The following is a 72,089-nucleotide window of genomic DNA, read 5'->3' as shown; positions in this document are numbered from 1 at the left end:
GGTTGTCAGGCTCGCTGACTTGGTTGATGCATGTCATCGATCCAAATTGCAACGGTATGTCACTAATCGAGTCTGGACCAGAAAATCCAGTGTTTGATATTATGAACAGCGATCCACTTCGTCGGGTACGATGATACGCTATCAACAGAGTCAGACAGTCCACCGATCCATTTAGCCGTTTCGTACAAATAACGTACACTTAAGATTGCTGGGGATCACGTTTAATCGGAATACACACGGATAAAGCGTAGTATTTCATTTGAAGCACAGTGGAAGTATTTATTTCCTCTGATCTGCTAGATCATTTAGGGGATTTCTATTGCTAAGGGTCTCTCGCTGCAGCAATATCCAGTGACACGTTGCTCATTAAGTCATTACAGAATCTCAAATCGTCTTTTTATTTCTTGTTTTCCTATTTACAGAATATTGGGTAAATGGAAAAATTATAAGAATGCTTGAAACATGGATGTATGGCCTAAGAGAAGGCCGAATGCGCTCGCCTGTGAAAGAATATATTTACTCCAAGTTATATTATATAAAGGGAGCAGTGTAACGATTCTCGTACACTGTCTTTTAATGGCTGCATTCAGATATAATCAGTGTTTAGTAATGAACATACAGGCGTTTCATCAATACGGTTTAATAACACATCTTAATACTTGGTCATATTTCGATTTTTAACAAGTTATTTAATATCATATTTGGAACCAACGTGATAGTCGCATCTGACTTGAAAGGTTTAAAAACGGCAAGTGGTTCACATTTGCCTGCTTACCACCACGTCAGACGCATTTTCCCCAAATCAGTTAAGCAATTTATACCAAGAAAGTAAAAGGTTTGTTTTGTTTCTTGTTTAAATGATGCAGTTTTATGACGGTGGTCTGTAAATAATCAAGTCTGGAAGTGACATTCCAGTGATTGACATCATGAGCATCGAAACACAAAATTGGGACATGCAAGTCTAACTACCACAGCCATTTAGTCGCCTCTTACGACAAGCAAAGGTTGCTGAGGATCTGTTCTAACCACGTGCACGTGTGAGTTTGATATCCGACGATGAAGCATCCATAGCCTTCAGTGTGGTTTCATCGAGTTCGTAGCACGTGGGGGATATGCATGTTGTTATGAGATGCCACTCTGGGAGATTTGCACGGCGAGCCAGTTTGTGATATTGGTTTGTGAGACAGACACCACGTTATAAATAGTAATGAGCAGACAATCCAGTGCTTGCATCATGACCATCTATCCCCGCAATTGGGATAAGATGACATGCATCAATCAAGTCAAGGAGTTTGACCACCCGATCTTGTTTGTCGGCTCTTGCGAGTCAGCACGGGTTGCTGAAGACAAATTCTGATCCGTATCTTCATGTGATGTATGGTTACATATACCGACGAGTCGTATGCATCATGACTTTTCACGAAACGTGTATAATATTTTAAGTTGGCACTTTTCACATTTCAATTTTCATCCTAATTATAGTGTTTTCTATCCTGTTTTGACTTTATTGTGAAATGTTGGTTGGTTGGTTGGTTGGTTGGTTGGTTGGTTGTTTAACGCCGCACTCAGCAATATTCCAGCTATATGACGACGGTCTGTAAATAATCGAGTCTGGACCAGACAACCCAGTGATTGACATGAGCATCGATCCACATGCATCAACCAAGTCAGCGAGCCTGACCGCCCCATCCCGTTAGTCGCCTTTTACGACAAGCATAGTCGCCTTTTACGGCAAGCATGGGTTGCTGAAGACCTATTCTACCCCGGAATCTTCACGGGTCTTATTGTGAAAGGATCTGAATCCTTTTGGACACAGTTGTCCTGGTCCTTGTTGTAAAAAATGACAAAAATGTGCAACATTCTGTTACGGACTCATTTCATGTAGAATAGCAAAGTTTGTCCCATTTCAGAGACTGTCGAGTCATAAAGAATATCTTCAGGGCACAAAAAGGTTGCACCAGGTGAAGACGAACCACTTGATAGCATATACATGTTCAGAAACATGGAACGAATGTGTCCTCCTTGGGGTATTTTGACATTCGAAACTGCAATGAAACGAAATAGTAATCATGCCACATGCACTAACATCAGGTCATTTCCAGAGTGTTTCTTGCTCTTAAATTTCACTTCCTGCAACAAGATCAATTAAGTATGATTAATATGTTTAACGCTTGGTCAAGTCCTAACGTGTCGTGTGAGTGATTGCTGTCACACAGAGATACTGTGAATTTGGCTACAACACCATGGGGAGCTTTTATTTTAGAGGAATGTTAAAGACCCGGGTTAGAATTGATCTTCAGTAACCCATGCTTGTTGTAAGAGGCGACTAATGAGAGAGAGAGAGAGAGAGAGAGAGAGAGAGAGAGAGAGAGAGAGAGAGAGAGAGAGAGAGAGCTCTGACTTGGTTGATGCATCGTATCCCACTTGCGTAGATACATGCTAATAATTTTAATCGCAGATTCGGCGGGATACGCTCACCTTTTTGCTTGATGTCATCACAATGATTCATGAACAAATGCTTGTAATATAATTGGCATCGTACAATGGACTCTAATGATTGGGATAATGAGATTGTGTATGATTATGGAAAGGGTGTTGTCGCTTTTATTTACCTTGCATGACAATGAACGTTTGCTTCAATCCACACATGCACATATCTTTGACGTAGAACATTCATCACTAATGAGGGCTCATGGAAACGTCCCAGCTAATGAACGTCTGTCTGTTTTTGTATAACCAGGGTTAGTCCTGCACACTAACAATAGCTCAGTCTACCATCTCAAAGTGGCTACACCACTACTTGTGTGGCCAATGGGGCAATATTAGTCAGGGTGACTTGGTTGACAGCGTATCATCGTACCCGACGACGTGGATCGTTGTTCATAATATCAATCACTAGATTTTCTGGTCCAGACTTGATTATTTAAATACCGGCGACAAATATCGATTATTGCTGGTGCCGCGTTAAACACTTAAAGCTACCCAAAGGACCACAACTGTCATATCCATTTCTGTGTTATAAATACTTACTTTTATATGCAAATTGCATAAATTGCGGGTGCTACCGGTGGGACAGGACATGCTTACCCTTTTCACGAACACCTGGTGCCATCGACGATTTTGAGTGGTCTATTCATATACTTTACACAGCTATTTTACCGTTCACGCCAGTTGAAATCTGTTTCGGCAAAAAATCTAGAGTGAGTGAGTGAGTGAGTGAGTGAGTGAGTATGGTTTTACGCCGCTTTTAGCAATATTCCAGCAACATCACGGCGGGGGACACCAGAAATCGGCTTCACACATTGTACCCATGTCGGGATTCGAACCCGGGTCTTCGGCGTGACGAGCGAACGCTTTAACCACTAGGCTACCCGACCGCCCCAAAAAATCTAGACTGGTTATTCTCTTTCAGTTACAATGTTTATTTACAAATAGTCAAACTAAAATTAAAAAGAACATGCGCCTACAAATCTCAGTGACACAAGGCGTTCTGGAAACATCTACTTGTGTAACTCAAGGTAACCATCCCTCTGCTCCTGGACAAAAAGCTCTACAGACACTTCATTCCAGGAAACAGTATGAATCCAAATTCCTCTCACAAATCATGATACGTTTGGAAGGCGTAATTGAGAGGGACCTCATTTCATTTACATATACATCGTGCAAACAAATACGAAGTCTAATTCCATTCTCAGTTACTGCCAGTAATACAGCGGTGATTTCGTCATATGCAAAACCATATTATTTCCAATATAATTTCCATATAATTTCAGTTTCGTGTCATGGCATACAGTTTGAAGGTTGACAGAGTTCTGTCCCATTGAATCGTTATTTGTTTGTCTGGTTACGAAAACTCTTAGGATATGAATCAATTTAAAAGTTAAACAGTTACTGTAATTACACGGGGGTAAAGTCATACAAGACACTGATTAACACATCTAAAACGACCACAGGGCTCTAGAACAGGGTCTCGCTTTAATTATAAGATCCAATTAAGACATGATAAAATCATCTTGCACGTGTATTAAATAATAGGTCTTCAGCAACCCATGCTTGCTGTAAATGGCGACTATGCCTATCGTAAGAGGCGACTAAGGGGATCGGGTGGTCAGTGTCGCTGTCTTGGTTGGTGCATGTCATCGTATCCCAATTGTGTGGATCGATGCTTGTGATGCCAATCACTGTATTGCCTTGTCCAGACTCGATTATTTACAGACCGCCTTCATATATCTGGAATATTGCTGAGTGCGGCGTTAAACAACAAACAAACAAACATCTTTCCAAATCAGTACACACGCTGTTTTGTCACGGGATTGTCTGGTTCCGACTCGCTATCACTTGCTTGTCTGGTCCCGGTTAGATTGTTCACAGGCCGCCTTCACATGGCAGGAACATTGCTGGGTGCGGCACTAGGCAACAATTTTATTTAAATTGTGTGAGTGGTGGGTGCTACCGGAAGAGCAGAACATGCCTACCCTTTTCGCGAACACCTTCAGTGATTCATTCATGTTGTTTCTACCACTATTTTGCCTTTTACGCCCAATGGAATCTATTTCGGTAGATAATGGAGAAAGATTATTCTCTAGCGTTGACGTTTGATAATTATTATACTTCATTTGACAATGAAACTTTTGAGAAAGAGGCTGATGATTAATTTACAAGTCGACCAGACAGTAAGCAGAGAAAGGCATGGTCGTGTTTAAGGTCTTATAGAATGAAAAAGATCAACTGTTTATTTCAATAAAGAGAAGTAAAGACATTTGTAAGTTCTGTTCGACCAGGGAAAAGACCAGGGAACCTATCTGCCTTGGGACTTATTGCTTTGATTATTATTTTTTGTTAATTATCCGACTGCCTCCCGTTTACCCATTGTCAATTGTCTATTACAAATCTGTGATAATTAACTGTTGGCTTCCCTTGTTTAGTTTCCCCCTTTGTTATCTTTTTACTTTTGTTGTTCTTACAAGTACATGTGTATATTCTATGCTTAATAGCATATGTATGTACCTGATGAAGGAGTAAGTATATGCTCTGAAAGGTAGTGTCCCCAATATTAAAGAGGTTGACATCCAGAAATACCTAAGACCAGTTGTAAGACCCGAAGCCAATATATTACTGCATAAACACTGAGAATGTCCACACAGAAAGCAGCACAATCTCTTGTATCAAAACACTGTCTTGGCAGCTCTGTGCACGATATCGTTAAATCTTTCTGATCAATATTTGATCATGTGTAAATCAACAGAGGGATCTTACAATGCCCCCATTAAGTCTATCATTCAACCGTTGACGGTTCCATTTAACCGCACTTCATATAGATTAGAGTAGGCCCATAAAACAATTTGAAGACACTTTTGTACAATTAAGTTACAAAGAGTACTAACAGTATTAGGAACAAGTCTTAAACATGGCTGCTGGAGTTTGATACAAATCTCCCTATAGATCAATATAGAATTGGGTGACAGGAATGTGTAGGTAACTAGCGTCATAGCCGTTCGTGATGTCCTGCAAAATTATAAGCCCATTAATTGGACGTTAACGGCGTAACTATATATAGATAAGCACATCTGCTGGTTCTCCAAATGACGATTTACTTTTATCGACAGCAAATGGAATACCTTGTAATTAGCGTTGGATACGATGAGATCTCTCGACTGCTGGCATTCCCCATGGACGTGAAGGTAATTTAATCTAAACATACATTTTACGCCGTAACGTGAACGCTGGGGATTGAGCGAAAAGAGAGTCTTCCTTGTGTGGAATTACGTAACGGAGCAATAACAGATGATGAACTGTTCTTTACCTTATGCCTTTTAGATTTATATGACACTTGAAGTAGAACCTTAAACGATCGATATGTACAAGTATTGGGATTGGTATCTGTTTCTACAGTGTCTCAGCGCAAAAGGCAATGGCTTTCATGACCATTTGCTTTAAAAATTAAGTTGATATACAAACTAGCTTCTAGTGGCATCAAAGCACTTCAGAGAACTGGAGAGGTTGCATTTCAAGAAAAAGTGCAACATAAAGTACAATACAAAACATAAAATAGAATACGGCAGTCAGCTTAAGTAAACGCAAGTAATTAAATGTAGTCTTTGATAAGCATTAAGACATTTGAATACCTGGCACTTTTTATGAATGCGACTTCTTATATTCTTTGTAACGACGTTCCAGAGCTACGTCTTGCTCCTTCGCGAGGTGAATACTGGTGTACACCTGTGTCCTGTATTCATATACTTTAAATTTAATTTTCCCCAACATGTATGGGCATACCTCGGTTCTGAAACATACATTAAAAGACGACAAAACTCAAAACCATGGGCATCTTCAGGTTGTACATATACTCATACGCAAGAGAAACGCAAGTGGTTTTAAGCAAATAGGTTACAAACACGGAACCATAAATTGATACGAGTTTTAGCATGTAATGAAGCCTGATGGTGTTATCAATATTTTTGGTTGCATAAAAAAAGAATCGCCAAAACGCACCATTTCAATGAATATGTGGGTATCATGCACCCATGTCTTGCGAAATCGAAAATGCACGAACTGTAGTGGGTATAAAACTGTTGCCGATTCTTTGACCTACCACTCTAGGTCAAAAATGCAACGCCTAACTCTAATTAAGAGAAACCAGGATATCGGACGTTTGGAAGCTGGAGAGTCTGTCCAAGATGTCATTTCAAGATTAACCTAACCACAATTTACCGTCCCCTGCATCGATACAATGCTACACAGACCACAGATGACCTTCCTCGGAGCGGTCGTCATAGGGTCACCACACCTCGACAAGATCGGCTGATTACCCGTCAACACCAGCGACATCCGTTCCTAACTGCAAGTGAAAGTGCTCGACAGACCATAGCAACACATAATCGACACATTAGCCGGGACATTGTGATCCGACGTCTCCGTTCCAACAACCTCAGATGTCGCCGACCAGCACGTCGTCCTGTTCTCTAACCACGGCATCGACAAGCACGACTTCAGTGGGCACAGGGTCATCGCAATTGGCGTCATCGTGAGTGGAGGCGTGTCATCTTCTCTGATGAAAGTCGCTTTTGTGTCTCCCATGCAGACGGAAGATCGGTATTTGGCGGCGTCGAGGTGATCGTTTCGCTGACAGAAACGTTAGGGAAAGAAATCCATGGGGTGGACCTAGCGTCATGATATGGGCAGGGATTGGACTTAATGCGAGACTTGGACCCATGTGCTTTCTGAATGTTGGTCAAGGTCGGGGACACGGCGTCACTGCTCAGCGGTATATCAACCAAGTGATCAGACCCCACGTTGTTCCATTTTTGGCACAACATCAACAACACATTTTCCAGCAGGACAACGCCCGTCCCAATGTTGCCAGAGCTACCATGGCCTTTCTGCAACAACACAACATCAGTGTTCTACCGTAGCCAGCCCTCAGCCCTGATCTGAACCCCATCGAACACTTGTGGGATGAGGTTCAAAGGCGTCTGCACAATGTGCGCCCAGTCCCTACAACTGCCGATGAACTACGCACAGCTGCTCTGGATGTGTGCAGGAGGATCCCTAGGGCCTTCACAAATCGTCTGATCCACTCAATGTACAGGAGATGTGTGGCAGTGATCAATGCTAATGGTGGTCACACCAGGTATTGACTGACATTTTGGGTATTGACCCGAAACTGTACATGTGTAAGCCCTTAACATTTGAAAAAAAAACAATTATGTCATCCGCCTTTTAATCCATTAAACTGTCTTCAGTCAAATTTTTGTCAATCTTGTCCTATTAGTATTTCTTGTCTTTACTATTGAAAATAAATAACATGTATACTGCATACTCGACTTGCGTTTCTTTTGCGTGTGAGTATATTAATCATTATACTTGAGACGTTACATAAAAGGAACATTGTTACATGTGTGGTTCAACTTATAATTTAAACTAAAAAACTGAAGATTAACGATGTACCTAAACAACAGTGACAAACCCAAAGAAATTGCTGATCGCTATAAAGATAAATTGAAATATTATATCGGACTATCTAAGGGCTGATAAAGTAAATGGATTGTATTTTTGCTTTGAAAAAATATCAACTGAAACTCAACACATTCTGTTGTGTTGGTTGTTACAGCCGTAAATATCACCGTGTATAAAATAACAGAGGGTTTGCATAAAAGGCAACATTGTCATGTGTATTTCCTCTTACTCTGCTTTCGGTAGCCATGCTCAAGTTTTCCATCCACGGTAGTGCTGTGTTGGAAACATTCATCAAAGTTACTGCTAAGTTTAATCTAAAGGGAGATCTCCTTAACAGGCGCCCGAGGCGTCGTAATTCACTGCGACGAGTGCGAGGATCCGAAAGTATTATCGTGAGTTCGACTTCCAGATTCGCGCTGATTCTAATTTCTGATCTCCCAGCACTATATCCATACTCGTGATGAACAGCTTTGGACCTACATCACGTTGGACTTTTCTCCAACATGAGTTGAGTTGAGTTGAGTTGAGTTCTAATTTCTGATCTCCCAGCACTATATCCATACTCGTGATGAACAGCTTTGGATCACATCACGTTGGACTTTTCTCCAACATGAGTTGAGTTGAGTTGAGTTGAGTTGAACCTACATCACGTTGGACTTTTCTCCAACATGAGTTGAGTTGAGTTGAGTTGAGTTCAAGATTACTGCACTTACATACACCTAAGTGGGTGGGTGCTTGTACTAGTCTCGACCTAATGCGGTTTTAGAGTGCTAGCCCAGGAGATACCATGCCACAGTTTAACACGAATACCTCACTCAGACACAGTACTGTGACTCTGAGACGTTCAGCCTTTGTTTTTATACCCTTAACGCTAAGCGTCAGACAGGATCTTTTACCTCTTCCGGTATGACGCGGCCGGAGGTCGAACCACCGACCATCCACACTCCGGGCAGACGCTGTATCGACTATACCACGGAGGAGGTCCTCACGAACATGCAGCTGGCACACCATGGTATAAATCAAATACTGTTCACTCATTATGTCAATGACGCGTCGAACATACACACAGGCGAGAAGTCAAACAGCATGGTGTATCTACATGCCCGTTTCTGTGTAGGACTCATCGCAAATAGTGGTATACACGTGAATCGTGGATGCAGGGTCAAGGATAGGTTACTCAATCTCTGTCGCAAGGTAATTTGCTGATAACCTCAGACGCAGCAATGTGATCCTTCCGTCTGGTGTCATTTCAAATCTAAGCTTAACATCCGATGACACGGGACCTTCACGTCAGATACTTCAGGTTGTTACCTGACAGAATTAGATGACTACTTAAATAAGCTTATTACGACCAACATCTCCCCCGGCTCTTGCAACGCTACACCATTGTTGTAGACTTTTCCTGATTCTATGTGGGTGGTACTTGGATGAAAACTGCCATTGAACATGCTAATTGGAGAACATTCTCCGTCAGAGCCAAATGACCATCACAAAGACAGACACGAGTGGGTGGGATGGTCTGTTTGTGTGGAGTTAATGCCAGTGGTTAAAATAAATAGGGTCAGTGCTAATCATGAAGCGAGCACACTCATTTGTGTGTTCTTTGTTAATACTTGTTGGTTCAAATAACAGAATATCACCTTTGATTTTTGGCTGCTTCAAATTATTTTGACTTGAGAAAATTCAACTTTGTTTCAAATGTGGTTAAATTTCATTTTTATTCCGAAGAGAATTTTTACCAAGCCTTTATTAATCAGTTATTGAAAAGAAAAATGTATGTAGAATGATTTCACATTAGCATTAATTGCAACTGGGGTTCCCGGGTATCCAAATTATTGGTCCCCAGTATCCGATTTTGAATATAACACAAATATGTAATCATAATACCCGAGTTTCGATCATATATTCCGAGTTTTTAATATCATGAACATATATAAGAATAGGCAAACGAAATAGTGATCATAGTTGTGTTTTATTATAATTTAATTCTTTATGACTTTAAGCCTACTATGTCCTAGAACACGGTCACCCATCCAGTTCAGAAGACCACGATGCGATGGCCAACACATTAAATCATTTAAATTTTGAGAAAGAGTACCCGTCTTAAAGCACGTTCAACGCAGACCATTAGACTGTCTTTATGTCGCTCTAAAGCCATGCTTGTTGTCTTCAAGCTCTGTGACACTTAGATTGAGCAGCAATGCCGTGTAGCATAGAGCGAAGTCCTACTTTAACTTCATTCAGACGACTCTAGAGGCAATGTTACCATGACTTGCAGTTATATCGGAATTGAAGAAACTTCATTTGGTTCCCGTTTTCTTACAGGGGACGTTTGTCGATAATCCAAGAACGACTTCTACCGGAACCAGTTTAAACTGTTGATAGAACTCTGAATGGTACCTGTCAGACAGCAACGAACGTTAATCAGATTTGAGAGAGACTTGTTTCAATTAGATCTGATGCCTTTGGTTTCTTGGGACGCTCAGGGGTATGAGTCTGCGAAGCGGGCTTCCCAATACAACAATGGGACGTACTCCAGAGAATCAGCTGATTTACCGACCAACCTATATATATATATATATATATATTCTATTAGTTCTATTCATCCAACTATTAGCGTTAACCTGATCCAAATCGTACATTGTGTGTGTTCTGCTATCATTGTTTTGAGTATCCACGCATGCTACTTAACCACATTAGGATGCTGGATAAAACCCCTATCGATACTGTAACTGACTCCAACATTGCTGTGTTTTCGAACGTGATTCTCGTTATCGGTTCGATTCATTCACGGGGGCACGGGAGGCCTAATCGTCTGAGGCGCCACAATTCGCTGTGCAAAGTTGTTTCCATTTCACCAGAGATCGTGGATTTGTATCCCGGTTCGCCCGATTTCTAGGTTTGTTACCCTCACACTGCATCGATTCGGGATTTCCTCCCAAGATGACATTTGTTTTTAAAATCGACGTTATACCCGACTCAATCACTCATTTGATTCATTTACTTTCATTCTCAACTAGTAAGGAAATCGTAATACATGCAGATATATATGTATACCAGGACAAAGGTGAAAGTCATTAAAAAAATCGCACAGCTTTTTAATGTTATGACGAAACACATATATTTATGTTTACAAAGTGACACACGCAAAATGAAATACACCTGAAATAGATTTTCTGATATGTTTTGTAACTGCTCCATGACAAAAGTAATTTCATTACCATTTCAACCATGTATGGTGTTATATTTCCCAGTACTTGCGAATAACTGGAGTGAATTGGGTTTAACGCCACTTTGAACTGTATTCCAGTTGCATCATGGTGTGTCAGTTGAAAGGTGGTTCTCATTAAGATTCATGCCTGCCACAGCTTTGAGGGCAAACGGCAAGAGCACACTGATAAATCATAAAAGCTTTATGTTCCGATGTAACGTAACTTAAAGAGTTTATGTCAATGACAAGAGAAACTTGTATCATTATTTATCATTAAGGGCCATGTATAGAGCTGCACAAAGTTTCAATGATTAAACTATGATCAAACATGCATGTAGTGCGATTATGCTTCCAATAACAAGTTTTATTGACACCATGTGGACAGAAAAAAATATATCATCTCTTCAATATTGATTGACATTGAAAACAGATGTACTGACAAGACATTAAGATAAGATAACGTACAACAAATTAAAACCACACTCAAAATATGGTAACATACAGTATCATAAGATAACATACGATAAGATATGTATGTCGCTATATAAGTGCCATAATCTTGGACGCTACGTTAAACCCCTAGTTTACCTAACCTCACCAATAACATAAGATAACAATGCAATCGATAATATAATATACAATACGATAAGATAACATACAGCAAGTTAAGAAAACACAAGAAGATATGATAACATACCATGCGAAAAATACCTTACAATAAGATGTGATAAAAACTATTAGATAATATAACTTTGAAAAAAGATAAGATAACACATAATAAGATAAGATTACATACAATGAAGATAAGATACAATAGGATAAGATACTATGAAATAAGATAAGATAGTATAACATACAGTAAAACGATGTAACGTACAATAAGATAAAATAAAAATACAATCCACAGTATAGCATATACGATAAGATAAAATACAATACGATAAGATAACATACAATACGAAAAGATAACATACAATAAGATATAAGAAACTACAGTAAACTACGTTTATAACGAACACGCTTATAACGAACTGACGGATATAACGAACCTATGTTTGGTTCCGGCCATTTGCTGTATATATGCTGTATATATGCTTATAACGAACGACGGTTATATCGAACTAAAATCAGTTGCCCCTTTTGACCGTAGTTTACTGTATAAGATAATATGATGTAAACTAAGATAAGATAACACACAATAAGATAAGATACAATGAAATAACATAACTTACCGTAAGATAAGATAAGATACAATAGGATAAGATACTATGAAATAGATAAGATAAGATAACATAATAACAATACGAATATAAAGATAAGATAATAAGATAATACTACATACAATATGATAATATAACATACACTAAGAAAAGATAATATACCATAAGATTTGATAACTTACAATGAGATAATATAACATTAAATGAGATAAGCCAACATACAAGAAGATAAGATTGCATACCATACAAAAATATAACATACAATAAGAAAAAATACAAAAATCAATATATACTCATATGTTCATATAAAGGATGATATCTATGTGTCATAATTTAGGATTTACATTGCTATAGTTTATTTGGAAGTGTGTCACCCCTGATATGAAAGTCGCGAGCAACGCTCTCGATTCACGCCGCTGGGTTCCGATGACGCACACTCATCCAGGTCAAACATTTTAACCATCCAATCCTTATTAACCTGTTCTATTAGGCATGGGGACTTTTTGCAGCCAGTGAATCCCCATATAGTGATATTTTGGGTGAAAAGTTCGGACCAAAACGATATGTTTTGGGTAGTTCGTTTATTTTTGTACTTCCAACACAAATTATTTGAAGCGGAATGCCCTGAGCTTTCAACTTAACCTTTGAGATTCCGGGTAAGAAAATAGGTCCCGGCAATATACGCTTGTCATGAGAGTCGACTGGTGGATCGGGTGGTCTGGCTCGTTGACACATGTCATCGGATTCCAAAAACATAGACTATCCTCATGATGTCAATCACTGGAGTGTTTATTTCAGACACGAATATTTACTTACCGCCGTCAAAAAGCTTGAATTTTCTATGCGGTGTTTAACTAATAACAAAACAAACAAACCTACAGTTATGCATGTAAACAAGGTAGAGCAAGGTAGAGAGAAATCACAAAAGTATTCTGAAAAATGAGAAAGGAAAGTATTTGTTGTGGATGATATACCGTATTTGACGTAATAAGCGCCCAGGGTGCTCTCAAAATTAGAAATAGAGGGCTCTTATTAGAATATTATTGTAGTGAAAAAAGAGTTAAAAGATAAATTTCGTGGTTTATACTGACAGCCTGAACTGTTTATGTACGACATATATTTGTCCAGAATTAAATTGCCCATAATTTAGTGTGCATATCACACATGAGTGTCAATATATGTCTGTGTACATTGATCAATCGGAAGGGGTGCTAATTAGGATTGTTCACTGGCCAATATTTTAGCAAATATCGCCGTGGGCGCTTATTAGAGCGGGGCACTTATTACGTCGAATACGGTACTAGTATACCTACAGGAGGAAACCGTCCTTCAGTCGGTACATTCGTGTGCGTAGGACTGTCCAGGACGCATCGAGACATCAATTACAACAGTCGCCGAAATGGCAATGAGGTCTGACTGTCTCTTGACCACACAATGACCATATCTGTCGGTACCGTGGTTCCGATAATTAATACGGTTCTTAACCGCTGGACAATGTGTGATATTTCACTGAAGCGCCTGTCAGGACAGCGTCTAGACGGACGAGACTGCGCCATCTGTAATTGCTCCGTGGAGTACATCCTTCCTTCTTCAATGCTGTGTGTGATGTTGCTGATGGATGATCAGCAACAAAATTAATACAGAACTGTTTTCATTATTTTCTGTCATGTGTTCTGTTTGATGAACGGAGGCAGGTTATGCTCGCGGCCCTGTCTCATGTTGTTGGTGACAGGTTTCAGATCGTTCACTGTTATACGGCAATGTGAATATGATAAATAAATAAATAATAAATAAACACATTTTCCTCACTGTCCAAGAATTTGTCAGTAAAATTCAAAGATTTGTTTAACCAAATATTGCTCCTTTTATCGTTTTCTATTCTCGGTCTCCTGTCCATGCTTTCTTGTATACGAATTATTGAAGATATGTTTAGGAGCGAGCATTCTACGTTGTTATACCTTTTTAGTATCCTTTTCACTTTATGTGAGTAACACAAAAAACATAACGCCAGAAGGGTGTGAATAAAAACATATATAAGAAAGCCAGCAAGATAGTTTAAATTTATTTAAATTTATTATAATTCCAAACATTCGGACTTGTGTTTCTAGTTTGTGGTCCATCAACCGATACGATAACCGATAACCGACGACAAGCATAGTTGTGGGGGGATAACTTAACTGCAACCCCTTTTAAGGGGGTGTTCATCTCTGTCCCCAATTTAGGTTACGGGTCTCTCAATATGGTAAAATGCGGCATGTTATAGTGAACTAGCACCATAAATCGGCATCAGTCCGGAATCAGTCCGGACTAGTACAAGTAGACACACACACACACACACACACACACACACACACACACGTGCATGCACGTCGCGATATAAGTGCAATAATCTTGGACGCGACGTTAAACCCCATTTCCGAGCAGATCCGTCCTTATTTTTACTCTTAATAAACATCGATTCCTGCTTTAAAATGAAGTGTTAGTTAAAGACAGATCTGCATCCGTGGAAGAATATTTGATTTGCGACGAAACTTTCACAACCAACAATTCCAATCATGTTTCTTTGGCGTCGTCTCCAAACATGAATTCCCTTGCTATCACAATGTGGAAGGTATCCATGAAATTAGAAAATGGCTATATTTATCTTAAAGAGGCTTAATACAGTGCATTCGTTGGAAGACTGGCATTTGAAACATACGTTAGGATTGCAAAAATGAGAAAGTAACAACTGGGGTTTTCTCACCATTAATATTTCTTCACCCAGCTGTGAATGGATACCCGGTAGGATGAGATAGTAACCCCTTGGGCTTTTAAACTTGCGGCGTAAACACCCTCAGGGAACTGAGAATGATATTCGAGTGCACACTGACCCAATGAACGGGATAAATTATTATTATTATTATTATTGTTATTGTTATTATTGACAGATTAAAAAAATGCACCAAAGAGGGTTTTGTGGATCCTGGCACAGTCAGGCTGGTTGGTCGACATTACTAAAACCTAGTTTAATATAGTACAATGTCACTGACACGACAGTGGAAGAAATGCCTTTAATCAGCAAACAATCAACTACTATTTACATAATACAAAGTAGTTTATATCATATCTGCGTACGAAACTATTTGTTTGTCATTTAGCGCCGCACTCACCATTATTCCAGACATAAAATGCCGGCGGCCAAACAATCTAGTGATAAAACCCATTCCATAATCATAAGAATTAACTGCTAATAGCAGCGTCCTTTGCACAATTCCATCAAAATCTTATCACGTGTCTATAAGATGTATGTATCACTATTAAATAGTGATGACGCCATGCGATGGCGAAGAAGAGAGCTAATTTATGACCATCGAACCACTCTGTCGGGGTGCGATGACACGCAGTCAACCAAGCCACCGAGCCTGATCCATTAAGTCTCTTACGACCAACATAGGTTGCTGGGGACCAATTCTAACCCGGAGCCCCCATGGGGATGTACGGAACTAAATTACTGAGTAGAGGTCGTTGGAGTGAAGGATATTTATGGGGATGTAAACGCTTCCTGTTTTTGTAAGTGGTGTCTACCCCATACTGGTAAAAGTAATCCCAAACAAGGATTTATGTAGAATACAGATAGCATGACCTGTAGTTAACCCCAGCTTAATGATTGTTTGCCAAATTTAGTGCATGTCTGACCAGTTGCTCTCTGTGAGCTGATAACTACACTTTGCTATAAAATATTCATGACGCCATGTTATACGCGATAAAAGGTTGATTTGTATGTGATATTGTGTGACTGCAAAAGTGTTAAATATAGGTGAGAAATGCTTGTCTAAATACATTGTAACTCAAATATGCATCTTTATATACATGTTAATAGCCGCCGGGGCAAGATACGCTCACCTTTTCACAAACCCCTGGGCCCAATTGCACAAAGCGATCTTAGCGCTAAGATGATCGTAACTCCCATGCTTTAACATAGACTTACAATATTTGTAGCGCTAAGATCGCTTTGTGCAAGTGGGCCCTGGTGTCATCACCAGTTGATAGTGTTTTACATTGCTCATGAATATGGAAATGGTTTTATCGCTTACTATTGTTGCATCTAATCAAATTGGAAACACAAACCATTAATAAAGGAGACACCGTTTGATGAATACATCAAGGACATTTAGATATTAATGACTGGGATGATTGATGTTTTGACAAGAACGACTACATTAATATTATTTATTATTTCATGACAAGTATGTATACACTATAATTAACACACAGAGAGGTAACAAATGTGAACAATGTATACACTTACATTCCCACGTAGTGGGATGACGGCCAAATGTGAAATGTGTGCTGAAATTGTCACATAACATGTTCATCAATACCTATGTGTAGCGGCCATAAAATTTCCGAGTCCCGTGATGAGATTCGAACCACGGACCTTCTGATCAGAGGTCGGACGCCTTGTCCACATGACCAAAGAGGTCAACCCTGTCAGCAGGCTGACAAGGTAAGGATGTCATCTGTGGGATGACTCCACGCCCTGCTACATACTCCCTCGTCAACAGAAGGCACGTCCCGGGCCGCATAGTAGGGTACTGAGGCTTATTTTGCTCAAATTTGATATGAACGTGCTCAGCCCCACGTTGGGCACAAATGTAGCGGACATAACATTTCCGAGTCCCGTGATGGGATTCGAACCACGGACCTTCTGATCAGAGGTCGGACGCCTTGTCCACATGACCAAAGAGGTTAACCCCGTCAGCAAGCTGACAAGGTAATGATGTCATCTGTGGGATGACGCCACGCCCTGCTACATATGCAAAAATCGTAAACGTGTCAGGTCATAGCTGATACATGGAAGCTAACTTAAATAAGAGTGTGGTAGACTGCAGTAACATGACGCTCATGCTTGTAACACGGACAGTTTACTTCCTTATTTTGACTTGTACCATTGGTTCCCGTGTTTGTTTAAGATGACTAGCCGTTGCATGTGTTTGTGACGTGTGTCTCTGGGGGACAGGATACATTCACCTTCCGGGAACAACTGGTATCATCACTTTTTGATAGTGATTCAAAAACACTTGCTCGTGAGTCGTAAAATCGACTCTGCTTATGGAAGGATTTTGTTGTTTTTATGTAGCAAAATGGAACCAGTAATTTATATAATATCTATGGAGGCATATGTCGTCAGGTGTTCCATAACAATATTTAAGGGAACAGATATGTTATGACGAATGTGCCAAGAGATGAAAATTAGCAAATTAGTGAGCAGTCTTTTGTTTCTGTAGAATCTTTACATCAAACAGAGTTGTAAACATTATTGTGCTATATTCTTGGGCGTTTTCTTTTTTCATCAGTATATGACAGTATACGTTTTGCTACAATGAAATCACTCTTCAGATAACCAAAAAAAAAATCAGTAAGTAGTTCATGTTCATTTACAAATAGAAAATCAACTGTGCTCTGTGGCTGATCTTTAACCCCATATTTGAAAAAAAGTAGTTCCGCTACCAAAAGTATAAATTTTCCGACAGAACATCATTAATAGGTTCATGATCCTGCTTTATAAACAGTACATCCCCGCCCCTGCATCATCAACAGCAGTTCCCATACCCTGCATTATTTTGGGTAGTCCCTGAATTATAGGAAATAGTTCCCAGACCTTGCATTATAGAAAGTAGTTCCCAATACCTGCATTATAGAAAGTAGTTCCCATATCGCTCATTATAAAAATCATTTCCATAGCCTGCATTATAAAATATAGTTCCCAGACTCTGCATTATAAAAAGTAGTTTCCAGACCCTGCATTATCAAAGAAAGGTTTCCCAGACCGTGCATTATAAAAAGTAGTCCCCAAATCGTACATTATAAAAAATAGTCCCCGATAGTACATCATAAAACGTAGTTCCCCGTCCATACATTATAAAAACTAGTACCCAACTTGAAAACTATGTCAACACTCGACATTTGAATGGAAAATCCGTGAGGTGATATTACATCCATTTTACTTTGACCTGTGCAACTATCGCCCACTCACGAGAACAATAAGTGGTTGACAGCATGAACAGCAACCCGGGCCGTCATGGTTCAGGCCTTCAGGTAAACCCACTATAAGATGCCCCTTAAAATATAATGTTGGCCTTTCATGCTGTTAATCACAAAATACCTTTTATTTATTCAGCTATTACGACAGACACTTGTAAAAGGGAGAATATTCTGACACATATTCTCTGTGAGATTTCCTGTACTAAAATGTATTGTAAAATATATATTAACTGAAGCCTCGTTAATCCGATGTCCGGAGTCTAGTATTCCGGGGTTTATGTATAAACATGTAAATTAAATGATTAACTTCAAAACTCCATCCACACCGATTTGTAAAAATAAATATTTTTCAACACAAAGGTGACTTTTCCAAATAAGTATAACTGTACATGAAACAAGATGCAATATACATGTACTTGTATAAGGTAGAGGGTAAAGAAGAATAAAGTCTACAAACTGAATTACTGGTATCGTTTATCCTATCTCAAGTAAACATTGATTCAATATTAAGTATTTATGAACATGAAGTCTATATTTGTGTTTCTATATAGTTGGGCACTGCCATAATCATCCTTAAAAGCCTTTGACATACTTTAACCACAACCCCTAACGCCGATCTCCATGGCCTGCGTCATTTTGTGGCTGTCCTCCGATAGAGAACCCCATTTAGTTTATCTGACGAGCAATCACTGAAGTAACTGCCCCAGAGAATACACCGGCGTCAGAATATATGCTCGTTACTACACAAACTATGCGACGGGGGATTCCATACGCCGAGCTGTGTGTACCAGCTTTATCACCACAGCACATGGCTTCCCACAGCCGCTGTTGCAATCAGAGACAAGCATCCCCTGTGTGAGCAGCGCTAGCTGCTGATGCTGGTCAGCGTGACTTAGCTAGATTGGATTAAAAGTTGGTTGGTGAGAGTGACACTTTTCGCAGCCATTGAGTGAACTCTCTATAAACATCTCAACTTGTTTGTTCGGCCAGTTCAGGCTCTGCTATTGGCCCTGTGTATGTTGTTTGAAACTCACCCTGGAGCTCCAGTGATTGGACGCTACTTGTAAATCTGAGAAGACACACCCTCCGCGCAGGGAGGTGTAGAAGTGTGTGATCAAATTACATTCTGTAACAGTTTGTTTTGTTTCATTCGAAGCGTGATACGAAGATGAGGATACCTACCGAAACGTCATATGAGAATTACTCAACGAATTGTTCGGACCAGGAAACAAATTCTGTGGTAACCGCGTGAAAATGTTTTCAGTGGTGGATAACATGTGCATTGTGGAGAAATGCTTGAGAGAAAAATGCCAACTTGGAACAATTCTGAATCTATGGGAGTTTTGAGAAAACAAGCATTTCTAACATTCAAGGTAAATTTAATTTTTAATTTTAGAATATGAATTTAAGAAGATATACTAAATCGACCAACTGTTAACGAGGCAAATGGATGGATAAAGGTGTTTCAGTTATTTTGGTGATGATCAATAATATCAGCAAACGAAAAATTAATATTTTGATTAAATATTTTGCCCCTGTAGTTTACGATACATCAGTCTGGATTACTGGGTTGTAATAATTTATGGGATGGATATGTGACTGTCGATCAACTGTGGATTTACGAGTTGGGATAATTTATGTGATATGTGATATCTGTTACATGGCCAGAACATTGCCGATTGTTAAGATTCACCTGTGTATAGCGTCATGTGTTGATATATAAGTATTAATCTTATGAGAATGTTTACATTGGATTCTATCACAACAATTACAGGCCACTGTCAATACATTCCTCTTGTCGTATTATGTTTATTCATGAACCAGTTCAGACAGCATACAATTAGTTCTAAAAGCCCTCACAGATTGCAGAACATTGCATATAAGGCATTTGTAATTTAATTGTCTCTTTTATTTACGATATTATTGACATAAGAGGCACGAGACATAGGGTAGATGAAGTACTAGCAATTTGACTAAAAACCTATTCATAAGCCACACAAATATAATGATATGTATTGATATAATAGTGAATGACTAGGGATTGATCATGTCATATTGCGGGGGTCTCCACAAGCCCACCAATGCTCCCTCAAGATCAAATTGTGGGTCCTTCACACTAATAAACAGTAACAATATCTCAATTTCACACACAGGGTACAACTTCTTGACCTATGCAGGAAAGCGGCACCCGACAATGGGTCATAGTACCCTTTACATGTTGTCTGAATATGAATCACTAGTAAGTGTGAATGCAAGTGGGAAATTTGACACCCGAATGAAAAAGATCGTGAATTTTGTTTGAACTAAAAAGACCTTATTAAGTTTTTTGGTTGTCAATGAAGTTCCGGTCTTTCACAAGTTAATAGAAAAAGACAAAGAGAGGCACGGATACATGGATTTCGTGAACACGTGGATGCCAGACACACCACAATAAAGTTCATATTGTGTGTAAACGTGGATATCACACACACTACAAGAAAGTTCATATTGTGTGTAAACGAGGATGCCAGACACACCATAGTAAAGACCCTTTGTGTGTAAACGTGGATATCACACACACTACAAGAAAGTTCATATTGTGTGTAAACGAGGATGCCAGACACACCATAGTAAAGACCCTTTGTGTGTTAACGTGGATATCACACACACACTACAAGAAAGTTCATATTGTGTGTAAACGTGGATGCCAGACACCACAGTAAAGACCTTTTGTGTGTAAACGTGGATATCACACACACACACTATAAGAAAGTTCATATTGTGTGTAAACGTGGATATCACACACACTACAAGAAAGTACATATTGTGTGTAAACGTTGATATCACACACACTACAAGAAAGTTCATATTGTGTGTAAACGTGGATGCCAGACACCACAGTAAAGACCTTTTGTGTGTAAACCAGAAGATCAGACACGGTACAAGAAAGTTCCTATTGTGTGTAAACGTGGATATCACACACACTACAAGAAAGTTCATATTGTGTGTAAACGTGGATGCCAGACACCACAGTAAAGTCCTTATTGTGTGTAAACCAGGAGATCAGGCACACTACAATATAGTTCATATTGTGTGTAAACGTGGATGCCAGACACCACAGTAAAGTCCTTATTGTGCGTAAACGTGGATATCACACACACTACAAGAAAGTTCATATTGTTTGTAAACGTGGATATAAGACACATTGCAGTAAAGTCCATATTTTGTGTAATCGTGGATGTCGGACACACCACAGTAAAGTCAGTATTGTGTGTGACCGTGGATATCAGACACTCTACAATGAATTCGAAGTCCATATTGTGTGGATGACATAGCCAGATATAGCTGACTATAATCAATACTGCACATATACATAGATGCCAGATCATTCACGATAATACATAGGGTGTGTAAACGTGGAAGTCGACAAACTACATTGTAGTGTGTGAAAACGTGAACGCCTCCCACAACGGATGATGCCCCACGCTGTCTGTGACCTGAGAGTTTTTGAAGCAACAAGTATTCAGTGTCGACAGTTATCAGTGATCTTTGTGACATTTAAACGGATGAGCTAGTTATGTTTTATCGGAGATAAGGGGTGGATGTTCAAGCTCAATCTCTATCAAAGTTTGCCACGATAAAGACATTGCCCAAGGAATTGATCGTATCATCAAGGTTATAGGACCTCTTTACACAATGCCATAGGGATTATACCTCAGTGAACGCAAACATGTCCTATGGGTCTGTGGTACGTAAGCAAACTGAACAAGGGATTTGTGTTAACTGAACAATGTCTGGAGTCGGTAGCGTGTCAGTTATGCTCAACATGAGCAACGCCAGTGACATCGTTCACAGCAACTTCTCCCTCGACGACTACATCCTCACCAACCTTGGCTCGAAAAACATGGGCAGCACAGCCGGCGTCCTACTCACCATCATTTACAGCCTCATCTTCATCTCTGGCACCATCGGCAACGTCTGCACGTGCATCGTCATCGCCCGTAACTCCTACATGCAGACGACGACGAACTACTACCTCTTCAGCCTGGCTGTGTCAGACCTCCTGCTGCTGCTGTTTGGTGAGTTAAGTGAATGTGACGCTTCTTATATTCTACTCCACTTTTGATAGGGAGATTTTTTTATCTTTCCATGATACGCAAAAATGATTTTCATAATATGTCAAGTGTATATTTTCATATATTCAAAAGTGGTGTTGTGGATGTGACAATTTGATAAACTTTTAAACCTAACCTTATCGCATCGACGGACGGACGGACAGACAGGCAGACACTGATGAATTTACACTTGGCTGGATACATGCTAAGTATGTCTTTGCCGCAAACTCTCATGAAGTAGAATGTCAAGTGTATATTTGAATAATATTTGACTCAACTGATTATTCCCAAAAGTGTAGTAGTACATGTAACAGTCTGGTACACTTTTAATCTATCTTCTTCTGACCGATGGACAGACAGACAGACAGAGTGACACAGAGAGGTGTTTCTCGGAATAGGTGAGTATCTCTTGCCCTTCTGGTAACACCCGTTGTGAGTGAAAGTAATGAAGGTTTCAAAGACAGGTGCAGCAATATGGCATGAATTTCATGACCAGGGGCGGATCAGAAGCATTGTGTTTAAGCCGTTTAAAAAAACCCCACGGGAACACATGGTACAAGTCAAAATAGAGAAAAATTGCCTAAGTGACACGGGTGTTTACTACTTTGCTTAAAGCTACGAACACTGGTGCAGCGAGGTCACATCAATTTCAATCTAACCACTGACAGTGGACGCTTACAGTCAAGGGACACAACTCTGCACACGATGTTTGCCGTTATTTGCTATCCTTTTGTTTAGGGACCAGTTCAAAAGTTCAAAGTAGGATAAACAAATTAATCCCTTAAGATTTGAGACATAATAGCCAGGGCAAATTTATGAAAATGTGAAAAGCGAATCCTACGTTGCAATGATTCATGAGCTGGTGGTGCGGGGGAGCTTTCACGTACAGTCGAACCCTTTGTTTAAAACTCGGATGTGCCGTATCCCCGGTCCGGTAAACTCTTTATTTTAACACGGATGCCTCGGATTGGATGTGTCGAATTCCCGGTCGTCTCGAACTCAATTAATAGTCCAAAGAGTTAAAAGTATCTCACAACTGACAACCCTTCTGTCAAGTATAATAGTCAAGAGGATACGGCGTGAAACATCAAAGATAGGAAGTTCTTCATTTCTAATAATATTATTGTTATTTACATAACAAGTTTTCTGTGGTCTGGTTGCCAGGTCAAACGGTAATATAGGGTCGAGTTGGATGTGTCCAACCCCAGAGAAGTCACATTATCTCTCTGGTTCGAGAGAACAAAGTTCGACTGCATGTCAAGTTGACTGCTTATTCACTCGTTTTTATTCCCACGAGGGAGAAGCTGTTCATTTTCAGAGTAACTCTAAACTAAGGGACGAAGGAAAGTGTACCGAGTTTGTTTTTATGTGATTGAAAACTGAAGGAACAGTTGTTAAATTTGATTATGTCTATCAAACCGTCTCTCATTCCAGCAACAGTTTGTAAAGAATAATCTGTGACTGGGTAATTTTGTGTAAAAATAAACTGGTTCAATGTAGACGAGGGTAAAAAATGAACTTGCAACATGACCCTTACCATGTTTGAAATGTTGTAATTTTGCGCCAAAGAAAGCAAAGTTATTTATTTTCACAGATAAGATGTCTAGGATCACCGTCAGTACCGGTGAATTATGCGAAATTTTTAAAGTTTTAAATCAAATGAAATTTCAAAATATAAAACAATGCAGAAGTATTCTTTGAGTGCTGACTAAGCACCAATACAGTTCATTTGCTTTGATATAACATCGCTAACTTAAGATATTTTCAGTTGAAAATCAAACATATGATAACATCAACTGAGAGGCATAGTTTCATTTTATCCTCAGTAACAAGTAGTGACTATTTATTGACTTAAACCGTAAATACCCTGAAAAAATTATTTTGTAGGTGAAATTTAACACAGGTAATTGTAAACATATTAATCCCCAAACCTTTGGTCGTAGGAAATGTATCTATTATAGACATATTCATCCTCAAACTTTTGGTGGTAGAATATTTATCAATTGTAAACATATTAATCCCCAAACCTTTGGTAGTCGGATATGTATCCGACATTGACCTTTTGAACTTTTAAAATGATCCCTTAGAAACTGACGTCATATTTTGTTAATGACGTCAAATTTCCAGGCCCGCACACAGCGTCAATATACTGAGACAAGTGTTCTAACACAGAAGCACAGACGGGAGAGTTACAATGTATGGAATTTAGATAAGTTCTATTCTATGATAAACATTCGTCTGGCATAAGATACGGCTTGCCCTATAAATAAGACTTTTCAATTAATTTTAGAAGTCTTCAAATACAAGCGATTACTTGGTCTAGACGGTAAGGTCATGACTGCACCACGCCGATTGCCTCAATACTGCAGAGGACCTTGTATACAGTACTTTACAAGCTTGTCCGAACTTCGTCAGTTCGGAAATAAAAGCGTCAAAAACATTTCCTCCATAATCATAAGAAATATATACTAAAAGCAGAGTCCATTGAACGATTCCGATAACACGATAACCATTTGTTTATGAATCACTATCAAATAGACGTGATTTTAGCAGGGGTTCATGAAAATATGAGCGTATTTTGCCTCACTGGTGGCTACCATCACAAATACATGCAAAGGCAACTCAACTGTTAACCTGAAATCAACACGGGAACATATTGTCCAAGTGAAAATAAGGAATTACTTCGGATATCATGTTTGTCACTTGGGCGTCAAATTTGAAAACATGTCTACTTTAAAACGTCTGAAAACTTTACTGGGACCTAAAATGTTGTAACCCTGTTAAAAAAACTTCTGCGGACTCATGTGTCTGGATGATTACTAAAGGAGTGATTAATTATGATAAAGGGGATAATACCTTTCACAACAACAATCTCTATTTCTATAAGACTTCATACCAAAGATTAATTAATCCAACAATTTCTCACGGACGAATTTAGAGGTAAGGGTACAGTCCGGATAATCGAGGGTCCAGTGTGTATCAACAATTACTGTAAAGGGACTTTGCAATATGACATCCACGCCCGGAACGCCTATTAGATTACAAAGAAACATTATTTTTACAGACCTGTGTGTGACAAAGGCATGGTATCAAACATATGTGTAAAGTGGAATTCCAGGTCCATGGTGATGATCCTGAGGCCTGATTTTAACGGTCTACGTGTATTTTCCTGACTGTAATTCATTGATAGGTTTCTTGTGCTTCAGTCGAATTCCCCTACGTTTCTGTCGAAATGATATGGTTTTAGATTGTTTATAAAAATGTTCTTTGATCTGAACAAGTTTGCACTATCATCATCGTCTTCACTGTCCATAGCTGAAGGGCGGTCGGGTAGCCTAGTGGTTAAAGCGTTCGCTTGTCACGACCAAAATCCGGGTTCGATTCCCGACATGGGTACAATGTGTGAAGCCCATTTCTGGTGTCCCCCGCCGTGATATTGCTGGAATATTGCTAAAAGTGGCGTAAATTTATATTCACTCACTCAATATAGTTGAAACTTAATTATGGAGTGTGTTGAAAGGAATATGCCGGATGACGTCACTCATGGCCATATACATCGATTCGATGCTAAAAGGGGAAAAGGTTGGCGCAGTCGTGAAAGGTGCCGCAATTTGATGTACAGAGAGTTGTGTCCCTTGTGCGTGTCAGGAACCTGTGATTGTGGGTTCGAATCCCGGTTCGCCCCGATTGTGTTGCTAAATTTGTCAGCACTATCCCCTTGCTCGTGCGTTTCTTCAAAGTGGTAAACGTCTGAGACCTGAATCGCTTTGGGCTTTCCTCCTACAGAAAGCTGACAAACCGTGACGTAACTGCAATACTGTTAAACTCACTCACGCACGTTAAACCCGCTCACTCACTCGATTCTAAAGTAGCGCGATTGTCTAGGTTGTGTGATGAACAGATTATTGCACTCTTGTCTGGCATACGCCAATTATCTTACAAGGAGTTGTTTAAAAGCATACCTGACGAGAGAAAAACACTCGTCTAGTAATCTCTATTTCCTTTCTAATAATTCGTTAATCCAGAACGTATTTATTCGTCCACGTCCAGTTTAACGAGGTTTTACTGTACTTATAAGTGTCGTAATGTAATTCGTGATACATTCTGTTGCAAAATGTTCTGAATCAGAATCTTATTTTCATGACATGTACTGACCACCAAAAGAAACTTTTCGGCTTTTAAAAATGAAATTGACGACGTGTCCGACGTGACGACTGACTATTTTGTGCACTGGAGAGTTGTTACGTGTCTTGTAGCAGGGGGGGGGGGGGATACTTCATGCATCAATCTTTATATGGTTTTTAAACAAGAGTGATTTTACACTATGATAAAGTTTCGTTTAACCGTCAGTTTATATAACATCACAACAGGAAAGTATCATAAATACACTTCATGTACCCCACGCAACTGTCACTAGCAAGTTGTTTATGATTTTGAAGCCAGCTGGCGACATATGTTACAGATTTAACTCATATATGAAATACTTAAAAACTGATCCAGTGTGTAAGGATATATTGATATCAGTTTGTCATTGTTTGACTGAAACATATGCTGTTTCTCGATCAATACTGTTTTAATCACAGGGATTGTTCTGTTCGTTTCAAGTATTGATTTAAGGATTTGGGACTTTTTCAAAACGAAGGATAATTTATTTCTATTTTTCAAAATTCTCGAGTTCGTTGTTAATGTCATTTCAAGTGTGAAAACGTTCCCATTGTAGTTAGATAGGTGTGGCTTTCTAAATTCAACCACAAAACAGATATCTGAAACATCATCTAGAAAGGACTATGTACATGTACACTAATGTCCTTACTTGCCCACGATGGATGCGTAATTTAAGGAATTAGGAAAACCTTTACTGATCAATGTGATAGTATCAAATGTGTTCGTATGAATTAGACGTTTATCTATTCAGCTGTTAGGGACACTAAAGGCATGGGTAAGGCTGAACTGTCTCCATAGGCTGGCTGATGTGAGAGGTTTTCAGGAAGTGGTTTTATAATATATCAACAAGAGCAAGTCTTTTACTCGTGCTGAAATTTATACATTTATGGGGAGATAATAGAAGAAATCAACATGAACCTTAAAATATTTTGTTTTGTTCACGGACTTTCGTCATTTCCAGTTCGAAAATTGGTCCTTTGTCACTCATTTTAGCCAAATTTATGTATTTGGTCAGTCGGAATTCCAAAGCATGCAAGAAAAAGACAAACTAGTTGTCAGTCATTTGAACATGTCTGCTCATTTTCATACTAACTCTTATTTCAAAGTTTTCCGCAACTTTAAAATTTGTCATTTCCCTTAATTATCCTACCTCCCCATTTTTCAAATGTCAAATACCAAAGAAGTAACGTCAGCTGGCTGTAGGCGAGATGGCGGTCTAATTGGACATATCAGTCAGTGAAATGTAATATAGATATGTAACAATAGCCAGAAGCACACTCCACCACTAAAGAAGTTCACTTTTGATGTTCAAGATCAGTTATTGTACGTTTTTTGAGTACGTATACAGGGCCCAAAGGGTTACTTTATTAACGAAAGAAAATGTTTATTATTGACTTTAAAAAGATATTCACTGAATCACTGTCCTCTCCTCGTCCGTCCTGACCCTTCTAATCCAGGGTAAATATTCGGTTCGGTCCCATCGATGTATATATAATTAAATGGGTATTACTAATTACCCAGAAATGCTAAACCCTGATAGGATGATACAGAATAGAGACCTTTTTGGGGATTCTGGACATGTCCAACTTTGAAATAGTGGCGTGAAAATAATTTCAGTCCAGCAAATGGCTAGCAACTAGTAATTCTTCTACTTTCCAGTGTTAGACTTTTGACATGGTAAAGTACACAAGAATAAATAAAATGAGTAACAAAAGGGCGAATTTTGTAATTTCAAAGAAATTATAAATTTGAGAAAAAGTGTGATCGAAGACGATTTTTATATCATATATTTATTCTGTGTTTACCAACACCACCCGTGAAGATCCGGGTTAGAATAGGTATTCAGCAACCCATTCTTGCCGTAAAAGGCGGCTATGCTTCTCGTAAGAGGCGACTAACGGGATCGGGTGGTCAGGCTTGCTGACTTGGTAAATGTCATCGTATCCCAATTGCGTGAATCGATGCTCATGATGTCAATCACTGGATTGTCTGGTCCAGGCTCGATTATCTAAAGACCGACGTCATAAATCTGGAATATTGCTGAGTGCGGCGACAAACAAACAAACCTACACCTAACTAAAAATGACAAAAATAATTTCCTTAATGAATAGAAAATGCGTCAAAATAAAACGCATATTTGCTCAAGTTCCAATATTAAAAAAAAAACGCTTCCGGAAACTGCGTCGACACATCATAACCTAAACGTACACATTGCAGATAAACTCTTCACAAAAAAAGGAAACGCACAGGTAGTATGTAGTTCATTGAACCTGACCATACAAACAATCCGGTATATAACTTGGATATATGTTATTGGAAAATGTAACAGTTGATGGCCTGATATTCTGCAAACGGTGCGTCAAACGTAGACATTGTCGAGTTGCAATGTCTTAAAGGGCATTGTTTTAATACTTGTTCAAAAATGTCATGGAGGAAAACAGTAAAGTTAAATGCATATGCAAGTTATGGCATTCGTAACTCGTGGTAGTGGCTATAAAAAGGCAAGCATAAGCCAATAATTTCTCATTCAATTGTCAACATTTTTCAAGTTCGATAATGCCGAGACTCAGCGCTGCCGATCGGAACATCTCCATAGGATGTATCCAAAGAGGGGAATCGCAGTCTTCTGTTGCACGCCACTTCAACGTCCGCCATAGCACCATTTACCGCCGATTGGACCGATATACACAGTTCAATTCCACTGCAGACCGTCCGAGAACCGGCCGACCAAGAGTTACCACCCCTGCACAGGATCGCTACATTCGACTGATGCACCTACGTCATAGCAATGCCACAGCTACGGAGACTGCAGGACGCATCCCTGGTTTGAGGAGGATATCGGACCAGACTGTCAGGAACCGTCTTCGCGAGGCTGGAATTCAACCCAGAAGACCCAGTTATCGTCATTGTTTTGCAACAGATCCATCGACAGCGACGCTTGCGTTGGTGCCATATCTTACAGCCTTGGAATTTGAAAAACTGGAGACGAGTGTGGTTTAGCGATGAATCACGATTTCTTCTTCACCGGCGAGATGGAAGACAACGTGTTTATCGTCGTCGAAATTAGTGTTTTGCCCCACATTGTGTATGTGAATTCGACAATTTCGGTGGCGATAGTGTCATAGTGTGGGGGCAATATCCTACAAACACGAAATCAGACTTGGTTGTGGTTCAGGGACATTTGACAGCAAATGGCTACATGAATCAAATTCTTCCACCTCACCTTCTTCCAATCATTGACCGTCAGAGGGATCTGTTTTAACATAACAACGCTCCACCGCACACAGCTCGTGTCACGGTAGACTACCTTCATAATGCCAACATCCACGTCTTCCCCTTGCCGTCGAGATCTCCAGATCTCAACCCAATCGAACACCTCTGGGATGAACTCGATCGACGTGTACGTCAACTTCAGAACACGCCGCAGACACTCCCACAACTGGCCAACGCGTTACAAGCAGAATGGCGCAGAATTCCGCAGGAAAGAATTCGTACACCTATCCAGTCAGTGCCGAGGAGATGCAGATGCCGTGATTGCTGCCCGGAGCCGTCACACGAGATACTGAGTTCAGCGCTACCTTGTGGCCTTATGTGACATGACAATAAACAGTTTCCAATGCCTTTGTCCGACAATATGTGACTATCGAGCTCCAAAATTTCGTATTTGTATCTATGATATTAAATTAAATATATCAACTTTATTAGGTACAACAAATTTACTAAAAATCTACCTGTACTTTTCTTTTTTTGAAGAGTGTCAATAAAGCCTAGTTTTTTATCCTTATGATCACATCTGATAACTCTTTCTAAACATTTTGTTCATTTCTTAATTCATGAAGGTCCTGTACATGTGCATGTGGACCAAACATACTCTTTTCCTACCGCGTCCTATGTTCATCCTGACGATTTTACTGGTAACTGTATAGTCCGGAATGCCGAGGTTACACTGTAACACACCTCGTACATCACGCCCGTGTCATACAGATGTTTCTTGCCTATCTACGATACCATACGACTGTTCAATCCCCATGCCGCCTTCCGAACATGCCTATACAATGGGACACGACTCATTATCAATAATCTGTTATCCGGAAATGTGTTAATCGGAAGGATTAACCTTGAAAGTATACGGCCCTGGCTGATGGAGATTCATTCTGTGCCATTATGGCTGCAACAGTACAATTCAGATATGTGTTGATATTAATAAATTGTATTTCATTTCAAACAAATAGACGAATTTCAGTTTTGTATATGCTACGTAAAGAATAAAAAATACGCTTGGAAAAAACCTCGCCTCGAGTTTGAACGAAACATTGAGAGTGAGTGAGTGAGTTATATCAGTTATATCACGGCGTGTCAGCTTAATGTAGGAGGAAAGTCCGAATTGATGCCGGTCTCATACGTTTACCACTTTAAACATTTATACCTATACGCTTTCCTAAATAATAATCAGTGGATTGCAGTTCATTCATCACATAAAAAGACGTCGGGTTTACATTAATCTCAAATAAACTCTTCTCAACTCAACATAGAAAAAAAGTTGGAATCAGGAATCCTCAGAAGTCAAGAGACAAAAAAAGAAGAGACGAAAAGTCTCACAACTAACAGAGAAATGAAGGCAATAAACGTATTTTATATACTCTGGATAGGTTTTCATTTAGTGAAGAATTTAACGAATGTCTTTTTCATGAAACAGAATTTTTTGTATAGTTCTTTGGCATCCACCCACTCACTCTGGAAAATCAATACGCGGAATGTGCCCATAATGTATCTTGGCAGGAACATTTATTGTTCTGAAATATCAATTTCTCCTCTTCTTACCATGAATCCGTGTATTTACTGGAAGAAGCGAAGATATCTAGGGTTCCCTCGGTAGCACGAGAAATCAGTAACAACGTCTTCATTTCTGAACTTCTTTTTTATATAGGTAATGCACTATACAGTTTGCAGTTTTATTGACATTCTTGCGGCAATCTTGCTCAAATGTGATCCCTTTAAATTTCCTCTTAAAACGAACCCGTGGATTTACTGGAAGAAGCGACGAATCTATCATTCCCCAGATGAAGATGATCGTTATGATGATAATAATATTTATAATGCTCCAAATCTTTACCCTAAAGCATTACTCAAAGCGCTATATCATTACCCCTGTCAATGGATCAGTGTGCGCTCGAATTTCATTCTCATCTCAGCCCAACCTGCCTGTGAGGCGCATGAAGACACTTAATTACCATCTCATCCTACCTGGTACCCATTAGCTGCTGGATGAACATAGACATATTGAAAACAAGGGCGCTTGTCTAAGGAGACATCAGAAATGAGTCAAACTGCCGAATGCGGTCACCCATCCGGTACACGCATCCCGAGGTCGTTGTTTTTTAAGTCCACGTAGCATTTTTGGCACGCTATCTAACAAATTGAATCTCAGTGACAGCCAAGTGTTTGCAAGGAAAGCATTTCGCTCTTGTTGCACTTCATTTCCTAAACGTGGTTCTGGGTAGATATGCCTTAACTGCACATGTCATGACTTATTTAACCAGATAGATATCAATGCAGAGGACTCAATGATACAGTGAAACCATTCTTAAAGGTTAAATGACAGATAACGTCATTACATCCTGTGCTTAATGCGAGTAAGTGATATCAAACATGTCTATGTTATATTATAATATATAGACATCAATTTCCTGTCAGCCACCAAGACATACGTCAGTTACAGCAGTACGTGTACATATGGTTAATGTGCTAATGGGCTAAGCTAATGTGTTGTATCATTGTGTTAAGACTGTTTTCAGTTAGCGTTGTAGTGTTACACGAGTCAGAGCGCAAAGCTGTGGTATGATTTGTTCAACACTGACTTGTTTATGCAAATTAGTGACTGGTGCTACCGGTAGGGCAGGACACCTGGTGGCATCACTTCTTTTCACTAATCCATTTGTTCATCGCAGGGGCACCAAAATGGGCTTCACACATTATAGCCATGTAAGGAATTGAAGACGGGTTTTCGTCGTGACGAGCGAACGCTGTAATCACAAAGTCCTCGAAAGTATGAGGACTTATTGTTCACTGAATATTAATATTAATGATATGATTTTATAAGCCGAACTAAGGGTTTAACGTAAGTTGTTACACTTCAAACATATACCAACTTGTTTTGATTTGACTTTCTGCATTCTTTGGTGTGGCGGGGTAGCCTTGTGGTTAAAGCGTTCGCTCGCCGCGCCAAAGGCTCGGGCTCGATTCCCTACGTGGGTTCAATGTGCGAAGCCCATTTCTGGTGTGCCCCGCCGTGATATTTCTGGAATATTGCTAAAAGCGTCGTAAAACCAAACTCACTCACTCGTACCTAGCCACCAAGCCATGGACGAGAATAACCAGTCTTGATTATCCGCCGAAACACATTCCATTTGGTGTAAAGGGCAAAATAGCTGCGAAGAATATATGAACGTACCACTGAAAGTCAGTTATGACACCGGGTGCTCGAGTAAAGGGTGAGCATGCCCTGCCCTACCGGTAGCACCCAACACAACACAATTTGCATAAAAAGTACACATTTATTGCCTGACGTACCACAGCAGTACTGCCATGCGACTGATCAAGACAATCAAGTGATCGGTGAACCAGAGAATTCAGTGACACGATAGTGCATCTACTGATTTTGTTGAAACATAAAAACGATATGTTAATTTTGAATGATAAAACACCCGAGTCTCCACGTCGTGCCCTAATTACAATTAGAATAAAAACGCTTCCTCCAAATTCATTGTGAGAGTAACAGAGAAAGTGACATGAACAAAAAGGATATGCATTGACACAACAAGAATCTGCAGCTCATTACCGGATATTTTTTAAATAAGATACAAAAATATCATCGCGAATAAGAAAAGTGGCACCGGTGCCTGATAGATGTAGTCCCGGTGACATCAACACCATCACTTTTCGACGTCTTCATCCTTAATGGCGCCAGGTTTATAATCACCAGCCATAGGAAGTTGAACGCAGCACGACATCGTCTATGGGCACACAGGAAGCGAGTTCATCAGAAAAGTATGTTTCATGCTGTGTTCAGGAACTCCACTGTGCCATCTCCCTGTGGTAATTAAAAACGTCAAAGTCTCATGGGTATTTGGAATGACATGACCATTACAAAACTGGATCAGTCCCCCAAAAATTATTACAAGCGATAAACACAAGACACAAAACTCACCAGACTAGCGTTACCGCTAGACGTTACAGGTGTTCACTAGACGGGTCTTCACAAAATAGCTGTTCACTAGACGGGTCTTCTCGTAAAGTGTGTTCATTAATTGGTGTTCATGGTCACAAAGCAGGTGTTCACAAAACGTTTGTATTCACGGGACTGGTGTTTTATAAATCGGAATTACTGATCGGATTGGCAAAGTCAAAACAAGGGAATTTGGCCAAGAAGTTTAACTTAAGCTTCAGATATATCAATGACGAGTTCAATAACCATAAAATAGCCATTCCACTGATTTACCCACTTGAACTCGAAATAAAAAAGCCCAGTGACACCACCGCGTCTATTTCATATTTAGATATATGCATAAAGATGCTAATTGACAAAACACTCGACATGATTGTACGACCAGAGGGAATTACTTCAATTTTCCAACGGTCAACTTTTCCTTTTTGTCGAGCTATATTCCAGCAGTTCCGTCCAAGTTGTTTGAAAAGGCTAAAACAACAAGGCCTCAGCAAAAGTTTTCAGAAAGCTTTATAGTAGAAATGTGGAGGAAATTTCCATAAATTGACGCATCAGAATAAGAATGATGTCTGATGCAATGCTCTGTTTTGACTTACCTTATATTCCCGTGTTTCTCAAGGTAAGCAATTGACTTGCCTTTGCATGTGTTTGTGACGGATGCCCCCGGTGGGACATGATAAGCTTACCTTTCACGAATACCTGATATGATCACTATTTGATAGTGATTAAAAAAACACATTCTCATGATACAGTCGGAATCGTACAATTAAGATTTCCTATGAACATGGGAAGGGTTTTGTCGCTTTTTTGTCATTATGTGAGGATTCCCAGAACGGTGTTCACATCCTGCCTTACTGTGTTCACTCTTCGTTGGTGAATGTAAAGGTCATAATAAACAGATGTTTCTACTTACATGGGCTATCATCAACCTACTTAACATAGCACTGATGTTGGTTTTGCATAATAAATACTTTCCGGTTCGTTAACATTATGAGATCAAACTGGTTCGATGGTGCTAAACCAGGGTTAGTGATCTATAGGACTTTTCGCAAAACATTTTGCCTTAAAGCCAATGATATCAACGAAAAAATATGATGAAAAATGCCACTATGATAAAGCAGAATGTAAGTACCACTTGTTGATCTTTTCTGACTATGGTTAAATCGAAATCCATAACAATCATTAACTCGAAATATAAGACTATATCCAACAAAATCCTTATGAACTATGGTATGTCATCGGCATTACGCTGATCTCGACATCGGATAAGTCGATGTACAAAAGCACTTCGGGTTAAGGATGTTTTATATTCTATTGCAGTAGTGTAACTGATACACAGAAATAGTTTTCTATAGCTATTAATACATGCAATTTAATGGGATACACATGTGTATATGTATTGGTACCCTAAGATGAGATAACATCTTCCTGAGTAAAAGAAAGCGAGAAAAAACTTTCAATAATCATGAGACATCTCTACTGAAGGCAGAGTCCATTGTACGACCCCGTCTATAGCACAAGCAGGTGTTTATGAATGCCTATCAAATGGTGATAAACAGATTTTCGTAAACACACGAGCGACTGCCAAATAACATATGGACACTATCAAAATTAACGTCTGCGTTTGATCAGCATCAAATAAAGCGCATCATCAGTCTCCCCTGCTGAATCTATAGTTTCTCCAGCCTTAGAAATATTGAGTAAAACGAGGATTGTTATCATCATTCATTTATAGAACGCACCTGCTAATCGAATTTACCATACTCAAAAGCAAATCTGTCTGAAGAGCATAATGTGTCAGGCCACCATCATCAGGATATCTCCCCAGACGGGGGTTCTGGCACGATGAGATACATGTACTTTTGTCTGACACGTGTATCTTTATCACAGGAAACACGACACGTGGGATTCCGTGTTTTAACAGATCCCAGCAATCGATGCTGGTCTTAAGAGTCGTACAAATGGATCGGGTGTCCAGGCTCGGTGTAACATGGTAGATTGCGTGTCATTGTGACCATGATGGCGTTGATCGTTGCTCAATATCAATCACTTTATTGTCAGTTGCATATTCATTTATTTACAGGCTGCATTTAGATCGTTGCTAAATATCAATCACTTCATTGTCTGTTCCAGACTCATATATTTACAGGTTGCCATCAGATAGTTGCTCAATATCAATCACTTCATTTTCTGTTGCAGACTCATTTATTTACAGGTTGCCATCAGATAGTTGCTCAATATCAATCACTTCATTGTCTGTTGCAGACTCATTCATTTACAGGTTGCCATCAGATAGTTGTTCAATATCACTCACTTCATTGTCTGTTCCAGACTCATATATTTACAGGTTGCTTTCAGATAGTTGTTCAATATCACTCACTTCATTGTCTGTTCCAGACTCATTTATTTACATGTTGCTTTCAGATAGTTGCTCAATATCAATCTCTTGATTGTCTGTTCCAGACTCATTTATTTACAGGTTGCTTTCAAATAGTTGCTCAATATCAATCACTTCATTGTCTGTTGCAGGCTCATTTTTTACAGGTTGCCTTCAGATAGTTGCTCAATATCAATCACTTTATTGTCTGTTCCAGACTCATTTATTTACATGTTGCTTTCAAATAGTTGCTCAATATCACTCACTTTATTGTCCATTCCAGACTCATTTATTTACAGGTTGCTTTCAGATAGTTGCTCAATATCAATCTCTTGATTGTCTGTTGCAGACTCATTTATTTACAGGTTGCCTTCAGATAGTTGCTCAATATCAATCACTTCATTGTCTGTTCCAGACTCATTTATTTACAGGTTGCTTTCAAATAGTTGCTCAATATCACTCACTTCATTGTCCATTCCAGACTCATTTATTTACAGGTTGCCTTCAGATAGTTGCTCAATATCAATCTCTTGATTGTCTGTTGCAGACTCATTTATTTACAGGTTGCCTTCAGATAGTTGCTCAATATCAATCACTTCATTGTCTGTTCCAGACTCATTTATTTACAGGTTGCCATCAGATAGTTGCTCAATATTAATCACTTCATTGTCTGTTTCAGACTCATATATTTACAGGTTGCCATCAGATAGTTGCTCAATATCAATCACTTCATTGTCTGTTCCAGACTCATTTATTTACAGGTTGCCATCAGATAGTTGCTAAATATCAATCACTTCATTGTCTGTTGCAGACTCATTTATTTACAGGTTGCCATCAGATAGTTGCTCAATATCACTCACTTCATTGTCTGTTGCAGACTCATTTATTTACAGGTTGCTTTCAGATAGTTGCTCAATATCAATCTCTTGATTGTCCATTCCAGACTCATTTATTTACAGGTTGCTTTCAGATAGTTGCTCAATATCAATCTCTTGATTGTCTGTTCCAGACTCATTTATTTACAGGTTGCCATCAGATAGTTGCTCAATATCAATCACTTTGGTTGTCCATTCCAGACTCATTTATTTACAGGTTGCCCTCAGCTGCAAAGGAGCCGAGTGTGGCGTTAAACAAACAAACAAACAAACAAATAAACAAACAAACAAACAAACAAACAAACCGTTTGCTATAATTCCTTGCCTTTAGTATGTACATATTTAACCTTCAAGTCGAATGGTTCTTCAACTTATCTTCACACACAATCTACCCTAACAATTATGCATCGTAATGTTTATTAGGTAACTCTGTAAGAACTATGGTTAGTGCAGCGTGTCGTTATTAACATTTGGGGTGTTTTTTGCGCCTCCTACGCGTTTTTATCATATTCCTTAATGTGATAGGCAGGTGTTTCCACTCTAAACCGTTCTTGTCATTGCTTCAGACGTTACGCTGTGTGAATATCCGTTACCACAAATGGGCTAACCAGAGAGCAACTTGTTGATTAATACGTGAAGTAAATGGATGGAATAGAACCAAAGAGTGTTCTTGGCGAACTAATTGTGAAGGCTTCTGTCTACACAGAGCGACTCATTGTTCACTTTTTACTGATACGAAACCTGGTTTTTCAGGACCCGTTACCAAGGAGACTACACAATGTTGTCATGGGAACGAATACTGTAGTGTGTACTACACAGTGTCGTATTTATCACTGATCACATTGAGCGACCAGCTGTTACATAACCCTGTAACTTGGTTCAGTCAGCAGACTGTAATACATCATTCGGACAGCTGGGGCTTACTACAAATACTTTCGGAATTAGGGTTGTATCGAATGTACCCAGATGAACCCCTTGACATAGGTCAAAATACCACTTTCTAGTCTTTTAACTTGGGGAAATGTTCGGTGCACTTTCTACCAGCTTCAGTGTATGATGCGCTTGAACATTTTTTAAACTCTTTGTCCCATTTCCCCCCTGGCTTTTTATCCTACTGCCCAGGATCTGCTCTTGTTAGTGTTTTTTAGACATTGGTTTGTTTGTTTGTTTGTTTGTTGTTTAACGCCGCACTCAGCAATATTACAGCTATATGACGGCGGTCTGTAAATAATCGAGTCTGGACCAGACAATCCAGTGATTGATATCATGAGCATCGATCCGCGCAATTGGGATCGATGACATGTATCAACCAAGTCAGCGAGCCTGACCACCCGATCCCGTTAGTTGCCTTTTACGACAAGCATAGTCGCCTTTTACGGCAAGCATGGGTTGCTGAAGACATATTCTACCCCGGAATCTTCACGGGTCTAGACATTGGTCCTTAGGTATATGGGTTACTGACAGACAGTTAAAATTACCCGAAAGGTTGTGATTTTCTGGCTATAAAAGGCATTATTTCGGTGGTTTTGATTTACTTGATAATAACTGATACTCTCGAATGCACATGTCCAAGAGCTTTCCATATATCTGTAACACATGATGTGGTTTCAAAAAGGGATCACCTGACCAGCCCCTATTGCATTATTGTCGGAAATTACGTTTGAACCCGGAGTGGACGTGCAGAGGATATAACTGTTCTATTAGAGTGAGTGAATATCTTATTGTATTTAATCATATGTCTTGAGTACATGCAACAATAACATGCATATCATGGAACGTCGGCGTTGGGTGGCACTGTGGTTAACGTGTTTGCTCGGTAGGCCGAAGACCCTGGTTCGATTCCTCACATGGGTAGAATGTATGAAGACCATTCTGTTGATATGGCTGGAATATTTGACTTTAAAACGGCGTAACATACCCTATACCCACACACTAATATCACATCAACGGAAATAAGTAGTTCTATTATAGTTTATTAAAACCGTTATTCGTTAGAGTGGTAAGTGGGTTTGAATAGTACAGAAATTATGTTCGAATTCTACTGTGGCTTGTCGGCTTGATGTGGGACAGGACGTTGATGTTTGCCAGATCCTCCAGTCAGAGAATGGTTAGTAAAAAGTAATTATTACGACGTTTATTTCGACGAGAAGTTATATTTGTAAATATTTTGGGTGCATAAAAAATCCATGCTTTCTTTGCGACTACCATTTGAGTGAGTGGGTGAGTGTTTGTTCTTTAACGACGCATTCAGCAATATTCCAGCTATATGAGTTTTTTGCTTTTTTGGTATCAACACACCAGCATTGTACCCATGTCCTAAGCCTACGGCGTAGTAAGAAGACACTTTAAACACTCGGCTACCCTACCGTCTCACCAAGTCAATGACATAAATCACCATATAGTGATCGTGACAAAACAATTCTCTATTCCACCTAGAAACTATTTACATTGTGCTACTAAAACAAGTAAAAAAACAGTAAAATATCCGGCTCATAGTTTTGAATAGATGAATAGAAATGCAAGTGATCAAAATAACACAAGAGTTCTTGATTTCAGTCAGAGAGTTATCCAAAAGAAACTGACGCTAAAGCAAATAAACGAATGGTAATGCAATAATATTAGGAGAAATATTAATGTTCTTGCTAATATGAGATGAAGCACAATCATTTATAATAATGTCTTAAATCCCCCGGCGTTTATCCTCAATATTTTGCAGATTGTGTTACCATGGATACCATTGACCAAGATCTGTGAGACGGTACATGAACAGTATGTCATACGCTGATTGGGAAGTCAATATATATATGTACACACACAGATTTGTTCTAGGGACGTTGATTTGGATCATACAGTGTACTTGTGTGTGTGTGTATATATATACATTTATACACACACACACACATATATATATATATATATATATATATATATATATATATATATATATATATATATATATATATATATATATATATATATATATATACACACACACACATTTTTATATATATATATATGTTGTTTTTATTCTCGGTTTGATAGTCAGAATAACAAATATAATGTGCGGTTAATTTGGATGTCAATATATCCTATATAACATGCCTGTATGGAAGTCAAGATATAGTGTTTCTTCTCCAGAGGAGTTTAACAAAACACGGAAAACGGATTGCTGTTGCAATGCGCGGTGTACTGATATACACCGACGTCTGTAATCATAATGTATAACGATATAGAATCTGAACAGCTAATGATATATCGATTTCTTGTTTCTTTATCCCAAGGCGACACGACAGTGATTTCATGGTACAAAACGTAAAGGCAATACCAACCCACACGCTTTCAATTATAAAATACTCCATATATAATATCTTTAATGGCCCGGGGAAAAGAAATTATACACCCACGTTTCATAGCGTCTAAAAATGAAACAAACAAGAAATGGATATTCATTGGTGATGTATTTGAGATGGGTATCATAGTTGTGTTTTTGACCTTAAGGCGTCGTTTTTCAGCGACTGGTTTCAGCCTGGTAACATTTTGATAAACTTTGTAAAGTTTGGATCAAACAAAATGTTCAAGAGAATACTTTCGTTTGCCCGGCAGTTTACAAACCACTTACACTTTCGTTTCATAATGAATTATAATCCAAATCAGTCATAGCTGATGATGTACGGTACTGTTCACAAAAAATGCATGTTAATAATACACACAAGAGTTACATGTTAGCTTATGATAGTCAATTACAAGACCATTTGTGCAATGATATAGTGACTCACGCTAACCAACACTGAGAGGGGCAGCTTAAGCTATTTGACAATAAATTCATTCTCGCCAAAGGCACTGGTCGATAAGGTTTCGCCTCAAAGTGACCTCTTCACACAAGCACAATCGTAGGTTTATTGGGTACAGTCAGTGCTCTCCGTGATATGGTAATGCCTGGCCTGTCACATAGAGGTCCAGGGAGACACCATCCCACAGTTCCGTCTCGTATATTTATCATGGACCAACAGGCAATCCGCCGAATGAGATAGGGACGAAGCGGTGGTCGAGCGTGAGATATAATAGTCCCACATGTGCAAGAAATCTATTGAGTATTTTGTCACCGGTACTATTGATTCTTTCAGCAAAGTTGCCCCTTAAGTAAGGACAGAAATGACCGATGGGTTCATAAAGGGACTATATGCGTTTCACTTACTTCCGCCATGGGGCTCGTCTGCTTCTGAGAAGCCTGGACATGGTCTTGAATTATCCCTATAATGGTATAAATGCTAATACTGGGGTGATCCGGCACAATCACGGTAATTCATTGTATATCAGATGCCAAGATATGCAAATCCTGTATGTAAATCAAAACGATTTCCGGGGGTAACCTTGTAATGATTTGTCCAGGAAAATCTCCGGGGCCAAATATTGTTTTCCAGTACTTTCAGTATCAAGTGGCCGGTCTCTGACCCCTGACAACATCAATGTGTGTTCTGTTTGTATTCTCAGCTGGCAACCCATGCTGCCTTTTCTGGCGTCAGAAGGTTTGCATTCACACTGACATCTCATACTACCAGATAACCATTCATTCCTCCTTGGAAGTCACTGGCCAAAGTGTGGGCCAGGGATAAGGTTACCATAGAAACTCTCAGGCGTCGAGCTGGATAAACGTATCTGTAATGTGGGTGTACTGCATGCAAGCTGTATCGTACTGACCGCCTCCATGGTCTAGTGGTAGAGCGTCCGCCCGGAGAGCGGAAGGTCCGGGGTTCGATCCCGACCGCGTCGTACCAAAAGACGTTAAGGAAGGTACTTGTTGTTACCCTGTCTTCCGCTCGTCATTAAGGGGCTAAAAGAAGGACTGGTCGGCTCGGAGTCAGTATACTGTGTCTGAGTCGGGTATTCATGGTAAACTACGGCATGGTATCTCAGTGGGCTAGTACTATAAATCGGCATCAGTCCGGACTAGTACAACCAGCCACACACACACACGTGCATGCGACGTTAAGCCCCATTTCACCTCACCTGTAGCGTATTCGTTGCTATATTACGATACGCATGACCAAGCAGACTGGTGTGAGTGAATGAACAGTGAGCGCATTAGTAAAAAATCAGTTATTCGCAGTAAAACTATACAGGGAAACAAGTTGTGGCCCTGTGACATTTACCTGTATCAATTTGGTCACCGGAACCTCAATGTTAAGAAAAGGTCTTAAGCGATCCTTTAGAAGCACGATCATCAGCACAAGGAGTGTTTTAGTTTTAACGCTTATTACATACATGTACACTCCCACGAAAAATATAGAAGATGGGAGAGATGTGTTTGTGTTGTTATTCGTTTGTCTTGTGGATAACTTGGTGAGATCATTCTTGAAACAAAAGGTTGGGTGAATTAATTTCCCGTTCCAAACAGCTGTCGTAAAACGAATGTATCAACACAGTCAGTATTCAAATGAATTTGTTGAAAAATTTCAAATAAAACCACAAAGCGTACAAATATTTATATCTTTGAATGAAGACAGGAAAAAATTTAAGTGGATGATAATTTCAACAATCTGTCGAAGATGAAGATGGAGATAATAGTCCATATCTGTTCCTACGTTTTTTGAAAAATTAAAGTAAGTTTGTGCAATGATACATACTGCCATTGTTTGGACCAAAGACACTATTTTAATACGTTACATAATAAAACAAAATCCGAGTTCGAGATATGACTTAATATATATGAAATATTATGTTTACATATTTGACATTAATAACAATCATCACATGGTTGAAAACAGTGGCAATTTGTGTATGATTTCTATATAACAACTAGTACATAACCCGGACCTTCACGTGGTGACAATAATTGTATTGTCTCAATAGAAACATCCAGTATATGCACGAAGGACATGTTATGCCACATATATAATGATATAATTTGAAACTCTATATTTCTGCTTTTATTGCAGGCTTACCACCGGAGTTGTACGCCATATGGGAGTCGTATCCATGGCGATTTGGGGAGGCCTTCTGTATTCTACGTCACTCTGTGATGGAGATGACGTCATATGCGTCGGTTCTGACAATCACAGCCTTCACCGTGGAGCGTTACGTGGCCATATGTCGTCCTCTTCAGGCACACCGCATGGCGGGTCTGTCCCGGTGTCTCCGGACCATCATCTCCATCTGGGTCGTCTCCATCCTCGTGGCCCTCCCCTTCTCCATCCACACCCGCGTGTTTCACGAGCTGCATCACCCCCTCACCCACGAACCTATCCCAGAATCCCTCATCTGCAACATCCGGACGGAATGGCGGGGACGGATGACGTACATGTTCCAGATCTCCACCTTCTTGTTCTTCGTCACCCCCGTCGCCGTCATCATCTGCCTTTACATCCTCATCGGCATCGCTCTCAGGAAGTCACAATTGGGGCGACGACCGTCGGAAGAGTCTAAATACGGCACTGGCAAACTTCGACCTCCAACCCAGCCCAAACGAGTAGTAATTCGTATGTTAGGTAGGTAACAAGTGTATTTTGATTGAGTGAGCGTGTTAGTGAATGTTGTGTGTTTAAAGCAGCTTTGAACAATATTTCAGCGACATCAAATCACGTTGCTTAGATTCTCTGGGAGGAAAGCCCGAAGTGATACACGCCCTAGACGTTTACCACCTTGGTGAAATCCATGAGCATGGGTAAAATGAGATTCGGACCCAAAATCATAGGGTCCTGGAGCGTCAAAGGGACACAATTCCTCACAGTGATTCGAACGATGTTGCAATTACCAACCCTATCCCCTAATATGATGAATAAACAGGACGGGCTACAGAAATATATACACGGTTTTATGTACAGAATATATTTACACATATAATCATATTGCAACCAATGAGATGTAAGAAATTAATTATTCAACTGACTAAATATCTGAACCCATGAGCCGTATGCCTGGTTTCTTTGATTGATGTGTCAGTTTGTCCTGCCATCCTGTGCGTGTTGAACGCTATGACCACGGCGTCATTGTGTCTTAGTTCCCCCGCAGTGATGTTGCAGCCCATCTAACGTCTCTACTCCCACTAATGATGTGCTTGCTCAGCCCGGAATGCTTTCTGAAGGCAATTACAAACCGTAAATTTCACGTCAAGACGGAATAAAGAAATAATTTGTTAAGGCAGGGGATCAGAGGAACATGAAGGCTAATACCAAGTGTAACTTGTGACTTGTTAGTGACGACGTATCATTACCGTATTTTCCCTCATACCATGCGCTTCCTGTCACCTCTTTGTACTAGTTTGATGAAGCAGGGATTTCGGATGAAGCAATATTGTCCTACTGTTCAAAATGGACACTGTTAGACATTTCAAATACAAACAATAATCTCAACGGAACGTAGAAATAAACGTCATCGTTGTTTCAAAGGCTGGTAAGGTCTTGTTTTGTATACCCACTTCTGAATCCACAGCTGGTTCTAAAGAAATATGAAACTGCAAAATTTGAAATAAGAATAAAATTTCGAATTGACTTCAGATGTTATTCTTATGGGATTATCTACATTAAATGTAAAAAATAAATTGTGTGACCGGAACTTCTAGGCTATTGTTTGATCACGTGAACTAGTACCAGTAGTCACAATTAACATTACGTCGGTGTCTATACTTTTGAGGAACAATCGAGCATCCCCTTTCAAAGAAGATTTTAAAGCGTGCACATGACTCTTTCACATAAGTTATTTGATCATGCCTTTTCGTGTGTTTGTGCCAGCGGTGGGGCAAGATACCCTTACCTCCTTGTGAACCCTGATATCATAACTATTTGAGAGTGATTCATATACACGTACTTATGATTTTGGTCTGAGTCGTATAATCAAGTCCGCTATGAGATTTCTATTGAACATGGAAAGGGTGTTTCGCTTGTATTTACCTTTGTCCATCTCTCTTGCAATGAGACATGTTTTCCTTGAGTTGCGTTGTTTATCAATTATTTACGGAACGTTATCAAGCGTACCAAAAGCCTTGAAAACCTAAACCTAACAACGGAATTCCATTTTCTGCAATCGACATCTGTGTATAAGTATCCGTAAGGACTGATGTATACTGATGTTGATTCTAAAAAAATGCCTGCATTGTTGTGTGGGTCGGAGCTGTGGGGCTTTGGAGAAACCAAATAATTAGCAAATAGTCAAAGGTACGCCTGTAAAAGATCTCTTAAGGTAAAGATGTCGGCTTCAAGAAAAAGTGCCCTGTGTTCAGATTGTTGCAGCCATTCGCTGTGTGAAATATTGGTGAGATTTATGTCTGAAACTAAAGAAATGCTACAACATGTTACGTTTGTATGATTAACAAGGTCGTGTAAGTTAAGAAACTATTAATTTAAGTTAAGTTTTGGCGATGTATGGATTTCGCAAGGTTGAACAGTTCAATTAAAGGTTGTACAATTTATTAAATCAAGGTTGTACAATTTATTAAATCAAGGAAACAGAAAATTGCTCTTTCCCGCTGTCGGCTGATCAGTCACAATCCGTCACAATTTAGAAACTGAGCGATTTAATATTCTGCGGAATGTAGAAAATGTAAGGTATGTTACTCTGCTTTATATTGAAAATGAATAACACTTCTGCTTATACGAGGTTTTGCAACTTGGGCATTTGTGTTTACAGAAACAATGTCAACTTGTGGCAGGTGTGACACTAGTCATAACATCAGGTTGACACGTGTCATAACAAGTTCCAGACACAACAATAAGTTAGATGTGATGGCTTCATTGACCTAAGGGGGGTCACAATCATGGATTCTCTCAAACATGAGACCGCCTCCATGGTCTTGTGGTAGAGCGTCCGCCCGGAGAGCGGAAGGTCCGGGGTTCGATCCCCGGCCGCGTCATACAAAAAGCCGTTAAAAGATTGTACTTGTTGTTACCCTGTCTGGCGCTCGGCATTAAGGGGCTAAAACAAGGACTGGTCGATTCGGAGTCTGTATACTGTGTATTCATGTTAAACTGCGGCATGGTATCTCAGTGGGCTAGCACTATAAATCGGCATTAGTCTGGACTAGTACAAGCAGCTACACACACACATACACGTGCATGCACGTCGCTATGTAAGTGCAATAATCTTGGACGCGACGTTAAACCCAATTTCACCTCACCTCAAACATGAAAACGCGCTGTAATAAAGCTCCTTACCTAAGAGGGATGCAAAGCAAAAGAAATCCATGATCGCATGTGTAAAGTGATGGGTAAGAATGCTCCTGAATATTCCACAGTTTGCCGTTGGTCTCTACAGTTTAAAAGGGGTAGGGAATCCTTAGACGATGACCCAAGGTCAGGCAGGCCTTCAGATGCCACCCAATCGGAAACCATTGCTGCTATAGAAAGAAGAATTTTGTCTGACCGACGAGTGAAAGTATCTGAACTTTCTAGGCAATTCCAAATATCAGTTATTCATGAGCCTCTTGGTATGTCCAAGGTATTTACAAGATGGGTTCCTAGAAACCCCAGAGCTCAAGATCGCCATCAGAGAACTGAAAGTTGTCGAGACCTCCTGGAACTCTATACTGCTGATGAAGCCGGATTTCTATCTCGTCTGGGACCCAGAAACTAAATTGGAATCCATGCAATTGAAGCACCCCAATTCTCCGCCTCCGAGGAAGTTTCGCACTCAACCATGGGCTGGCAAGGTGATGGCCACCATATTTTGGGATGCAAGAGGCATATTAATGATTGATTACATGCCACCAAAAACTACAATCAACGGACAGTATTATGCTAATGTAAGGAAAGAATTGCAAAAATCTATTCGCCAGAAACGCCGTGAGATGTTAACACGTGGTATTCTACTTTTGCATGACAACGCTCCGGTTCACAAGTCGAGAATTGCACAGGTCGCCATATGTGAATGTGGATTCCAACAGTTAAATCACCCACCCTACAAGCCCAGACTTCACCCCCAGTGACTATTTCCTGTTCCGGCAAATGACATCTGCCCTATGTGGAAGACGCTTCCAGGATGACGAAGACATAAAGGCTGCCACAGAGGCATGGTCAGAGGGCCAATCTGCGGATTTCGGTAAAAGGGGTATTAAAGGCTTGAAGGACAAATGGAATAAGTGTATTGAGGTGAATGGAGATTATATTGAAAAATAAAAGTGCAAAAGATATTCTGCGACTTGGTCTTATAATTGAAGTTGCAAAACCTATTGAACGCCCCTCGTATTTCCAGCCTATACTCGCCTAAGACAAATGCATCTCAAATCAAAATATCTATATCTAAATATAAAGAGGTTTGGCTTACTGCTATGATCTCCAAGTCCAAATATAATTAGTAACTCATTTCTGTAAAATGTAAATGTGGAAAGACCCTATGTCCTTAGTTTATAAAGGAATCTGAAATACAATTAAAAATATGTACCATATGTGCACACTCATTTGTACATTGCCATTTGTATGTTTATATAGGCCTGCTGCCTACACGTACTGAAATAAAACGATGACGTTGATGACTGATCTTGTACACCCATTAACTCTCAAAACAAACCGTAATGTTAGTCTCGTTTTAGAATTAAGCAGCGTTTTTAATTGGCATTCGATAACTACCTTTAAAAATTGTTTACACATGGACTAGACATGCATCTTTCCTTATTAAAAAACTATAATTGCTTGTTTACCCAAAAGGGACAAAAACGCATATTCAAAATGAAAATAGAAACGGGAGGCCCGTTACAGAATCGTTCAGCGTAACTCTTTGCCCATTTGTAAAGACAAGGATCCAAACAGCTTCTCCCCAGGAATAGCTCGAATAAACACCCAGGAGATCGGACAATAAACACAGCTATGACGTAAAGGTGTGGAGCAAGCACTAACTACATGGGGATGTGTTGATGGCCCGGTAAGAGCGACGAGTAGAGTTGGGCTAGTGCTGTCTTGTCCGGGGATGATTACAGTGTTGACGATGATGAAGGGGTTCAGACAGTGCTTATGACACTCGTAAACACTTGGAGGAAAGCACTCACTTGGACTGGTGGACAGAAGATGTTTTGATGTGGCTCCTCACACGAGGTCTTCCTCATCAAGAATACTGTCTGGATATAATTGTAGATGTATGATGTAGATGATTGTAGTTGAATCTGATGGCTTGTTTACCATAAGATTTGTTGTTTAGAGAGTTTGTATATAGAGAGTTTGTTTATATATATATATACATATATACAGACTCTCTATATGTATATACAAACTGAGTGTGTGTGTGTGTGTGCCTGTGCGTGTGTGTGTGTGTGTGTGTGTGTGTGTGTGTGTGTGTGTGTGTGTGTGTGTGTGTGTGTGTGTGTGTGTGTGTGTGTGTGTGTGTGTATTCGGGTGATATTACGTGTATAATTGAGTCGGTGTCCTTTTAAATGATACTGGTGTCGTTTACAGTGAAATGATACTGTTGTCGCTGACAGTGAAATGATACAGGTGTTTGACAATGATATAGTCATCAATGAAAGAAGTCTAAATTTTCCCAAGGCCTGAATCTCCCATTTCATTTTGTCTCCTTTTCAGTTTAAATGCAGTTGTTTATTTCTGTCAAAATTTTATATTTTCAGAGATTACGCGTTAGTCTAGCTTACAACCTGAATAGTACGCAAATAAGTATCTGACTGTGTCGTTTTAAACAGTATATATACTCTTCAAAAAAAGAAACTTGACATAGATGTAAAACCACTTTTTGCCAAATATCTAAAATAATTACATTAAATGAGAACCAAATAAGTCAAACAGAAAGATGATGTGTCTATAATTCGCGAAAACACATGCAAAGCACATAAACGTAGCGTTTTGGGATCAAATTTACAGCTTCATCTAAGCGCAACCGCCTGTAAAAAACGTGCAGCACATGATCCTGCATTTAGGCATGCAGGCCCCCCTGCTGAATGAGTTAAAAATCCACATCAACGGCTGTTAAAACGTTCATACATTCCTTATAACGGCAGTAGAGGCGGTGACAGAATGCCAAGACTGAATTAATGCAGCTCAACGGAACAACGCCATTGTGAGATTACAAGCTGGAGCAACTCAGCAAGAAGTGGCCAGGCACTTTGGCGTATCCAGACAGACAATCTCCTCACTGTGGACCCGATACAACAACACCAACAGAGTTGACGACAGACCAAGGTCAGGTATTGAAGACCAAGGGTGACAACCCAAGCACAAGATCGATACATCCGACTGCGAGACCTCCGAGACCGCACTACCACAGCCACGTCTACAACCACAAAAGATCCCTGGGGTACGCAGAATATCAGATCAAACGGTACGCAACAGACTAAGGGAGGCTGGACTTTTTGAACGATGACCTGTTCGACGTCATGTATTGACCCCACGTCATCTGGCGGACCGTCTGCTTTGGTGCCAACAGAGGGTTAGATGGGCACGTGCAAGGTTGAGAAATGTACTGTTTACTGACGAGTCCCGTTTCCTACTCACACGTGCTGATGGGCGCGCACGTGTCTACAGACGTCGGGGTGAACGTTACGCCCCCAACTGTGTGCAGCAGGTTGTCCCATTTGGCGGCTGGAGTGTCATGGTATGGACCGGAATTCATCACGGTGGTAGGACGCCTCTCGTGCATGTGGCAGGTTCATTGACAGGTGTGCGTTACAGAGACTTGATCCTACAGCCTTACGTTCTTCCTCAAGTCAACGTTCATGGCGGACAGTTCCAGCAGGACAACGCTCGACCGCATATTGCACGTATTTGTCAGGACTTCTTACAGCACAACAACATCCAGACATTACCTTGGCCAGCCCGGTCACCAGATTTGTCCCCGATTGAGCATCTGTGGGACGAGTTGGATCGACGGAATCCACCGCCCCAAACACTTCCGGCGCTTCTTGATGCACTTCAGCATGAATGGCAGCACATCCAACAGCGTGTTATTGACAACTTGATTGCATCTATGGGTCGTCGGTGTCAAGCGGTGATTAATGCACGTGGTGGGCACAACGTATACTGACATTTTCTGTACCCCTGTGACATTAACTGTATCGTGTACATGTGTCTGTCTAGGTGACACGATTAATGTTTTGAACATTGTGTACATTGATCTTCAAACAGTGTTTCAATTATAGTTTGTGTGTCCTATTTTGAAACAATCGCATTATATTACATTTTGAAAGTCAGTGTCAAGTTTCTTTTTTTGAAGAGTATTATAGATAAAAGTCCCGAGTTCTGTCAGAAGCTGTTCGTAAGATTTATTATTGTAAATGTATTAGATTATAAATATAAACACGCTACCCTAAAGCCTTAATTTGGTTTTGTGAATATGTTCAACATATCTGTATTTCTAATCTGCAACAGTGAGTATGATTGTAAAAAAATATTGTTTCCATAGCATTCCATTTGATAGTGATTCATAAACACATGCTTGTGATATAATTGGAATCATTCTAATTTCTCTGCTCTCAGCAGAGATTTCTGATGATTATTTGAATGGTCGCATTTTTGGCACAGGGACAAGTGCCTACAGATGGCTCTATAGTATCAACACGTTGGAATGAATGCACCAGTCAGAGTTTGTGGATATCCTTTACATATTATTACCAGTGGGGGAGCATATGTTATTCAGAGTAAAATGAATCACGATTGGCAACGAATAACATTTTCTGTATCATTATCCGCGCCCACAATGGTCTCTTGTAAACAAAGTAATCAGACGTAATGGTAGTTGAAGATTGCGCTTAAAATGAATATGGCGAAAACATCGTTATGGAGTTAAAACCTCATTTTCAGATTTTTAGGGCAGAGTTGAATATTGAAAGCTTTCAATGGCGGGCGTTCCCTTCTGTAAATCAATTTGCTCTGATGAAAGATGATAAGATGAAACATGTACTAAGACAACTCCACGACGTAAATAATCACATTATGTAACTACAGGATTCTGATCTTGGTGTACTTGATAACACCATCAGATAGATGGCATTAGAGATATTAGTAACAGGCAACCGTGTATCCCATGCTTGACTCAAGAGGGTCAGGCCATGTGACTAAGTACGAATCGAGACAGGCCCAGAGAAACCAGAAACTGAAACCGAGAGAAACAATCCTGGACATCGGGATACGGTTACCCTCCTTTACAGTCAGTAAATGGAGTCGAGAGTGTTAGAAATATAAGAGATTTTCGGATCAGTAAACCCAACAATTGGCTCCGAACATAACCACAGGTGGTTCTGGGTTACACACAACCAAATGTTTTCCCATAGACTTCTATAGCAACGTTATATTTTTTTAGAAATAACTAAGCATTCAACAGCTATTACCTGTACGTGTGTGCACAGTTTGGCCTTAGAGCAGCAATAAAAACATAAAAAATGACTAACTTAGCCAGCTCCTTTTCCGAGTACAGGAAGCTAAACACACCACCCCCAGTTTCGCACCTTATGTCACCTACTTGAAAATAGCTGTGGTCACATTCAGCATAAGTCATCATGTTGAAGAAGACAGTACTAAATATAGAAAAACATGGTCAGTTTTAATAACTGGATGGATGTACATTTAAAAGACATAAACATCTTACAGAATATCCTCCAATCACAGCCTGCAGATATCTCTCGATCTGCACTGAAGGCTCCCTACGAAAACCGCACTGTCCCAACTGGTTCTGATTTGGTGTAGTAGAACCTCTGGGAATGATACAGGTATTGCCAAAATGAATTGTACGTGTTCCCAGTTATTTATGATGCAGCACATTTAGCCATGGGTAGTTTTGTGTCTCCGTTGCCTTAAATATCCTCTGGATGGAGTTATGAGCCCATGATTCGCCCCGGGTGTGATTCACGATCAATCAGTACTTGTACCTGTGCCAATGATCGCCAAAGGTTTCGCCAAAGTGGTAATCATCTACCATCTGCTTCCATCTCACATTAAGTCGTTCTGTCGTGATATAACTGAAACACTATCCAAAACAGTTCTACAAAAATCCAATCCTCTTATAACATTTAAAATCAATCGACCAAATTATTACATGCCAGATTAGAGATTGAGAAGTAATCGGTAATTCTCCTTCCACGGGCATCTTTAGAAATAAATAAAGAACGATTACAGAAGCACAAATTGCAATGCAAATGATCGACAGGTTCGTATTAATGAATTTTCAACGACGGGAAAATGAAACCATTATCATTATCATTGTTTCAGTGGCTGTAACAGTGGCCTTTATTCTGTGCTGGGCGCCTTTCCACTCACAGAGACTCATGGTCTTGTACGTCTCCACGTGGACTCCACTGTTGATGAAAGTGCAGAGTACTCTCTTCTATATCTCAGGTGAGCAGGCCATTAATCGTACACTACAAGAAAGACGATAATGTATCAATGATTTATCCCAATCCTCCTCCCCTCTATCGTTTTACTTGATCCCCTTAATTATCCCGCGTCTCTTTCCTTAGCCTCCATGATACGTGATGCCTGTGTGACCTTGTCGAACATCGTACAACAACTGTAAAAATGCCTCGTTGTCATACATCTACTATTTCCATGTTTCTATAGCTGGTAATACACAGGAATCGACTAGGGCTGTGACGGGTAACTCGGGTAGCCGGGTCCTTGTCAGTACCCACCCGACCCGGGTACCCGAGTTACCCGTCCCAGCCCTAGTCGATTCCTTGGTATTACCAGCTATAGCAAAATATAGGACTACCCGGACCCATGGTTAGTCACGTGACATATTGTTAAATGACAAAAGTTATCCAGAACTATATGGTTACACTACAAGTCACTAATGTTCGCATTTCTTTCTGACTATGCACCCATTCCTTCTGTTTTTTCATATGTTCGAATAAAGATATAACTTAATTCAACTTCAGTGTTTGAATAATCAGATTGTTTAATACATGTATCTAAATACGGTTCGCCAGGGCTATGCTATGCTGTTCCCATTCGGACATTTTGAGACATCTACTGAGACCTACAGTGGGTACCCGGGTAGGATCGGGTATTAGGGGGAAGGGTATCCGGGCAGTAAATTTGGACTCGTCCAAGCCCTAGAATCGACCATTTTGTATTCTGGGGACCTGGCAATTTTAGAACTGTATTTTCTTTGTTGGATGTCCTAAACATTGGTTTTGCAAAACAAAAAGTATAAGGCTCTTCTTTCACATAAATATTTTCTTTTGTTTTGAAGCAGAGATCGAAAACATATCCTGTCAATAAAATAAACCCTCATCGCAACCCCTTCAGAATATTAAATGTTGGTTTTCTGTTGGAATGATTGGCGTCACTGTGTCTACCTCAGTCTGATTGGAACAAAAATTAAACAAGGCTACAGCTGGAATTGTCTCGATTTTTCTGTTAATGCTTTTTTTCTTCCTATTATTCTTTTTCAAGATCATTTACACAGTCCTTCATACTATTAATAAAACGTACTCCTTGGCGTGTTGACATGAATATTATATTTCTAAAATATTGCGGTTATGAATGATGCCACTTGTGGGGCAGGATACACTCATCTTTAGGCGAACACCTGGTATCATCACTATTTTATAGTTATGATGTAGTCGGAATCTGCTTTTAGATTTTGTTTTTTTTCTCTAATATTATTTTAAGCAGAATATATTCTCTTTACTTGTTTTTCGGCATTCTGCTAACCAGGCGGATCAGTTGTTCTGGAAACATATGACGTCATCCATATTTGTCATGACGACAAAAGGTCACTTTATGGCTGTCATATTGCCGATGTTATGTTAATTTTGACTCGCTTGTGGGCCTATAGGCTAATTTAGAGAAAATTCTAACTCTAACACTATGTCCTTAATGTTAAAATACGGCGGCCATTTTTTTCAAATTAAAAATTCTGAGCATCAAATCCCAATACCACTACCAAGTCTGATACCATGTATTGTAAATCTCTTAACTATACCTCGTTCTTGTTTGCAGGTGTTCTGTACTTCGTGAGCTGTACCGTTAACCCCATTCTGTACAACGTCATCTCACGTCGTTACAGATGTGCATTCAAGGAGACAATCTGCTTCTGTTATTACAAACGTGGCACTTTCTCTTATACCAGCAGTGTTCTGAGAGGTAACTCCGATAAACCACTCAAACAACCAATGGCAGTTGTTAAAAGGGATTCTTTCGGCCACCACACTGCATTCCAAAACCGGAACTCACTGTCACATCCAGCGGTCAATGGACACGTTCCCGAAACCATTAAAACCAAACTGCTTGATGATACGTTTGATAGTAAAGCTGATCGCTTGTCAAGAATCAATGGCGTGAAAGATGTGAATACTTTCAAGACCTGTGACGATCATGAAAATGGTTATATGACATCGGAAGGGACAGCTTTTTTGACAAAGGGATTTTGTGCTCTGCAAAAGTCTTCATTTAATGATGTTTTGAAAGGAAATGGGTCTGTTATTTAGTGTTATCCAATTGTCTGATCTTTGCTTATCTTTCAAGAAATGTGCTCCCTTCTGAAGGCGCCTAGTGAGATATGGAAGCTTTAACATTCCAGATAATGGATACAAGGATACAAAACAGTATGGTTGTGCGTGACCCTTGCTTACAGTGTCCTTCAGAGAATACCCAGCCTGAGTGACCTTATCCACCTGACATAAGAACATGAATCCCCGCTGTTATATTAATGTGTGATATAAAGTGACCATGACTGGAATTGAGAATTCATTTTGTCAGATGTGCAGCCCTTCGATTACATGAGGAGAACGTGTTAGCGTGGTACAATACTAATTCATGGGAGACATCATTCAGTAACCCATTTCCTCCTTGTCCAGCTGTTAAATGTGGACGACGTGCTTGGTATGGCTCTACGCTTCGTATTAGCACATTGTGTAAACAAGTCTGTTCCTTTCTGTTGAAACCATTCACATAGGAATTGACCTATATCCGACATGAAATCTTTATAACAGTACACCTGCCTCATAACGGGGTATCGACTCCGAGGACATGGAGCAAAACACCTTTGTATTATTAAAATACACGCATATATCCTTGAATGATTCTCAGCTACCCGACCCTTCCCATTATTGAAATTCAAAATGTGGACAACCTCACCACATTGATTCCATAACGTCTAAACCGCCACTTAAAGTAACCACCCCTATAACATATCCTGGATTTTCCTGTCTGTCGTGCAATGCTATTTTATTTAAAACTGTTCGAACTCAATACCGCTTTGAAAAAACAAGCATTCATGATCATAAGCCATAGAGGGAATGTTATCTTCATCAAACCGTTATCGACGCGTGAAGATCCGCGGTAGAATAGCCACCTCCAGTCTTCAGCAACCTATGCTTGCCGTAAAAAGCGACTATCCTGGTCGTAAACGGGATCGGGTGGTCAGGCTCGCTGACTTGATTGATGCATGTAATCGATCCCAATTGTTTGCTCATTGCTCATGCTATTAATCATTGGATTGTCTGGTGCAGACTCGATTATTTACAGACCGCTGTCATATAGCTGAAATATTGCTGAGTGCGGCTTTAAACAACAAACCAACCAATGAAACCGTTATCTCTACATCCTGAGAAAAGTCTGCAAATTGTCACTGTAGATATACAGTAATATGTTAAGCATTGAAGCCTCTTATATGAACCTTATAACAATGACCCCCATATGGGTTCCGGAATGGAATTGGGCCCAGTAATGTGTTGGTTATCAGAGGCGAATCAGTAGGTCGTGGGGTCGGGCTCGGTGACCTTGTTGATTGTGTCACATCGTCCCCCCCCCCCCCCCCCCCAACAGTTTTATGGACAGTTGCTCATAAAATCCATCACTGGTTGTTTTGTCCAGACTCAAATATATACAGACCGCCATCATATGGTTAAGAGTGTGGATTTAAACAACAACAACAAAGTGTAACCATGTGCTGTCTCTGGATCATTGTACTTAACCATCACTGGTTGTTTTGTCCAGACACAAATATATACTCCTTATACTTGTTAACATACTTTGTTGATTTGTGTGATAAGATGTACAGTTTATGCCGATGTAAAGTATTGATTCCACTGATATTGTTTCATTTCTTTCTATTTCAATCTATTTACATCATCAACAATACGCCACTCAAAGTAACACCAAAACATTTCTTAATACTTATTCTTATCAGTTCTAGTAATATTCGCATATTGTTATGCATTTAGTGATGAGTAAGTGAGTGAGTACGGTTTTACGCCGCTTTTAGCAATACTCCAGTGATGAAATACTCGTTTTCATCTGCTTGTCAGCAACATACCCGTGCGCGTGGTAGAAATCTTTCGGTCTTGAAATCAAAAATACTATTCAAAACGGCCGTCAACACTGGTCTGTCATAGTACCCCGCTGGCATGGACCGTTGCTCATAACATCAGACACTGGTTTGTCTGGTCCAGACTCGATTTTTTAGAAGCAGCCGTCCTATAGCTGGAATATTGCTAACTGCGCTTTAAAAAACAAACAAACCAACAGAATACCGATATACTTTCTGTTCGACGATGCTCATGCTTTCACTGGCTAGTTTGCTTTATTCAGATTCGATTACTTACCTACCGCCGTATATTAGCTGGAATAATGCTGGCCGGGCATTATACTACATTAACTCACTCAGTTATAAAAGGGAACCATCGTTACCTGTATATAACCGAAGTAGGTGCATATTTGGTATGAAGAAGCGAAAGTTTGTTTCACTTGATCTTAATATTGTCATGATTTATGCTTCATGTGGGACATGGAGACTAAATGGTAGGGATTATCTGCATAATTGTCCATTATGACACGGTGTAATTGATAATTGATAACACACTCCCCCAAGAAGATGATGACAATATCTTTTAATTACGGCGTTGTCTGTGGTTAGACTAGCTAACCATATAATATTAGCTAATGTGACCATTCGTCGGTTCGTAGTCAATATAATTTGTCAAGGTATCACAGTTGGCTAACACTATTAAACGGGCATACTCCGGACCAGTGCGAGCAGTCACACAACTCCGCATCTTCAACGTGACGACGTTAAACTCCATTTCGGTGTCTAAAAGGGGTAGTTGAGGACTTTCACAAGTGTAGGCAACTTTGGCCTTACAAACTGCGGAGAAATGTATCGAGGAAGGGTCAGGGTACCAGTTCCCATACATGTTTTATACACCTCTGCGGCTTGTGGTCTTTTCACGAAATAACCAAATTGATTTTGCGAAGCCATGTCCGAAATTGTACCTTTTTTCAATTTGTCTTATAGTGGGTTATCTGAATGCTATCCGTAATACCTCAGAAAACGATATGACAGACCCTAAATGCTCTGAACTAACGTGACGTTTCATAGACTAGAGTAGCTCCCCTTTGATTAAAGAGCAATTACTCCAGCGGGTGGAGCGATGGTTTGCCGAGAAATAAAAGGTTAAAAATGAACTTTTGGTAATTGCCTTTTGCCGAAATGGTCGTTACGCCACTGTGACTTAAAAAACAAGTTTCACCTGGAACTGTCACTGTCCGACTGCCTGATCACTGATATTGTGACGTAATATATTAATGCGACCATTCCAGGAAAACGATGCAATGTTAAGATGCAATGTACAGTTAATGTGAAATGAAAAGACTTATTTTGATGCCTTAATAAATGGCATCATATTATAAAGAGGTTATCACGATTGTGTGTTTTGAGATGGTAGGTATATGTATTAGGAATAAACTCTGTGTATTTAGCTCGCCGAGGCCAAAACACACAAACGTTATAATTTTGATTTACTTCCACGTTTAGGAATGAATAAAGAAAAAATAGGAGTTACAATAAATAAAACGACAAAACACTTTCTATATTCATAAGAAATCTCTGCCCAAAACAGTCAGTTGTACGCTTTTGACTTTATCACGAGCATGTGTATATAAATCACTATCAAATGGTGATGACTGCAGGTGTTCGCGAAAAGGTGAGCGTATCCTGGCCCGGGTGGCACCCGTCACAAACACATGCAAAGGCAGGTTAGGTGTCCACCTGGAAACACTTGGAAAATAGAGAATTGCGTCGGACATTATGTTTGTCACTGATGCGACAAACTCGGAAATGTCCTCCAGATGTCTACCATACAACTGTTTGAAAGCTTTACTGAGGGGCTGAGTATTGTAACTCTGATAAACTTTTGAGAATAAGTCGTATGACGGCAAATATAGGTAATGGTAAACGTTGATATCACAGACAAGCGGCAATATATTTCCTGTACTATATAACCTGACGAGTCAGTCACCTAGAACCTCTGGCCAGGTTAAATAACTCTTGTGGTAAGAGCTAAGCTACCGATTACTGGCTGTCTTCATCTATTACAGGTCTGGTCAGGGGGCAAAACACATTGACAGTAGGGAAATCCTCCCATTAGCACTAATGATGCTACTGTTAGAAGATAACTGTGCTTCTATAAAGGGAATGATGTTGTTTGGCTAGCGAATGCCGACCTATGGCCACCAAAAGTAATTATCATGAGCGATTTACTTCCCTAATCGAAATCTATACAAAGCCAATTTGGGGTGACACAAATAAATTGTTGTCTTGGATCTGGTTTACCTACATGTCTATGGTGTTTTGTAACAGTTTTAATAAATCTACGATGAGTAGACCGATGGAGAATACTAAGTTTGTATTCCCAGTACGGAATAGCGTAGTTATGATCAATACACGACATATTTCTTATGGAATGAAAAAACAAAACAACAGAGGATGGGTATGGCATACACTGGTTGAATATTTGTGGATATTTGAATATTTTTTTAAAGTCTCGATTGATATTTAATATGAAAAATGTATCTTGAAATAAAAATGTGAAACACATTGGAAACAATTTGAGGAGTTTTACATAAACAAGAGACCATGCGGGTTGTTTTCATGGGAAATTTTCAAATGGACAATGGATTTTTAAGGGTACAAGAAATGAACATTTTCTATGCTGGTTTAGACAAAAATATAATTTCATTTCAACCATCGAGAGATTCATGACCAGAATATGAACACAAAATTGTTCTCTTGTATTTAATGATCTTTCAACACAGAACACAGCACAGATAAACTATCCATGCAACACCAGGGAGTGTTACTGCAAGACGAAAAGTTTGAAATCATATATGAAACTGTTTTTTTTATAAGTTAAATTGAAATGGGATGTCCCGATCCTTCATCCAGACACTAATGTTTCATTTCAATCAAGAAGTGATTTGCAATCCTTCAGATAACCTTTACAACGCGTGTATTTGGCTTGTTTGGTTAGACCATGATAAATGATACTAGGAAACTGACAGTAGGTTAATTTGATGGCATGATTTGTTAGGTGAAGGGACCTCCATTCATGGGTGATAACAACACTGTTTGTCAGGAATGGTTAACGAGAGAGGTATGGCTGGTTTTCTGCTAAGTGAGTAGGATCGCGTCAACTGGTTCAAGAGACTGAGCGTCTTCTTATAACGGGTTCTTGCATGAATTGAACGGAGGCATAATTGTAGGAAAAGATATGTGAAAATGATAATACTGAAACGTGAGTTATCGAGCCGTTGGAATAAAAGTTCGGCAATTGTTACTACATCAATGAAACCTATAAAATATACTTTCAGGATTAATGGATTCCAAAATTGAAACATTTTTTGTATGAAGTATCGACAAAAAGAGTAGCATATAAAGGGATAAAATGAGAACATAACTATACTACTCAATTTCTGATAGGGATACTGAGCTACTTCAAACTTCATCTACATGTTATGAGTAATGACATAATGAATGGGGGAATCAGGAAAATAATTAAATAATTGCCTATAAAAAGTTGAGTAGTACATTAAGACAATTCACGAAACAACGTTAACCTTCCCGAATTACTGAATGGAACTGATTGATGTTTCCAAATGTAAACGGTCGGAAAATGATTGTTTCCGGCCTGATGGCACGTCACTGTATATACTAGACGTACCAATTAATAGTATAAGACACTCACTCTTAGAACCATGAGTGAGTGAGGTTTGTTTAACATCACTATGAACAGTATTGCAACCACGAGTGAGTGAGTGGGTTTTGTTTAAAGTCACTATGAACAATATTGCAACCACGAGTGAATGAGTGGGTTTGGTTTAAAGTCACTATGAACATTATTGCAACCACGAGTGAGTGAGTGGATTTTGTTTAAAGTCACTATGAACAGTATTGCAACCACGAGTGAGTGAGTGGGTTTTGTTTAAAGTCACTATGAACAGTATTGCAACCACGAGTGAGTGAGTTTGTTTGGTTTTAAGTCACTATGAACAGTACTGCAATACACACAAGGAGTTGACACACTTTCCTTGAGAACGGCAACTGAAAAAGCTAAGACATGTTCAAACTGTTGACAACAAGATTCACTATTAACATTACCGTGGGAGTTGGAACTGGACTTTTTCGTGCTTGTATTGTCATTGTGTAGAACTCCTTGGAACTGGTTCTACCCAGGTCTTCATGTGGGCAATAAAGTTGTCAACTTGGAACTTTGCTTCGTCGGCAACGTGTTTATGGATGATCATACCGCTATGGGTGTTGGATGTTGCATGAGACACGTCTTAATATATCGTCCCCAGTAGACGCTATTGTCTTTTCTGAATTCATAACCACCATATACTAAGTCCTCTCCGCATTAACCATTAGGGTTGTATCGTAAAGCTACTATTGCGTGAACATAGCGAGTTTACACAAATTTAAACGAGTGAACACAATTCATGTTGTCCCTAGTGATGAGAACATTTCCTTTACGACCATTGTCGTGTCTAACAGCCGGAGAGTTACATAGTTTACACACTCGTTCCACTCTCGGAATGTTGAACCAGCGGCCGGTTTCAATGGGCAAGTTATGGTTATCAGTTCTAAATTTCAGAATAGGGTAGCATACATTTTTGGATAATAAGAAATAATTTTCAAAAGACCAAGTGTCTTCAAATAATTGTTTGTAGTACAAATCCTTTGAACGTTCCATAACAGAGCTGCGCCAGTTTTGCATTAAAATATTCCCTCTACCTTCGAAGCCAATGTGTAGAACATATATATGAGGTTCTCTTCCAAATTAAACGTAGACCATGGAATTTCATTTAACGAAGAGCAGAGACAATTTTCAGAATTTTTTATGTACTGTTTTAATAATATTTGTATTTGCAAAGCCTCAAATTCCATCTTTTCAGATACTGATCTTAAAATATGTCCTCTACCTTCGAAGCCAGCAATTGTGTGACACATATATATGGATTATCAAACAATTCAGTTAATCCACAATTCTCCAGTAAAGTCCATGGACGTTTATCAGTAGTATGGGTTCAATTGCAAGTTAGAGTGAGAAACTGGAGCAAAATATTTGTTAATTTGGCGATTACCGTATTTGTTGCAAGTTTATTCCAAAATATAATAACGCATTTTAATATTTTGATATACAGCGGTTCTCTTCCAAATTTTCAGAACTTTTAAATGTACTCTTCTTATTACATTAGTATTTTCAAAGCCTCAAATTCCGAACCGTACATTACAATCGGGTCAATCATTTTATCAAATACAAGAAGACAATGACATAATCGTCTTGCTTCAGTTTATATTGTAATATATAATAACCTTGACAGATTCTTCATAATCATACATGTCTTGTGATTAAACTACATAGAAACAGGCGACTCACAATAGCAATAAGAAGTGGAAAATGAAACAGAAGTTATGTTTGCATTATTAAAGAAAGAACAGCATGTTACCTTGACCTCTTGATTGTATATGTGTTCCTTTTACTCTTAATTCATACATGGGTGTCCTTGTTTGAGGTGAATGGACTAGGGGTCATTAATGAAAAGGAAGAATAGTAATGGAGAGAGATGTTCACCTTGTCGTTCACCAACGCCACATGGAAAATAAGATGATATTCAATATTGTTAAGCATGGCAGTAGGTGTAATGTTGTGGTACATATTTGTAACAAAAGTAAGAACATTTCCATTCAAACCACATTTAATCATGTTGTACCATGGGAAGTCAACGAAGACACAGTATATTGTTGGGGGATAATTTCAGAATTTTATACTTACACACCTTCAAAACTATTCCTAAACGTCAAAGAGTGAATGTTGTTTTGAAATATTATATCACATATATCACATCATCCCGTGAATAATCGAATCTTGGCATGGTTGTATAAGCTCCCAACGATCGAGGCCAAACCAGAACAGACCAGAAGTCTATTTTAAAGTCATTACAGGACATAACGTCGAAGTGGGTATAAATAGATCAAATTGGCTGTTTCTGATATATCGAATTTTATTAATAATTTAATGTGTGCGTGTGCGTGCGTGTGCGTGAGTGTGTGCGTTAGTCTGCTCGTGTGTGTATGTCTTGAGATTTATACGAAAAAGAAATGTTGGTCGAAAAAAACGTTACCAGCGTGAAACAACAACAATATTAATCGATCATGGTTGTTGCACGTAAACAAAAGTGACAAAACCCTCACCAGTGATCTTAATTTTACAATGACTGTGAGATACCGTGTTCAGTGCGAGGAATAATAACATGCAGCTTGTAAGCCTTGGTTCGTAGGGAGGAAATCCGATCAGCAATTGGAAGCAGCTGCTCTGAGAGCAGCACAAAAACAGTAATGAAACGCATTCCCACCTTTTCCATCAAGAGGAATTGTATTCATTTATTGTTAAAACCTAGAGCATAATATAATTCGATTACACGTTGAATGCACATTTCTATTAACGTTACAAAGGCGACTACAATGCATTTATATTTGAATTTTCAATGAGAATAAGTGAATATTATCAACAAGGTCACTGGAACTCAATTATTGTTACAATGAAACTGTTGCAAGAACCTGTTAGTTTAACTGAGGAAGGAGTGACTGAGGGTTTTTATAGTATTTCATTTATATCACAGCGTAATTGCTTGCTTTATGTAGGACAATTCCAATGGCGCGGTTCGGAGAAGTATACCACTTTTGTAAAACTCATACATACGTGGCTGGTGCAGATAGAACAATGATAAGAACTGACTGTATTGCAACTTGCTCTCCATCTTCCAAGGAAGAGCACCGCTTAGGTTATTGAATACTTGTTGTCTATATTTCGTATTCCCGAATATCTATATTAAGCAAGATTTCTATGACATTCGAAAATATATATGTTAATAGGCTACAGACTATTGCTAAAGATATACTACTTAACATGGTCGCGTTGCTTTCTCAAGTTAATATGTCTAGACATTAGATATGTATTTACCATAGTGTGATGTTGCATTATCACACAAATGTGTATATTGGCCCGGAGGCCTTATATCGAAATATATATGTCTGTCTACATCAGATATCAGTTAAATTATTGTACAACTACAGCAAGGCTTTTTAATCAATTAACATATCAAATCAATGTCCATTTTTTTTATTTCTTGTGTTTTATCGAACTGTAACCAAAGTCCATAACACGTATGAACTGTAGGTCGAGTAGTTTAACTGATGCTAATCTACATAACGTTGTAACGTCTGATTGTATTGAAAAGTATAATTATGAATATTCATTTTTGCCCTCTACTCAGATAATACAGTTCCATTGTAAAGTGGAAAGCTGCTTACAAAAATCGATGGGGATACATGAAATTTGGTCGTGTAGAAGGAGTTTAGCTGGTACGTTCGGTAGGCGTCAATAAATCGGGTGGAACAGATCAATGTTCAAGGTAAAAGTATTGAAAATAATAAAACATTGATATTTTGAGACTTAAGAAATGATAAAACTATACTTTAAATCGTTTTGTATGCAACTGGGCTTAAACTTGTGTTTTTGCAACCATGTAACCATGCCACTTGACTTTCATATCTGTCACTGTGAGAGGACGTTCGCCCGTGTAACTTGTTGGCTGGGGAATTAAACCACATTCACTCACATATTTATAAAAGGGAACCATCGTTACCTATATATAATCGAAGTAGCTAGATCCTAATGTGCGTATTTGGTATGAAGAAGCGAAAGTTTGTTTCAATTGATCTTATTATATTCATGATTTAAGTTACATGTGGGACATGGTGTGTCAATGGTAGGTAATATCTGCATAATTGTCCATTGTGACACGGTGCAATAGAGCAATGATGACACACTATGCTGCCTAAGAGGATGATTCCAATCGCTTTGAATTATGGTGTTGTCCATGGTTAGACTAACTAGCCATATAATATAAGCTTATGTGACCATTCGTCCTTGAATTATATTATTCGGTGAGCGGAAGGTCGGTGGTTCGATACCCTGGTCACGTAGTTCCACAAAGCGTTTAAAGGTGACACTTGTTCTTAACGTACCTGGCGCTCGGCATTAAGAGGTTAAAACAAGGATTGGTTGGTTCGGAGTTATTATAATGTGTCATGGTATCTCAGTGGGCTAGCACTAACAAACGAACATACGTCCTACCCAGTACAAGTAGTCACACACATCCGCATGCCAGTCGTTTTATAAAATACGCTTGAATGTGGCGACGTTAAACCCTATTTCACCACCTCTACAATACACAGGATTACATAATGCTTTCTGTGTGCCAGCCTTCTCTTTTGTAAACGGCGTAGTTTGGATGTTGCTGTAACAGATAAGATTGCACATTAAAAAATAATGGATAGGTTTCTGGACAGGATAAAGCCAACGGATAAAAAAGGTTTCCTGTGGGAACATTTACGGATATAAAATATGCTAATTTAAATGGTCAGGTAGGTATTATTTGTTTTCACTAACAAATGTTGCCCTTATTTGTCGCCGGTCGAGTCGGGTGATCGGGGGTTTGGACAAATTACTAGGAATGATATTATCATCATCAAATAATGATAAATATATCGGTGTCTGAAATGGTCATTTGAGGACAAGTGAAAGCAACTTTGGCCATGTCAATGGCGAAGAGGTTTATCGGGGAAGGTTAGGTCTGTAGCGTCTGTTTTTCCCCCGAAATAAACAGATGGATTTTGCGAAAATATGTCCGAAATTGTACCTCGTTTTATTTTGTCTCTTAATGGGCTGTCTGAATGCCTTCCTTAATCCCTTTTGAAAACGTTATGACAGACCCTAAATGCTCTGAATTATCGTGACGTTTCATAGACTAGAGTACCTTCCTTTGATAATGGGCAATAACTCCAGTGGGTGGAGCGATGGATTGCAGAGTAATAAAAGGCTAAAGTTTAACTTTAGACATTTGTCTTTTTGCCGAAATGGTAGTTACGCCACTGTGACTAAAAGACAAGTTTTACCTGGAACTATCACTGTCCGTCTGACTAATATGGATTACTGATATTGTAAAGTAATATATTAATGCGACCATTCTTTGCAGTTGTACAAGTCAAAATAGGGAATTGCATTGGACATTATTTTTGTCATTGGAAATGTGCTCCACATGTTTACCACAAAACGTTTCGAAAGCTTTACTGAGGCCTTGAGTGTTGTAATCTTAATCTACTTTTGAGAAAGAGTTGTATGACGGCAAATATAGGTAATATACTGAGGGGCTGAGTATTGTAACTCTGATAAACTTTTGAGCAAGAGTCGTATGACGGCAAAAACAAGTTATGGCGAACGTTGATATCACAGACAAGCGGCAATATATTTCTTCTACTATAACCTGACGAGTCAGTCACCTAGAACCTCTGGCCAGGTTAAATAACTCTGGTGGTAAGAGCTAAGCTACCGATTACTGGCTGTCTTCATCTATTACAGGTCTGGTCAAGGGGCAAAGCACATTGACAGTAGGGAAATCCTCCCATTAGCACTAATGATGCTACTGTTGGAAGATAACTGTGTTTCTATAAAGGGAATGATGTTGTTTGGCTAGCGAATGCCGACCTATGGGCACCAAAAGTAATTATCATGAGCGATTTACTTCTCTAATCGAAATCTATACAAAACCAATTTTGGGTGACACAAAAAAATTGTTGTCTTGGATCTGGTTTACCTACATGTCTATGGTGTTTTGTAACAGTTTTGGTAAATTTACATCGAGAAGACCGATGGAGAATACTAAGTTTGTATTCCCATTTCGGAATAGCGTAGTTATGAACAATGCACTGCATGCTTCTTATTAAATTAAAAACCAACACAGTATGTATGGCATACACAGGTTGAATATGCTTGGACACATGGATAATTTTAGTCTCGATTGATATTTGATAAGACAGATGTATCTTGAAATAAAACTATATTTTATGAAACACATTGAAAACAATTCTAGTTTTTTTTTCAAAAACAAAAGAACACGCAGGAATTGTGACAATGCTTCTGTGTTTTGGGTGGATTTTTTCATGTTAAATTTTCAAATGGAAAATGGATTTTTATAGGTATAAGAAATATATACTTTTTATGCTGGCTTAGACTTAAATATAATTTCAATACAACCGTCGAGAGATTCATGACCAGAATATGAAAACAAAACTTTTCTCTTGTATTTAATGTTCTTTCAACATAGAACAGAGCACAGATAAACTATCCATGATACACAAGGGAGTGATACTGCAAGACGAAAAGTTTGAAATCATATGAAATGGTTTTTTTATAAGTTAAATTGAAATGGGATGTTCCGATCCTTCATTCAGACACTAATGTTTCATTTCAATCAAGAAGTGATTTGCAATCCTTCAGATAACCTTTACAACGCGTGTATTTGGCTTGTTTGGTTAGACCATGATAAATGATACTAGGAAACTGACAGTAGGTTAATTTGATGGCATGATTTGTTAGGTGAAGGGACCTCCATTCATGGGTGATAACAACACTGTTTGTCAGGAATGGTTAACGAGAGAGGTATGGCTGGTTTTCTGCTAAGTGAGTAGGATCGCGTCAACCGGTTCAAGAGGCTGAGAGTCTTCTTATAATGGGTTCTTGCATGAATTGAACGGAGGCATAATTGTAGGAAAAGATATGTGAAAATGATAATACTGAAACGTGAGTTATCGAGCCGTTGGAATAAAAGTTCGGCAATTGTTACTACATCAATGAAACCTATAAAATATACTTTCAGGATTAATGGATTCCAAAATTGAAACATTTTTTGTATGAAGTATGGACAAAAAGAGTAGCATATAAAGCGATAAAATGAGAACATAACTATACTACTCAATTTCTGATAGGGATACTGAGCTACTTCAAACTTCATCTACATGTTATGAGTAATGACATAATGAATGGGGGAATCAGGAAAATAATTAAATAATTGCCTATAAAAAGTTGAGTAGTACATTAAGACAATTCACGAAACAACGTTAACCTTCCCGAATTACTGAATGGAACTGATTGATGTTTCCAAATGTAAACGGTCGGAAAATGATTGTTTCCGGCCTGATGGCACGTCACTGTATATACTAGACGTACCAATTAATAGTATACGACACTCACTCTTAGAACCATGAGTGAGTGAGGTTTGTTTAACATCACTATGAACAGTATTGCAACCACGAGTGAGTGAGTGGGTTTTGTTTAAAGTCACTATGAACAATATTGCAACCACGAGTGAATGAGTGGGTTTGGTTTTAAGTCACTATGAACATTATTGCAACCACGAGTGAGTGAGTGGATTTTGTTTAAAGTCACTATGAACAGTATTGCAACCACGAGTGAGTGAGTGGGTTTTGTTTAAAGTCACTATGAACAGTATTGCAACCACGAGTGAGTGAGTTTGTTTGGTTTTAAGTCACTATGAACAGTACTGCAATACACACAAGGAGTTGACACACTTTCCTTGAGAACGGCAACTGAAAAAGCTAAGACATGTTCAAACTGTTGACAACAAGATTCACTATTAACATTACCGTGGGAGTTGGAACTGGACTTTTTCGTGCTTGTATTGTCATTGTGTAGAACTCCTTGGAACTGGTTCTACCCAGGTCTTCATGTGGGCAATAAAGTTGTCAACTTGGAACTTTGCTTCGTCGGCAACGTGTTTATGGATGATCATACCGCTATGGGTGTTGGATGTTGCATGAGACACGTCTTAATATATCGTCCCCAGTAGACGCTATTGTCTTTTCTGAATTCATAACCACCATATACTAAGTCCTCTCCGCATTAACCATTAGGGTTGTATCGTAAAGCTCCTATTGCGTGAACATAGCGAGTTTACACAAATTTAAACGAGTGAACACAATTCATGTTGTCCCTAGTGATGAGAACATTTCCTTTTACGACCATTGTCGTGTCTAACAGCCGGAGAGTTACATAGTTTACACACTCGTTCCACTCTCGGAATGTTGAACCAGCGGCCGGTTTCAATGGGCAAGTTATGGTTATCAGTTCTAAATTTCAGAATAGGGTAGCATACATTTTTGGATAATAAGAAATAATTTTCAAAAGACCAAGTGTCTTCAAATAATTGTTTGTAGTACAAATCCTTTGAACGTTCCATAACAGAGCTGCGCCAGTTTTGCATTAAAATATTCCCTCTACCTTCGAAGCCAATGTGTAGAACATATATATGAGGTTCTCTTCCAAATTAAACGTAGACCATGGAATTTCATTTAACGAAGAGCAGAGACAATTTTCAGAATTTTTTATGTACTGTTTTAATAATATTTGTATTTGCAAAGCCTCAAATTCCATCTTTTCAGATACTGATCTTAAAATATGTCCTCTACCTTCGAAGCCAGCAATTGTGTGACACATATATATGGATTATCAAACAATTCAGTTAATCCACAATTCTCCAGTAAAGTCCATGGACGTTTATCAGTAGTATGGGTTCAATTGCAAGTTAGAGTGAGAAACTGGAGCAAAATATTTGTTAATTTGGCGATTACCGTATTTGTTGCAAGTTTATTCCAAAATATAATAACGCATTTTAATATTTTGATATACAGCGGTTCTCTTCCAAATTTTCAGAACTTTTAAATGTACTCTTCTTATTACATTAGTATTTTCAAAGCCTCAAATTCCGAACCGTACATTACAATCGGGTCAATCATTTTATCAAATACAAGAAGACAATGACATAATCTTCTTGCTTCAGTTTATATTGTAATATATAATAACCTATACAGATTCTTCATAATCATACATATCTTGTGATTAAACTACATAGAAACAGGCGACTCACAATAGCAATAAGAAGTGGAAAATGAAACAGAAGTTATGTTTGCATTATTAAAGAAAGAACAGCATGTTACCTTGACCTCTTGATTGTATATGTGTTCCTTTTACTCTTAATTCATACCTGGATGTCCTTGTTTGAGGTGAATGGACTAGGGGTCATTAATGAAAAGGAAGAATAGTAATGGAGAGAGATGTTCACCTTGTCTTTCACCAACGCCACATGGAAAATAAGATGATATTCAATATTGTTAAGCATGGCAGTAGGTGTAATGTTGTGGTACATATTTGTAACAAAAGTAAGAACATTTCCATTCAAACCACATTCAATCATGTTGTACCATGGGAAGTCAACGAAGACACAGTATATTGTTGGGGGATAATTTCAGAATTTTATACTTACACACCTTCAAAACTATTCCTAAACGTCAAAGAGTGAATGTTGTTTTGAAATATTATATCACATATATCACAACATCCCGTGAATAATCGAATCTTGGCCTGGTTGTATAAGCTCCCAACGATCGAGGCCAAACCAGAACAGACCAGAAGTCTATTTTAAAGTCATTACAGGACATAACGTCGAAGTGGGTATAAATAGATCAAATTGGCTGTTTCTGATATATCGAATTTTATTAATAATTTAATGTGTGCGTGTGCGTGCGTGTGCGTGAGTGTGTGCGTTAGTCTGCTCGTGTGTGTATGTCTTGAGATTTATACGAAAAAGAAATGTTGGTCGAAAAAAACGTTACCAGCGTGAAACAACAACAATATTAATCGATCATGGTTGTTGCACGTAAACAAAAGTGACAAAACCCTCACCAGTGATCTTAATTTTACAATGACTGTGAGATACCGTGTTCAGTGCGAGGAATAATAACATGCAGCTTGTAAGCCTTGGTTCGTAGGGAGGAAATCCGATCAGCAATTTGAAGCAGCTGCTCTGAGAGCAGCACAAAACAGTCATGAAACGCATTCCCACCTTTTCCATCAAGAGGAATTGTATTCATTTATTGTTAAAACCTAGAGCATAATATAATTCGATTACACGTTGAATGCACATTTCTATTAACGTTACAAAGGCGACTACAATGCATTTATATTTGAATTTTCAATGAGAATAAGTGAATATTATCAACAAGGTCACTGGAACTCAATTATTGTTACAATGAAACTGTTGCAAGAACCTGTTAGTTTAACTGAGGAAGGAGTGACTGAGGGTTTTTATAGTATTTCATTTATATCACAGCGTAATTGCTTGCTTTATGTAGGACAATTCCAATGGCGCGGTTCGGAGAAGTATACCACTTTTGTAAAACTCATACATACGTGGCTGGTGCAGATAGAACAATGATAAGAACTGACTGTATTGCAACTTGCTCTCCATCTTCCAAGGAAGAGCACCGCTTAGGTTATTGAATACTTGTTGTCTATATTTCGTATTCCCGAATATCTATATTAAGCAAGATTTCTATGACATTCGAAAATATATATGTTAATAGGCTACAGACTATTGCTAAAGATATACTACTTAACATGGTCGCGTTGCTTTCTCAAGTTAATATGTCTAGACATTAGATATGTATTTACCGTAGTGTGATGTTGAATTATCACACAAATGTGTATATTGGCCCGGAGGCCTTATATCGAAATATATATGTCTGTCTACATCAGATATCAGTTAAATTATTGTACAACTACAGCAAGGCTTATTAATCAATTAACATATCAAATCAATGTCCATTTTTTTTATTTCTTGTGTTTTATCGAACTGTAACCAAAGTCCATAACACGTATGAACTGTAGGTCGAGTAGTTTAACTGATGCTAATCTACATAACGTTGTAACGTCTGATTGTATTGAAAAGTATAATTATGAATATTCATTTTTGCCCTCTACTCAGATAATACAGTTCCATTGTAAAGTGGAAAGCTGCTTACAAAAATCGATGGGGATACATGAAATTTGGTCGTGTAGAAGGAGTTTAGCTGGTACGTTCGGTAGGCGTCAATAAATCGGGTGGAACAGATCAATGTTCAAGGTAAAAGTATTGAAAATAATAAAACATTGATATTTTGAGACTTAAGAAATGATAAAACTATACTTTAAATCGTTTTGTATGCAACTGGGCTTAAACTTGTGTTTTTGCAACCATGTAACCATGCCACTTGACTTTCATATCTGTCACTGTGAGAGGACGTTCGCCCGTGTAACTTGTTGGCTGGGGAATTAAACCACATTCACTCACATATTTATAAAAGGGAACCACCGTTACCTATATATAATCGAAGTAGCTAGATCCTAATGTGCGTATTTGGTATGAAGAAGCGAAAGTTTGTTTCAATTGATCTTATTATATTCATGATTTAAGTTACATGTGGGACATGGTGTGTCAATGGTAGGTAATATCTGCATAATTGTCCATTGTGACACGGTGCAATAGAGCAATGATGACACACTATGCTGCCTAAGAGGATGATTCCAATCGCTTTGAATTATGGTGTTGTCCATGGTTAGACTAACTAGCCATATAATATAAGCTTATGTGACCATTCGTCCTTGAATTATATTATTCGGTGAGCGGAAGGTCGGTGGTTCGATACCCTGGTCACGTAGTTCCACAAAGCGTTTAAAGGTGACACTTGTTCTTAACGTACCTGGCGCTCGGCATTAAGAGGTTAAAACAAGGATTGGTTGGTTCGGAGTTATTATAATGTGTCATGGTATCTCAGTGGGCTAGCACTAACAAACGAACATACGTCCTACCCAGTACAAGCAGTCACACACATCCGCATGCCAGTCGTTTTATAAAATACGCTTGAATGTGGTGACGTTAAACCCTATTTCACCACCTCTACAATACACAGGATTACATAATGCTTTCTGTGTGCCAGCCTTCTCTTTTGTAAACGGCGTAGTTTGGATGTTGCTGTAACAGATAAGATTGCACATTAAATAC

At 39.1% G+C, this 72,089-nt stretch overlaps 1 protein-coding gene across 1 annotated transcript; it reads left to right on the top strand.

Moving 5' to 3' along the window:
- The first annotated feature begins 19,235 nt into the window (after nucleotides 1-19,235).
- LOC124138999 (pyrokinin-1 receptor-like) lies at nucleotides 19,236-57,195 on the top strand. The gene is made up of 5 exons (XM_046505944.2): nucleotides 19,236-19,784; nucleotides 20,565-22,469; nucleotides 43,083-43,631; nucleotides 52,281-52,406; nucleotides 54,015-57,195. Exons 2-5 carry the CDS (start codon nucleotides 22,181-22,183, stop codon nucleotides 54,500-54,502), a joined length of 1,452 nt encoding a protein of 483 aa, XP_046361900.2. The 5' UTR covers nucleotides 19,236-19,784; nucleotides 20,565-22,180; the 3' UTR covers nucleotides 54,503-57,195.
- Nucleotides 57,196-72,089: the final 14,894 nt, after the last annotated feature.

Source organism: Haliotis rufescens, unplaced genomic scaffold, assembly GCF_023055435.1.
Source record: "Haliotis rufescens isolate VD_foot unplaced genomic scaffold, xgHalRufe1.0.p SCAF_5, whole genome shotgun sequence".
In the NCBI taxonomy this organism is placed as follows: domain Eukaryota; kingdom Metazoa; phylum Mollusca; class Gastropoda; order Lepetellida; family Haliotidae; genus Haliotis; species Haliotis rufescens.
This window is presented reverse-complemented; position numbering and strand designations above follow the sequence as displayed.

What these genes read in the sequence shown, in the direction of transcription:
- LOC124138999 (XM_046505944.2), top strand. Translation starts at nt 22,181, where the DNA reads ATGTCTGGAGTCGGTAGCGTGTCAGTTATGCTCAACATGAGCAACGCC. An exon ending in AGTAGTAATTCGTATGTTAG is followed by an intron (nt 43,632 to 52,280) that starts GTAGGTAACAAG and finishes TCATTGTTTCAG; the next exon opens with TGGCTGTAACAGTGGCCTTT. An exon ending in TACTCTCTTCTATATCTCAG is followed by an intron (nt 52,407 to 54,014) that starts GTGAGCAGGCCA and finishes TCTTGTTTGCAG; the next exon opens with GTGTTCTGTACTTCGTGAGC.